The 62,857-nt window shown below is 40.8% G+C and overlaps 1 protein-coding gene and 1 long non-coding RNA gene across 2 annotated transcripts; one reads left to right on the forward strand and one right to left on the reverse strand.

Moving 5' to 3' along the window:
• Positions 1-23,973: 23,973 nt before the first annotated feature.
• On the reverse strand, positions 23,974-34,836 carry LOC147180073 (uncharacterized). Its single transcript, XR_015094252.1, has 2 exons — positions 34,555-34,836; positions 23,974-31,057 (listed from the first exon to the last, which is right to left on the reverse strand). It is a non-coding gene; the product is annotated as an uncharacterized LOC147180073 (long non-coding RNA).
• A 24,255-nt stretch (positions 34,837-59,091) lies between these two features.
• On the forward strand, positions 59,092-60,511 carry LOC147180074 (uncharacterized). The gene is made up of 5 exons (XM_086066952.1): positions 59,092-59,238; positions 59,316-59,366; positions 59,452-59,502; positions 59,575-59,607; positions 59,691-60,511. The coding sequence occupies exons 1-5, from the start codon at positions 59,155-59,157 to the stop codon at positions 59,784-59,786; spliced, it is 315 nt and encodes a 104-aa protein (XP_085923078.1). The 5' UTR covers positions 59,092-59,154; the 3' UTR covers positions 59,787-60,511.
• The last annotated feature ends 2,346 nt before the right edge of the window (positions 60,512-62,857 follow it).

The raw sequence follows: 62,857 nt of genomic DNA on the forward strand, positions 1-62,857 counted from the left end.
AAACCCTAACCCTAGTTTTAAACCCTACTTTGAAACCCTAACCCTAGTTTTAAACCCTACTTTGAAACCCTAACCCTAGTTTAAACCCCTACTTTGAAACCCTTACCCTAGTTTGAAACCCTAACCCTACTTTGAAACCCTAACCCTAGTTTAAACCCCTACTTTGAAACCCTAACCCTAGTTTTAAACCCTACTTTGAAACCCTAACCCTAGTTTAAACCCCTACTTTGAAACCCTAACCCTAGTTTAAACCCCTACTTTGAAACCCTAACCCTAGTTTGAAACCCTAACCCTACTTTGAAACCCTAACCCTAGTTTAAAGCCCTACTTTGAAACCTTAACCCTAGTTTAAACCCCTACTTTGAAACCCTAACCCTAGTTTAAAACCCTACTTTGAAACCCTAACCCTAGTTTTAAACCCTCTTTTGAAACCCTAACCCTAGTTTAAAGCCCTTTTTTGAAACCCTAACCCTACTTTGAAACCCTAACCCTAGTTTAAACCCCTACTTTGAAACCCTAACCCCAGTTTAAAGCCCTACTTTGAAACCCTAACCCTAGTTTAAAGCCCTACTTTGAAACCCTAACCCTAGTTTAAAGCCCTACTTTGAACCCCTAACCCTAGTTTAAAGCCCTACTTTGAAACCCTAACCCTAGTTTTAAACCCTAACCCTAGTTTTAAACCCTACTTTGAAACCCTAACCCCAGTTTAAAGCCCTACTTTGAAACCCTAACCCTAGTTTTAAACCCTACTTTGAAACCCTAACCCTAGTTTAAACCCCTACTTTGAAACCCTAACCCTAGTTTAAACTCCTACTTTGAAACCCTAACCCTAGTTTTAACCCCTACTTTGAAACCCTAACCCTAGTTTAAACCCCTACTTTGAAACCCTAACCCTAGTTTAAACCCCTACTTTGAAACCCTAACCCGACTTTGAAACCCTAACCCTAGTTTTAAACCCTACTTTGAAACCCTAACCCTAGTTTTAAACCCTACTTTGAAACCCTAACCCTAGTTTTAAACCCTACTTTGAAACCCTAACCCTAGTTTAAAACCCCTACTTTGAAACCCTAACCCTAGTTTTAAACCCTACTTTGAAACCCTAACCCTAGTTTTAAACCCTACTTTGAAACCATAATCCTAGTTTAAAGCCCTACTTTGAAACCCTAACCCTAGTTTAAACCCCTACTTTGAAACCCTAACCCTAGTTTAAACCCCTACTTTGAAACCCTAACCCTAGTTTAAACCCCTACTTTGAAACCCTAACCCTAGTTTAAACCCCTACTTTGAAACCCTAAACCTAGTTTAAAGCCCTACTTTGAAACCCTAACCCTAGTTTAAACCCCTACTTTGAAACCCTAACCCTAGTTTAAACCCCTACTTTGTAACCCTAACCCTAGTTTAAAGCCCTACTTTGAAACCCCAACCCTACTTTGAATCCCTAACCCTAGTTTAAAACCCTATTTTGAAACCCTAACCCTAGTTTAAAACCCTATTTTGAAACCCTAACCCTAGTTTAAACCCCTACTTTGAAACCCTAACCCTAGTTTAAACCCCTACTTTGAAACCCTAATCCTAGTTTAAACCCCTACTTTGAAACCCTAACCCTAGTTTAAACCCCTACTTTGAAACCCTAACCCTAGTTTAAACCCCTACTTTGAAACCCTAATCCTAGTTTAAACCCCTACTTTGAAACCCTAACCCTAGTTTAAAACCCTATTTTGAAACCCTAACCCTAGTTTAAACCCCTACTTTGAAACCCTAACCCTAGTTTAAACCCCTACTTTGAAACCCTAACCCTAGTTTAAAACCCTACTTTGAAACCTTAACCCTAGTTTAAACCCCAACTTTGAAACGCTAACCCTAGTTTTAAACCCTACTTTGAAACCCTAACCCTAGTTTAAAGCCCTACTTTGAAATTCTAACCCTAGTTTAAACCCCTACTTTGAAACCCTAACCCTAGTTTTAAACCCTACTTTGAAACCCTAACCCTAGTTTAAACCCCTACTTTGAAACCCTAACCCTAGTTTAAACCCCTACTTTGAATCCCTAACCCTAGTTTAAAACCCTATTTTGAAACCCTAACCCTAGTTTAAAACCCTATTTTGAAACCCTAACCCTAGTTTAAACCCCTACTTTGAAACCCTAACCCTAGTTTAAACCCCTACTTTGAAACCCTAATCCTAGTTTAAACCCCTACTTTGAAACCCTAACCCTAGTTTAAACCCCTACTTTGAAACCCTAACCCTAGTTTAAACCCCTACTTTGAAACCCTAACCCTAGTTTTAAACCCTACTTTGAAACCCTAACCCTAGTTTTAAACCCTACTTTGAAACCCTAACCCTAGTTTTAAACCCTACTTTGAAACCCTAACCCTAGTTTTAAACCCTACTTTGAAACCCTAACCCTAGTTTTAAACCCTACTTTGAAACCCTAACACTAGTTTTAAACCCTACTTTGAAACCCTAACCCTAGTTTAAACCCCTACTTTGAAACCCTAACCCTAGTTTAAACCCCTACTTTGAAACCCTAACCCTAGTTTAAACCCCTACTTTGAAACCCTAACCCTAGTTTTAAACCCTACTTTGAAACCCTAACCTTTGTTTAAAGCCCTACTTTGAAACCCTAACCCTAGTTTAAACCCCTACTTTGAAACCCTAACCCTAGTTTAAACCCCTACTTTGAAACCCTAACCCTAGTTTAAACCCCTACTTTGAAACCCTAATCCTAGTTTAAACCCCTACTTTGAAACCCTAACCCTAGTTTAAACCCCTACTTTGAAACCCTAACCCTAGTTTAAACCCCTACTTTGAAACCCCAACCCTACTTTGAAACCCTAGTTTAAAACCCTACTTTGAATCCCTAACCCTAGTTTAAAACCCTATTTTGAAACCCTAACCCTAGTTTTAAACCCTACTTTGAAACCCTAACCCTAGTTTTAAACCCTACTTTGAAACCCTAACCCTAGTTTTAAACCCTACTTTGAAACTCTAACCCTAGTTTAAACCCCTACTTTGAAACCCTAACCCCAGTTTAAAACCCTAATTTGAAACCCTAACCCTAGTTTAAACCCCTACGTTGAAACCCTAACCCTAGTTTAAAGCCCTACTTTGCAACCCTAACCCTAGTTTAAACCCCTACTTTGAAACCCTAACCCTAGTTTAAACCCCTACTTTGAAACCCTAACCCTAGTTTAAAACCCTACTTTGAAACCCTAACCCTACTTTGAAACCCTAACCCTAGTTTTAAACCCTACTTTGAAACCCTAATCCTAGTTTTAAACCCTACTTTGAAACCCTAACCCTAGTTTTAAACGCTACTTTGAAACCCTAACCCTAGTTTAAACCCCTACTTTGAAACCCTAACCCTAGTTTAAAACCCCTACTTTGAAACCCTAACCCTAGTTTTAAACCCTACTTTGAAACCCTAACCCTAGTTTTAAACCCTACTTTGAAACCATAACCCTATTTTAAAGCCCTACTTTGAATCCCTAACCCTAGTTTAAACCCCTATTTTGAAACCCTAACCCTAGTTTAAAACCCTATTTTGAAACCCTAACCCTAGTTTAAACCCCTACTTTGAAACCCTAACCCTAGTTTAAACCCCTACTTTGAAACCCTAATCCTAGTTTAAACCCCTACTTTGAAACCCTAACCCTAGTTTAAACCCCTACTTTGAAACCCTAACCCTAGTTTAAACCCCTACTTTGAAACCCTAATCCTAGTTTAAACCCCTACTTTGAAACCCTAACCCTAGTTTAAAACCCTATTTTGAAACCCTAACCCTAGTTTAAACCCCTACTTTGAAACCCTAACCCTAGTTTAAACCCCTACTTTGAAACCCTAACCCTAGTTTTAAACCCTACTTTGAAACCCTAATCCTAGTTTTAAACCCTACTTTGAAACCCTAACCCTAGTTTTAAACGCTACTTTTGAAACCCTAACCCTAGTTTAAACCCCTACTTTCAAACCCTAACCCTAGTTTAAAGCCCTACTTTGAAACCCTAACCCTAGTTTAAACCCCTACTTTGAAACCCTAACCCTAGTTTAAAGCCCTACTTTGAAACCCCAACCCTACTTTGAAACCCTAGTTTAAAACCCTACTTTGAATCCCTAACCCTAGTTTAAAACCCTATTTTGAAACCCTAACCCTAGTTTAAAACCCTATTTTGAAACCCTAACCCTAGTTTAAACCCCTACTTTGAAACCCTAACCCTAGTTTAAACCCCTACTTTGAAACCCTAATCCTAGTTTAAACCCCTACTTTGAAACCCTAACCCTAGTTTAAACCCCTACTTTGAAACCCTAACCCTAGTTTAAACCCCTACTTTGAAACCCTAACCCTAGTTTTAAACCCTACTTTGAAACCCTAACCCTAGTTTTAAACCCTACTTTGAAACCCTAACCCTAGTTTTAAACCCTACTTTGAAACCCTAACCCTAGTTTTAAACCCTACTTTAAAACCCTAACCCTAGTTTTAAACCCTACTTTAAAACCCTAACCCTAGTTTTAAACCCTACTTTGAAACCCTAACCCTAGTTTTAAACCCTACTTTGAAACCCTAACCCTAGTTTTAAACCCTACTTTGAAACCCTAACCCTAGTTTAAACCCCTACTTTGAAACCCTAACCCTAGTTTAAACCCCTACTTTGAAACCCTAACCCTAGTTTAAACCCCTACTTTGAAACCCTAACCCTAGGTTTAAACCCTACTTTGAAACCCTAACCCTAGTTTAAAGCCCTACTTTGAAACCCCAACCCTACTTTGAAACCCTAGTTTAAAACCCTACTTTGAATCCCTAACCCTAGTTTAAAACCCTATTTTGAAACCCTAACCCTATTTTAAAGCCCTACTTTGAAACCCTAACCCTAATTTAAACCCCTACTTTGAAACCCTAACCCTAGTTTAAAGCCCTACTTTGAAACCCTAACCCTAGTTTAAAACCCTACTTTGAAACCTTAACCCTAGTTTAAACCCCTACTTTGAAACGCTAACCCTAGTTTTAAACCCTACTTTGAAACCCTAACCCTAGTTTAAAGCCCTACTTTGAAATTCTAACCCTAGTTTAAACCCCTACTTTGAAACCCTAACCCTAGTTTTAAACCCTACTTTGAAACCCTAACCCTAGTTTAAACCCCTACTTTGAAACCCTAACCCTAGTTTAAACCCCTACTTTGAAACCCTAACCCTAGTTTAAACCCCTACTTTGAAACCCTAACCCTAGTTTAAACCCCTACTTTGAAACCCTAACCCTAGTTTAAACCCCTATTTTGAAACCCTAACCCTAGTTTTAAACCCTACTTTGAAACCCTAACCCTAGTTTAAACCCCTACTTTGAAACCCTAACCCTAGTTTAAACCCCTACTTTGAAACCCTAACCCTAGTTTAAACCCATACTTTGAAACCCTAACCCTAGTTTAAACCCCTACTTTCAAACCCTAACCCTAGTTTAAACCCCTACTTTCAAACCCTAACCCTAGTTTAAACCCCTACTTTCAAACCCTAACCCTAGTTTAAACCCCTACTTTCAAACCCTAACCCTAGTTTAAACCCCTACTTTGAAACCCTAACCCTAGTTTAAAGCCCTACTTTGAAACCCCAACCCTACTTTGAAACCCTAGTTTAAAACCCTACTTTGAATCCCTAACCCTAGTTTAAAACCCTATTTTGAATCCCTAACCCTAGTTTAAAACCCTACTTTGAATCCCTAACCCTAGTTTAAAACCGTATTTTGAAACCCTAACCCTAGTTTAAAACCCTATTTTGAAACCCTAACCCTAGTTTAAACCCCTACTTTGAAACCTTAACCCTAGTTTAAACCCCTACTTTGAAACCCTAATCCTAGTTTAAACCCCTACTTTGAAACCCTAATCCTAGTTTAAACCCTACTTTGAAACCCTAACCCTAGTTTTAAACCCTACTTTGAAACCCTAACCCTAGTTTTAAACCCTACTTTGAAACCCTAACCCTAGTTTTAAACCCTACTTTGAAACCCTAACCCTAGTTTTAAACCCTACTTTGAAACCCTAACCCTAGTTTTAAACCCTACTTTGAAACCCTAACCCTAGTTTAAACCCCTACTTTGAAACCCTAACCCCAGTTTAAAACCCTAATTTGAAACCCTAACCCTAGTTTAAACCCCTACGTTGAAACCCTAACCCTAGTTTAAAGCCCTACTTTGCAACCCTAACCCTAGTTTAAACCCCTACTTTGAAACCCTAACCCTAGTTTAAACCCCTACTTTGAAACCCTAACCCTAGTTTAAAACCCTACTTTGAAACCCTAACCCTACTTTGAAACCCTAACCCTAGTTTTAAACCCTACTTTGAAACCCTAACCCTACTTTGAAACCCTAACCCTAGTTTAAAACCCTAATTTGAAACCCTAACCCTAGTTTAAACCCCTACGTTGAAACCCTAACCCTAGTTTAAAGCCCTACTTTGCAACCCTAACCCTAGTTTAAACCCCTACTTTGAAACCCTAACCCTAGTTTAAACCCCTACTTTGAAACCCTAACCCTAGTTTAAAACCCTACTTTGAAACCCTAACCCTACTTTGAAACCCTAACCCTAGTTTTAAACCCTACTTTGAAACCCTAATCCTAGTTTTAAACCCTACTTTGAAACCCTAACCCTAGTTTTAAACGCTACTTTGAAACCCTAACCCTAGTTTAAACCCCTACTTTGAAACCCTAACCCTAGTTTAAAACCCCTACTTTGAAACCCTAACCCTAGTTTTAAACCCTACTTTGAAACCCTAACCCTAGTTTTAAACCCTACTTTGAAACCATAACCCTATTTTAAAGCCCTACTTTGAATCCCTAACCCTAGTTTAAACCCCTATTTTGAAACCCTAACCCTAGTTTAAAACCCTATTTTGAAACCCTAACCCTAGTTTAAACCCCTACTTTGAAACCCTAACCCTAGTTTAAACCCCTACTTTGAAACCCTAATCCTAGTTTAAACCCCTACTTTGAAACCCTAACCCTAGTTTAAACCCCTACTTTGAAACCCTAACCCTAGTTTAAACCCCTACTTTGAAACCCTAATCCTAGTTTAAACCCCTACTTTGAAACCCTAACCCTAGTTTAAAACCCTATTTTGAAACCCTAACCCTAGTTTAAACCCCTACTTTGAAACCCTAACCCTAGTTTAAACCCCTACTTTGAAACCCTAACCCTAGTTTTAAACCCTACTTTGAAACCCTAATCCTAGTTTTAAACCCTACTTTGAAACCCTAACCCTAGTTTTAAACGCTACTTTGAAACCCTAACCCTAGTTTAAACCCCTACTTTCAAACCCTAACCCTAGTTTAAAGCCCTACTTTGAAACCCTAACCCTAGTTTAAACCCCTACTTTGAAACCCTAACCCTAGTTTAAAGCCCTACTTTGAAACCCCAACCCTACTTTGAAACCCTAGTTTAAAACCCTACTTTGAATCCCTAACCCTAGTTTAAAACCCTATTTTGAAACCCTAACCCTAGTTTAAAACCCTATTTTGAAACCCTAACCCTAGTTTAAACCCCTACTTTGAAACCCTAACCCTAGTTTAAACCCCTACTTTGAAACCCTAATCCTAGTTTAAACCCCTACTTTGAAACCCTAACCCTAGTTTAAACCCCTACTTTGAAACCCTAACCCTAGTTTAAACCCCTACTTTGAAACCCTAACCCTAGTTTTAAACCCTACTTTGAAACCCTAACCCTAGTTTTAAACCCTACTTTGAAACCCTAACCCTAGTTTTAAACCCTACTTTGAAACCCTAACCCTAGTTTTAAACCCTACTTTAAAACCCTAACCCTAGTTTTAAACCCTACTTTAAAACCCTAACCCTAGTTTTAAACCCTACTTTGAAACCCTAACCCTAGTTTTAAACCCTACTTTGAAACCCTAACCCTAGTTTTAAACCCTACTTTGAAACCCTAACCCTAGTTTAAACCCCTACTTTGAAACCCTAACCCTAGTTTAAACCCCTACTTTGAAACCCTAACCCTAGTTTAAACCCCTACTTTGAAACCCTAACCCTAGGTTTAAACCCTACTTTGAAACCCTAACCCTAGTTTAAAGCCCTACTTTGAAACCCCAACCCTACTTTGAAACCCTAGTTTAAAACCCTACTTTGAATCCCTAACCCTAGTTTAAAACCCTATTTTGAAACCCTAACCCTATTTTAAAGCCCTACTTTGAAACCCTAACCCTAATTTAAACCCCTACTTTGAAACCCTAACCCTAGTTTAAAGCCCTACTTTGAAACCCTAACCCTAGTTTAAAACCCTACTTTGAAACCTTAACCCTAGTTTAAACCCCTACTTTGAAACGCTAACCCTAGTTTTAAACCCTACTTTGAAACCCTAACCCTAGTTTAAAGCCCTACTTTGAAATTCTAACCCTAGTTTAAACCCCTACTTTGAAACCCTAACCCTAGTTTTAAACCCTACTTTGAAACCCTAACCCTAGTTTAAACCCCTACTTTGAAACCCTAACCCTAGTTTAAACCCCTACTTTGAAACCCTAACCCTAGTTTAAACCCCTACTTTGAAACCCTAACCCTAGTTTAAACCCCTACTTTGAAACCCTAACCCTAGTTTAAACCCCTATTTTGAAACCCTAACCCTAGTTTTAAACCCTACTTTGAAACCCTAACCCTAGTTTAAACCCCTACTTTGAAACCCTAACCCTAGTTTAAACCCCTACTTTGAAACCCTAACCCTAGTTTAAACCCATACTTTGAAACCCTAACCCTAGTTTAAACCCCTACTTTCAAACCCTAACCCTAGTTTAAACCCCTACTTTCAAACCCTAACCCTAGTTTAAACCCCTACTTTCAAACCCTAACCCTAGTTTAAACCCCTACTTTCAAACCCTAACCCTAGTTTAAACCCCTACTTTGAAACCCTAACCCTAGTTTAAAGCCCTACTTTGAAACCCCAACCCTACTTTGAAACCCTAGTTTAAAACCCTACTTTGAATCCCTAACCCTAGTTTAAAACCCTATTTTGAATCCCTAACCCTAGTTTAAAACCCTACTTTGAATCCCTAACCCTAGTTTAAAACCGTATTTTGAAACCCTAACCCTAGTTTAAAACCCTATTTTGAAACCCTAACCCTAGTTTAAACCCCTACTTTGAAACCTTAACCCTAGTTTAAACCCCTACTTTGAAACCCTAATCCTAGTTTAAACCCCTACTTTGAAACCCTAATCCTAGTTTAAACCCTACTTTGAAACCCTAACCCTAGTTTTAAACCCTACTTTGAAACCCTAACCCTAGTTTTAAACCCTACTTTGAAACCCTAACCCTAGTTTTAAACCCTACTTTGAAACCCTAACCCTAGTTTTAAACCCTACTTTGAAACCCTAACCCTAGTTTTAAACCGTACTTTGAAACCCTAACCCTAGTTTAAACCCCTACTTTGAAACCCTAACCCCAGTTTAAAACCCTAATTTGAAACCCTAACCCTAGTTTAAACCCCTACGTTGAAACCCTAACCCTAGTTTAAAGCCCTACTTTGCAACCCTAACCCTAGTTTAAACCCCTACTTTGAAACCCTAACCCTAGTTTAAACCCCTACTTTGAAACCCTAACCCTAGTTTAAAACCCTACTTTGAAACCCTAACCCTACTTTGAAACCCTAACCCTAGTTTTAAACCCTACTTTGAAACCCTAACCCTACTTTGAAACCCTAACCCTAGTTTTAAACCCTACTTTGAAACCCTAATCCTAGTTTTAAACCCTACTTTGAAACCCTAACCCTAGTTTAAAACCCCTACTTTGAAACCCTAACCCTAGTTTTAAACCCTACTTTGAAACCCTAACCCTAGTTTTAAACCCTACTTTGAAACCATAACCCTATTTTAAAGCCCTACTTTGAAACCCTAACCCTAGTTTAAAACCCTATTTTGAAACCCTAACCCTAGTTTAAACCCCTACTTTGAAACCCTAACCCTAGTTTAAACCCCTACTTTGAAACCCTAATCCTAGTTTAAACCCCTACTTTGAAACCCTAACCCTAGTTTAAACCCCTACTTTGAAACCCTAACCCTAGTTTAAACCCCTACTTTGAAACCCTAACCCTAGTTTTAAACCCTACTTTGAAACCCTAACCCTAGTTTTAAACCCTACTTTGAAACCCTAACCCTAGTTTTAAACCCTACTTTGAAACCCTAACCCTAGTTTTAAACCCTACTTTGAAACCCTAACCCTAGTTTTAAACCCTACTTTGAAACCCTAACCCTAGTTTTAAACCCTACTTTGAAACTCTAACCCTAGTTTTAAACCCTACTTTGAAACCCTAACCCTAGTTTAAACCCCTACTTTGAAACCCTAACCCTAGTTTAAACCCCTACTTTGAAACCCTAACCCTAGTTTAAACCCCTACTTTGAAACCCTAACCCTAGTTTTAAACCCTACTTTGAAACCCTAACCCTAGTTTAAAGCCCTACTTTGAAACCCCAACCCTACTTTGAAACCCTAGTTTAAAACCCTACTTTGAATCCCTAACCCTAGTTTAAAACCCTATTTTGAAACCCTAACCCTATTTTAAAGCCCTACTTTGAAACCCTAACCCTAATTTAAACCCCTACTTTGAAACCCTAACCCTAGTTTAAAGCCCTACTTTGAAACCCTAACCCTAGTTTAAAACCCTACTTTGAAACCTTAACCCTAGTTTAAACCCCTACTTTGAAACGCTAACCCTAGTTTTAAACCCTACTTTGAAACCCTAACCCTAGTTTAAAGCCCTACTTTGAAATTCTAACCCTAGTTTAAACCCCTACTTTGAAACCCTAACCCTAGTTTTAAACCCTACTTTGAAACCCTAACCCTAGTTTAAACCCCTACTTTGAAACCCTAACCCTAGTTTAAACCCCTACTTTGAAACCCTAACCCTAGTTTAAACCCCTACTTTGAAACCCTAACCCTAGTTTAAACCCCTACTTTGAAACCCTAACCCTAGTTTAAACCCCTACTTTGAAACCCTAACCCTAGTTTAAACCCCTACTTTGAAACCCTAACCCTAGTTTAAACCCCTACTTTGAAACCCTAACCCTAGTTTAAACCCCTATTTTGAAACCCTAACCCTAGTTTTAAACCCTACTTTGAAACCCTAACCCTAGTTTAAACCCCTACTTTGAAACCCTAACCCTAGTTTAAACCCCTACTTTGAAACCCTAACCCTAGTTTAAACCCATACTTTGAAACCCTAACCCTAGTTTAAACCCCTACTTTCAAACCCTAACCCTAGTTTAAACCCCTACTTTCAAACCCTAACCCTAGTTTAAACCCCTACTTTCAAACCCTAACCCTAGTTTAAACCCCTACTTTCAAACCCTAACCCTAGTTTAAACCCCTACTTTGAAACCCTAACCCTAGTTTAAAGCCCTACTTTGAAACCCCAACCCTACTTTGAAACCCTAGTTTAAAACCCTACTTTGAATCCCTAACCCTAGTTTAAAACCCTATTTTGAATCCCTAACCCTAGTTTAAAACCCTACTTTGAATCCCTAACCCTAGTTTAAAACCGTATTTTGAAACCCTAACCCTAGTTTAAAACCCTATTTTGAAACCCTAACCCTAGTTTAAACCCCTACTTTGAAACCTTAACCCTAGTTTAAACCCCTACTTTGAAACCCTAATCCTAGTTTAAACCCCTACTTTGAAACCCTAATCCTAGTTTAAACCCTACTTTGAAACCCTAACCCTAGTTTTAAACCCTACTTTGAAACCCTAACCCTAGTTTTAAACCCTACTTTGAAACCCTAACCCTAGTTTTAAACCCTACTTTGAAACCCTAACCCTAGTTTTAAACCCTACTTTGAAACCCTAACCCTAGTTTTAAACCCTACTTTGAAACCCTAACCCTAGTTTAAACCCCTACTTTGAAACCCTAACCCCAGTTTAAAACCCTAATTTGAAACCCTAACCCTAGTTTAAACCCCTACGTTGAAACCCTAACCCTAGTTTAAAGCCCTACTTTGCAACCCTAACCCTAGTTTAAACCCCTACTTTGAAACCCTAACCCTAGTTTAAACCCCTACTTTGAAACCCTAACCCTAGTTTAAAACCCTACTTTGAAACCCTAACCCTACTTTGAAACCCTAACCCTAGTTTTAAACCCTACTTTGAAACCCTAACCCTACTTTGAAACCCTAACCCTAGTTTTAAACCCTACTTTGAAACCCTAATCCTAGTTTTAAACCCTACTTTGAAACCCTAACCCTAGTTTAAAACCCCTACTTTGAAACCCTAACCCTAGTTTTAAACCCTACTTTGAAACCCTAACCCTAGTTTTAAACCCTACTTTGAAACCATAACCCTATTTTAAAGCCCTACTTTGAAACCCTAACCCTAGTTTAAAGCCCTACTTTGAAACCCTAACCCTAGTTTAAAGCCCTACTTTGAAACCCTAACCCTAGTTTAAAACCCTACTTTGAAACCTTAACCCTAGTTTAAACCCCTACTTTGAAACGCTAACCCTAGTTTTAAACCCTACTTTGAAACCCTAACCCTAGTTTAAAGCCCTACTTTGAAATTCTAACCCTAGTTTAAACCCCTACTTTGAAACCCTAACCCTAGTTTTAAACCCTACTTTGAAACCCTAACCCTAGTTTAAACCCCCTACTTTGAAACCCTAACCCTAGTTTAAACCCCTACTTTTAAACCCTAACCCTAGTTTAAACCCCTACTTTGAAACCTTAACCCTAGTTTAAACCCCTACTTTGAAACCCTAACCCTAGTTTAAACCCCTACTTTGAAACCCTAACCCTAGTTTAAACCCCTACTTTGAAACCCTAACCCTAGTTTAAACCCCTACTTTGAAACCCTAACCCTAGTTTTAAACCCTACTTTGAAACCCTAACCCTAGTTTAAACCCCTACTTTGAAACCCTAACCCTAGTTTAAACCCCTACTTTGAAACCCTAACCCTAGTTTAAACCCCTACTTTGAAACCCTAACCCTAGTTTAAACCCCTACTTTCAAACCCTAACCCTAGTTTAAACCCCTACTTTGAAACTCTAACCCTAGTTTAAACCCCTACTTTGAAACCCTAACCCTAGTTTTAAACCCTACTTTGAAACCCTAACCCTAGTTTTAAACCCTACTTTGAAACCATAACCCTATTTTAAAGCCCTACTTTGAAACCCTAACCCTAATTTAAACCCCTACTTTGAAACCCTAACCCTAGTTTAAAGCCCTACTTTGAAACCCTAACCCTAGTTTAAAACCCTACTTTGAAACCTTAACCCTAGTTTAAACCCCAACTTTGAAACGCTAACCCTAGTTTTAAACCCTACTTTGAAACCCTAACCCTAGTTTAAAGCCCTACTTTGAAATTCTAACCCTAGTTTAAACCCCTACTTTGAAACCCTAACCCTAGTTTTAAACCCTACTTTGAAACCCTAACCCTAGTTTAAACCCCTACTTTGAAACCCTAACCCTAGTTTAAACCCCTACTTTGAAACCCTAACCCTAGTTTAAACCCCTACTTTGAAACCCTAACCCTAGTTTAAACCCCTACTTTGAAACCCTAACCCTAGTTTAAACCCCTACTTTGAAACCCTAACCCTAGTTTAAACCCCTACTTTGAAACCCTAACCCTAGTTTAAACCCCTACTTTGAAACCCTAACCCTAGTTTTAACCCCTACTTTGAAACCCTAACCCTAGTTTAAACCCCTACTTTGAAACCCTAACCCTAGTTTTAAACCCTACTTTGAAACCCTAACCCTAGTTTAAAGCCCTACTTTGAAACCCTAACCCTAGTTTAAACCCCTACTTTGAAACCCTAACCCTAGTTTGAAACCCTAATTTGGAACCCTAACCCTAGTTTGAAACTCTAATTCGTAACCCTAGCCCTAGTTTAAAACCCTAATTCAAAACCCTAGCCCTTGTTTGAAACCCTAATTTGAGACCCTAGCCCTTGTTTGAAACCCTAATTTGTAACACTAGCCCCAGTTTGAAACCCTAGCCCTAGTTTGAAACCCTAATTTGAAACCCTAGCCCTAGTTTGAAACCCTAATTTGAAACCCTAGCCCTAGTTTGTAACCCTAATTTGAAACCCTAGCCCTAGTTTGAAACCCTAATTTGAAACCCTAGCCCTAGTTTGAAACCCTAATTTGAAACCCTAGCCCTAGTTTGAAACCCTAATTTGAGACCCTAGCCCTAGTTTGAAACCCTAATATGAAACCCTAGCCCTAGTTTGAAACCCTAGCCCTAATTTGAAACCCTAATTTAAAACCCTAGACCTAGTTTGAAACCCTAATTTGAGACCCTAGCTCTTGTTTGAAACCCTAATCTGAATCCCAAGCCCTAGTTTGAAACCCTAATCTGAATCCCAAGCCCTAGTTTGAAACCCTTATTTGAAACCTTAACCCTAGTTTAAAACCCTAATTTTAAATCTTAGCCCTAGTTTAAACCCCTAATTTTAGACGCTAGCCCTTGTTTGAAACCCTAATCCTATTTTGAAACCCTAATGTGAAACACTAATCCTATTTTGAAACCCTAATGTGAAACACTAACCCTATTTTGAAACCCTAATGTGAAACCCTAGTTCTAGTTTTAAACCCTAATATGAAACCCTAGCCCTTGTTTGAAACCCTAATTTGGAACCCTAACCCTAGTTTGAAACTCTAACCCTAGTTTGAAAACACTAGCCCAAGTTTGAAACCCTAATATGAAACCCTAGCCCTAGTTTGAAACCCTAGCCCTAGTTTAAAAACCTAATTTAAAACACTAGCCCAAGTTTGAAACCCTAATTTGAGACACTAGCCCAAGTTTGAAACCCTAATTTGAGACCCTAGCCCTAATTTGAAACCCTAGCCCTAATTTGAAACCCTAGCCCTAATTTGAAACCCTAATTTAAAACCCTAGCCCCAGTTTGAAACCCTAGCCCTTGTTTGAAACCCTAATTTGAGACCCTAGCCCTAATTTGAGACCCTAGCCCTAATTTGAAACCCCTGACCCCTAACCCCTGACCCCTAACCCAACCCTAGTTATGGAGGTTACATGTTTAACAAGAGACAGACACATTTTTGTTAAGATTTTTTTTATTAAACTGAGGTGAGAGACATAAGCATAAGAGTTGCGGAATGACAACCGTCCAGTCAAAATGATGAGGCGGGAGATACCCGGGAGTTAACCCCTTTCCAAAAACCTAACCCTTAACCCCTAACCCTAGCCCTTGTTTGAAACCATATTTTTTTAACCCTAGCCCTTGTTTGAAACCCTATTTTTTTAACCCTAGCCCTAGTTTGAAACCCTATTTTTTTAACCCTAGCCGTAGTTTGAAACCCTATTTTTTTAACCCTAGCCGTAGTTTGAAACCCTAATTTGAAACCCTAGCCCTAGTTTGAAACCCTAATTTGAAACCCTAGCCCGAGTTTGAAATCCTTATTTGAAAACCCTAATTTTAAATCCTAGCCCTAGTTTAAAACCCTAATTTTGAACCTTAACCCTAGTTTGAAACCTTAGCTTGAAACCCTAATATGAAACCCTAATTTGAAACCCTAATTTGAAACCCTAATTTGAAACCCTAGCCCTCGTTTGAAACCCTAATTTGAAACCCTAGCCCTCGTTTGAAACCCTAATTTGAGACCCTAGCCCTCGTTTGAAACCCTAATTTGAGACACTAGCTCTTGTTTGAAACCCTAATTTGGAACCTGTTAAGTTATTAACATTGTTTTTCAGTTTTAAATTATATTTTAGCCGTTTTAGATTATGTTAACTCAGTATGGCTGAATAAATAGAAATATATTCTTATCTGTGTTACTTTCATGAGAAAGAGCAACGGGTCTGTCTATTCATTCGTTATCTAATGGGAGGGCCGGGATTCTGCTGTGTCGGAAGGGAGTCAGGCTTATTGTTATTGTATTTTTTCTAATCTGATTTATACCCATGGGAACGGATTCTCTTGTATTCATTCAGTTGTAACCAGGTGTGTTGTGGGCTGACTTTTCTATGAATCCTTTTTTGAATAAATAATGATGTGGGCTGGAGAGGAGAGACACATTTGAACAGAGCACTGCTTGGGTGACTTCATTTGTGTGATCAGAAGCTTCTGGTAATTATTCACCTTTGCAAAGGAACTTCTTCAACAGGATCTCACCATTCAGTTAATTTAACACGCAAAGAGTACAATACTTAATATTGTCTACTCTAACAAATGGTGACCGCCGACGCTGAATTATAACGAATGGTCTCCTCCGTTGAACCGAACGGATGGTGGTATTTTGACGTGGAGCTAGATGCGGCGTTCAAGGACGGGCGGAACTTCTAGGCCTAAATAAATAAAGTACGGTAAGTGGAGACTGTTATCCACGTAGAGAGGTTCTGTCTGTCTGGTCCGCTGCAGCTGGTTTTTCGTCTTCCAAATTGTCTAAATTTTAAATGAGATCTGTGTGAACAAGTTATAGTTTGATGTCGTTAGAGAGTTGTGATAATTCCGACGATATTGAACTAAACACGTCGTGGGGCGGTGCATTTTGAAGTGCAGCCTGTAGATTATAGTATTGCGCTTCTGCCTTTTTTAGCAGTTTTGACCGGATTTGAGGACAAGTAACATAATTGTTCATGGGTCTTGGTGTGAAAGTTCTAGTACACGTAATATGTATTTTATTTAAAAAAGCGCCTGTTTGAAATTGAACAGTATTGAGGGGTCCAGGTTGATTACAGCGATGATTGGATTTTGTATCACTGTATTTGCAATCGAGAGATTACGTGAAACTTTTATTTTGTTGGCGCTTCTATAATATGTAGTTTTGAGGTCAGGATTCCCGTTTGAATTCCTTTTGTTCCACGGTTGAGTTCGTTAGTGTGTGACAATTTCTTAAGAAAATGAGCGCCTTGCAGAAATTTTGCAATATATGGAGAACAGTTTAGCTCAGCGGGATTGGGTAACCGCTGTGTATAAACGAGAGGTCACGTAATTCTTATGTTTGTCTGGTGTGTGGCCATATGTGTTAACATATTGAACTATTAATACTAAAAGTGAGACGTCACTGTATTGATAAATATTAATACTACTTGCGTATGATAGAAACCGAAAGTAAAATAGCCTATAAACAAAATGGAGGCGATTTCGACCCGGATATAGAATAGTTTGTCCTGAATGCGCTTCCGGTTCAGCGAAAAATAAAAGCGTCGATGAACAATGAAAAAACGAACTATGGATCGATTGTATACAAAGCTTTCGCTGGACAAAATGGTATGTCAGAATTTTGTATTTTCTTTGTTGGTAATGGAAAAAGGCTGAATTTGATGCTAAAATGACTCCAGCATTTCTGGAGCAGTTTACGGGTGGTTTGTTCGAAGTTAACCCGTTTACTGAAATCACCGTATAAAACTGCGGTTTAAATGCTATAAGATTTGTAGACAACGAATTGATAGAATAACACCGTTTATTATTTTATAATGACTGAAGAGTGTGTGCGTATGCATTTGAGTGTGTGACCTAGCTTCTAAAAAGGTGGGGGCTATTATTGTTATTGTGTGTGAGAAATGTGCATATGGGGATTTTGTTTGTTTTTCTTCAATGTTTTAACTAAGTTTGGTGTTTTGTGTGAGATGAGACTGTTGTGATAGTGGCGTTTGTTTTGTTAATGGGATAAAATAGGTTTTGCGATTTATAATGTTAAGATTCCTCCCCCCCCCCCCCCCCCCGTTTCTAGGTTAGAAAAAAAGGTGGGGGCTGGGCTGTGCGCTGTGAGCATAATGTGTCCTCGTAATGGGACTTTTTCTTTGTCAAAATGGTAAGAGAGGAATGATAAACAATATAAAATAAGTAATAGTATTTGAAAGATATTGTTGAGTTTTTGTAGAAGACTATTAAATTATTGTTTTATTTTTTATTTTTTTATTTTTTTTAGTGACTGAGCTAATAGTCTTTACACTTTAATGATTAATGACGATGGTTAATTTGTTAACTTTCCCTTTTCGGGACAAATGGATAAAGAGTAATGATAAAATAATGGCACTTTGTTTGAGCTATGTTGAGTTGATATACTTATGCCTACATCTGTATAGCTGTGGCTGGAAGTAAGATAGTTGAATAAGGAGTTATGAATGTTTTTGAAATTGACATATTGATAATGATTTTTAATATTTGTTTTTTCTCTGAGTGTGTCATTTCAGAAACTGATGTTTGAGTTCCAAGGCAGATGAGGGTTTGATGGCCTTCACTGATTACAAACTGCAAACGGGATGCGCCCCAGCTGCTGATACGTTGTATGGCTAGTAGCTATTTGAAGGGGTATTGAAAAAAAAAGAAATGAATAAAGAGGCTGTGTTTTTTTACGAAACATTTTTGAGAAAGCAGGGAGTGAACTGTCTTGCTATGATCCCATATCCTCAGTCTGGCATTTTTAATGCATTGTATCAACGAGTGTGCATTTTTTTTGATCAGGTGAGCTCTCAGAAGGACTGTGTGTCATCGGATCCACATTGCAGACAGCGTCTGAATGGATGTGGCAGAGATCAAAGGTCAAAAGCCGCAGAGCAACAGTCTTCTCGTCCTGTACCTAAGAAAAACATGATGTTCAAATTCCTCAATGCCCAGTGACTGTGTATACGCCTCATTCTAGTGACTTCTCCCCTATGGCTGTTTTGCATCCAGAGGAAATCTAAATGCCTGCTCTGAACATTGCTGCCACAGCAGCCGCCATGCTGGCCAGGACTGAACATTGACAACAGCTGCCGATGTGATCCTTGTTCAGTAAAATGCTGCACGGAGTATGCGGGGCATTTTTAATGTGTTGAGTGGGGAACTGTGATCTATAGCAAGATATTTCAGGAAATTGAAAACGACATGTGTAAATTTGAAATGAGGGATTGAGAAAATGTATTTTAATCTATAGCCTACTGAATTTTTGCCTATATTTTTGGGAGAATCAGTTTCTGAATTGGTACAGTGGGAATTTTATTAATATGATATGATATGATATATTTTTATTTTCCCGTGAGGAACTTTTTTGGACTTCGTCCAGCTGCAGCTATAGTATAAAATAGATTAATAAAATAAAATGAATAGTAACAAGTAAAAGACTAACTAAAAGTTTGATGGCTAAGTTTGATTTTTTTTTTTTCACAGCACTGTGATTTATAAATCCCAGAAATATTTTGTGTGCTGTGTTTTTTATGAGCCCCGCTAATATGTAAAAGATTAGACGTTTGAAGATAATTTTTAGTTTGATTAAATCGAAGAAAATGGTAGATATTTGTAAATTTTGTGTAATTTTATCCTCAGCCCCACTAATCTGTAAAAGAGGTGAGGTTGATTAGCAGTTTAAATAATTTTCGGGACTCTAGGAGAATTAGAGTAATATGGTTATCTCTATTTTTTATGGCCCCAAAGTCATCATATATTAGTGTCTTAAGTTGTATCTGCTTATGTTTAGTTTTATAGTGTTTTGTAGCTCTTTTGTTTACCTCATAGCCTGATTTAGAGGGTTGAGTTATTTACGACGTTTTTTGAGTTATGTGGTCTCTATTTTGTCCTCCCTTTATCTTGACGTGTTTGAAAAAATCAGTGGATCTTTGTCAAATGAGGGAGTTTATATTTAAGAATTTAACCAATGTAGACGAGTTAGAAAATTAAAATCAAACTTAAAAACGAAATTAAAAAGGTTGTGGGGTATCGGCCTACACTCCAATTGATAGGATGAGTTTGAAAGTGATAATCCACAGTTTGAATATGAAGAAATCTACCAGAGGAAATCGATCGCAAAGTAAGTCTGAAGCAAGAAGCAAGGACAATAATGCATATTCGCCGAATGAAGGTAATTATATTATATTATATCTTTTATCTCGGAATCACATTTGAAAAATGTAATGTTTGGAGCCCAGTGTTTGCAAAAGAGTATAGATAATATGAATATATGTGAGTTTTTCCCAGCATGCCAGGATTCGGCCGGTCATGGGATTCTGGGAAGAGAATAAGAGATATGAAAGGCCCAGTTATGCAAATTTAGAACAAATTTAGTCATGGTAAAAAATTACCTATTATTGAACAAAACCTATTTGAAAAATAAATATTTATAAGCTCTGTCTTATATTAATGAATGAGCGAATGTCATTCAACTCAATCAAAGGCTGGGCTCTATTTTAATGTCACAAAAATAGATCTTTTCCTGTTCCAACAGCACAGGACCTACGGATCTTAACCAAATAACATTTACTAATCCCAACTAACAAAACTATCAGGGTTTTTTCCTCCAAATAAAATTTATGTGAGTTTATGAGAAACTAAAAATGAAAATTTTCTGCACTCAGGAGAACGGCCCCAGGGGGTCGGAGAGGAAATCTTGTGCAGTTTGCTGGACAGAAAGAAGGATGGAGAAATTCCACAACTGGAAAGAAGACGTGCCAGGCTCGGCTATCTCATCAACTGATGATCATCAATCTTATCACCTCCGACCTGGAGCCACGTCAGCTGACCCAGTGATCGTTCTGGAGCGGCCGTTTCGACATCATTTGACACCGTTTGAGGACATCAGTCAACGGATCAAGTCAAGTGCCTTTTCTTGGGCAATCATTTCATGAACAGTCAAATTTTCGGGCAGAATAATCCCGTGACAAATCGAAGAATTTGGGTAGTCTACCCCAGATTCTTAAAGAAGAGAAAGAACTATTGCGTCACTTTTTTCATTCAACAAAACTTCATCACAAGATGGCTTCAAAGAACACATATTCGTCTGCCGATACATTGCGACACTTTTTAATGAACAACATTTTATGTTAAGCCTCACATATGCTATGCTTATTCCACTAAAGATCTTTTAAATGTATCAAATTGTTTTTTAATGTCATATGATTGCTAAACTACCTCCTCTTCTGCTAAAGGGATGTTTTAAGGATAATTATTTTTACCACACAACCATTGAAAAAAATGTTTTAATGTGTTGAGCTCTTATGAGCTCAAATGAGGGATTGTTAAGTTATTAACATTGTTTTTCAGTTTTAAATTATATTTTAGCCGTTTTAGATTATGTTAACTCAGTATGGCTGAATGAATAGAAATATATTCTTATCTGTGTTACTTTCATGAGAAAGAGCAACGGGTCTGTCTATTCATTCGTTATCTAATGGGAGGGCCGGGATTCTGCTGTGTCGGAAGGGAGTCAGGCTTATTGTTATTGTATTTTTTCTAATCTGATTTATACCCATGGGAACGGATTCTCTTGTATTCATTCAGTTGTAACCAGGTGTGTTGTGGGCTGACTTTTCTATGAACCCTTTTTTGAATAAATAATGATGTGGGCTGGAGAGGAGAGACACATTTGAACAGAGCACTGCTTGGGTGACTTCATTTGTGTGATCAGAAGCTTCTGGTAATTATTCACCTTTGCAAAGGAACTTCTTCAACAGGATCTCACCATTCAGTTAATTGAACACGCAAAGAGTACAATACTTAATATTGTCTACTCTAACAAACCCTAACCTAGTTTGAAACCCTAATCTGAATCCCAAGCCCTAGTTTGAAACCTTAACCCTAGTTTAAAACCCTAATTTTAAATCTTAGCCCTAGTTTAAAACCCTAACTTTGAACCCTAGCCCTAGTTTAAACCCCTAATTTGAGACACGAGCCCTTGTTTGAAACCCTAATTTGGAACCTTAATCCTATTTTGAAACCCTAATGTGAAACACTAGCCCGAGTTTGAAACCCTAGTTCTAGTTTTAAACCCTAATATTAAACCCTAGCCCTTGTTTGAAACCCTAATTTGGAACCCTAACCCTAGTTTGAAACTCTAACCCTAGTTTGAAAACCTAATTTAAAACACTAGCCCAAGTTTGAAACCCTAATATGAAACCCTAGCCCTAGTTTGAAACCCTAGCCCTAGTTTAAAAACCTAATTTAAAACACTAGCCCTAGTTTGAAACCCTAATATGAAACCCAAGCCCTAGTTTGAAACCCTAATTTGAGACCTTAGCCCTTGTTTGAAACCCTAATTTGAGACCCTAGCCCTTGTTTGAAACCCTAGTTTGAAACCCTAGCCCTAGTTTGAAACCCTAGCCCTAGTTTGAAACCCTAGCCCTAGTTTGAAACCCTAATTTGGAACCCTAACCCTAGTTTGAAACCCTAATTTTAAACTTAAGCCCTAGTTTGAAACCCTAATTTGTAACCCTAGCCCTAGTTTAAAACCCTTATTCAAAACCCTAGACCTAGTTTGAAACCCTAATTTTAAACTCGAGCCCTAGTTTAAACCCTAATCTGAGACCCTAGCCCTTGTTTGAAACCCTAATCCTATTTTGAAACCCTAATTTGTAACACTAGCCCTAGTTTGAAACCCTAGCCCTAGTTTTAAACCCTAATTTGGAACCCTAGCCCTAGTTTGAAACCCTAATATGAAACCCTAGCCCTAGTTTGAAACCCTAATATGAAACCCTAGCCCTAGTTTGAAACCCTAATTTGAAACCCTAGCCCTAGTTTGAACCCCTAATTTTGAACTCTAGCCTTAGTTTGAAACCCTAATTTGAGACCCTAGCCCTTGTTTGAAACACTAATCCTATTTTGTAGCCCTAATTTGAAACACTAGCCCTAGTTTGAAACCCTAACCTTAACCCTAAACCTAACCCTAAACACTGGCTATGCCAACCCTAACCCCTAAATAATTAACAAACCATAAAAAGCATAAATACATTAATAAAACAATTGTTGAGATACAATAGTGACATTGGTATTTAAATAACATTTCATATTGGTTTACATGCAAGTATTACATAGACAATAAATAGGACGCTTTCCCTCATAATTTGAACGAAAAAGGCGCACAGTTAGGACGACTTATTTGCAGTATATAAAGGGTGAGGGTTCGGTTCCTGTTAGAGGAAGCTCAGTTTGGATTTGCTTTTCCAAGAGGCAACATCTCAGACAATTCATTGAACAATTGTCGTGTGCTCGACCTGAAGAAAGCTCTTTACAGCCGAAACCTTGTCAAGGCACACTTGCATTTAATTATACTCATTAGGAATTACAACTATTTTTTTTTTATGTTTTTTTTAAATTGTTTTAGTTTTATTGTTTTAATAGATAGTGATTACATATATAACAAAGGCCACTCCTATTGAATAAATAAAAAATTACAATTCAATTATACAGAACATCTACAATAAAATGTATTTGTAGATAGTGATTACATAGGATACAAAGGCGACTCCTTTCTATTAAATGAAAGATTAAAAACATTATTATACATCAATTACCTTAAAAAGGAATCAGAGATATAAAAAAAAAAAAAAAGTATGATGGATGGTGGGTGGACTGTTGTCCGCAATGGGCGGAGACGCCAGCCCACACATCAGTGGAAGGAACGTGACGACGGGAGGTTCCAAGGACGGAAGGACCGTGCGATTCCCTTTCGCTCCAGGAGGGGGGATCAATTCCCCTATCCTGGTCCAGGAAGGGCTCAATCCCTCATTCCTAACCATTTTTTATTTATTCAATAGGAGTGGCCTTTGTTATATATGTAATCACGACCTATTAATATAAAACAATAAAACAAAAACAATCAAAAAATGAGTTGTAATTCCTAATGAGTATAATTAAATGCAAGTGTGCCTTGACAAGGTTTCGGCTGTAAAGAGCCTTCTTCAGGTCGAGCACACGACAATTGTTCAATGAATTGTCTGAGATGTTGCCTCTTCGAACCCTAACCTCAACCCTCGTGTCTGTATGCGCTAACCCTAATATGTAGTAGGTATGATGTGGCCCTAACCCTAACCCTAATCTCAACCCTAGTGTCTGTATAAAAGAAGGCACTAACCCTAATGTATAGTATGTAGGATGTAACCCTAACCTTGATGTCATCCTAACCCCAACCCTAATGTTTGTGGAGTAGAAATGGATTACGTACAAAGTGTAATCACAGTCAGTTCACATAAAAACATAAAGGGTTTATTTGAAAATAAACATTCTGGGAAACACAGTTTGACTATTAGATTTGAAAATAAACATCGGGATTTATTTGAAAATAAACATCCTGGAAAACACAGTTTGACTGTTAGATTTGAAAATAAACATTCTGATTTATTTGAAAATAAACATTTTGGGAAACACAGTTTGACTGACTGTTAGATTTGAAAATAAACATTCTAGTTAATTTGAAAATAAACATCCTGGGAAACACATTTTTACTGTTAGATTTGATATTAAACACTGATTTATTTCAAAATAAACATTCTGGGAAACACATTTTGACTGTTAGATTTTAAAATATACATTCTGGTTTAATTGGAAAATGAACACCTGGGGTTAATTTGAAAATAAACATCCTGGGAAACACAGTTTGACCGTTTTTTTTGTTTTTTTCTCTCTCCCTCTCCCTCCTCCTCCTCACTCTCATTGTGCTATAAAAGCCCGTGCCTTCATTCCTGCTCTGACTCTTGGAAGGACAACAGCTCCTCGCAGTCTAGAAAAGCCATCTGATTTATATTAGTGACATTTTGTTAGTTTCTACACATTAGCCCTTTCTTTTCTTTTATTGTGCCCACGCCTGAGGAAGACCTCTCAAGGTCGAAACGTCGCGACGGGCACTAGTTTTTTTTGACACTTATTTTCAATTTTCTTTTTTCAAATCTTTTTTGTTTATTTATTTTGTTTTTGTAGAATAGGATAGATTAAAAACCAAAAATATATATAATTAATTGAAAAAAACAAAACAACAAAAAAATATATGATGTATGACAATGGTGATGACTGGACCGTTGTCCAGTATGGCAGACGTCGCCAACAACAAAATAGGCAACAGGGGGGTGGCGGTCGACCACGCTGGTACCAGGGAGGGCGAGAGCGCTGGGGGATGGACAGTGCACCTCCCTCCTCCCGCTTCGGCGGAAGGAGGAATCCTGCTCATAAACCTAACCGGCCAGTGCCTCCCTCGGGTCCACGCTTTCGCCCAAACTGGACCAGCGTTAGGTCCGATCCTCCACCTCGTTCCTATGCGTCGGTTGCCCAATTTGGCCGTTCTCCCAATGTTGGCCCCTCTTTTCCAACGATGTCCGCCAGTCCTGTAATGGCAAAGTTGATCCGAGAGATCTATGCAATAATTAAAACTGTGCACCACTTGCAGAAGGTGTCTCCTAAACCAGACACCCCAGAGCCCAGAATGATTGCTCGGATGGTGGAAACCTTGTCTAACATGATCAAGCCAGCTTTTCCAAAAGCTGACACTCTGGACATGATTTGGGGTAATGCAAAAAATTGGGGTTATAATACACTGACAATCCTGGAGCAACACCACAAAGATGTCTTAAATGACTCTTTGGAGAATATGTTCAAGGACAATGTCCCGGATTGGAAGGAAGCCTTTCAGGTGGCAACTAGGTGGGCACGCAGGAACCTGTCAAACATTGAACAGGAGGCGGTAGATCATGCTCAGGGTTTGATAACAGCAAGCGCAGAAGCTCATACAAACATTGTTACAGGAATGACACAACCGGAACCAAATACTAAAACTGCAAAGCCAACGCCAAGTCAAGCTACACAGCACATGGCTTCAGTCCCACCACAAACCATACCGGGTCCACTCAGTAACACACAAGGACCAGAACAAATTACAGACACAATCACTACGAGACCTACACCCATTCAAACCACACTGACTACGGCACCGATCATACCACAAGCCATACAAATCCCACTCAGCAATCCACAGGGTCAAGAACAAGTTCCATTTATGGAACCACAGACAAACAAGACCTTGTCCACAACAGTTGGCACTATGACTGATCAAATCTCAGATTGGTCGCCATATCGACCGAAGGAGGAGACCCGACAGGTGGCTACTCCTTTTTGCCCCCCGTTGCAGAACTCACCTCAAGAACAAAGATCTGAGGAACAGAGAGCTGCCCGTTCAGGCAAAAAGGTGAAACAAAATAGCCAACAGGTCACCTCTCCACTGAGCCCTTCCTCTCATAGGGAGGGGAGGTGTGCTCGTACTGACAAATGGGTGATGAGCCCTTGGGTGCTGGAAAGGGATAGTTCTCCAGAGAGCCTTGGTTTTCCGGAGGAAGTGGAGGTGGTAGAGGAGGTCCCTCTCATTGAATTAGCACCACTTTCTCCAGCTGATCTCGCTTTGCAGCAAACTTTGTGGGAACTGGCTCAAGAAAATCCCATCACACCGGTCCCTTCGCCTGAGATCACCCCAATTAGACTCACTGTACAGGAACCTTTGTCTACATTACGTAGATTGCGACAAACAGAGTTGCCTGTTACAGTGCAGTCTCAGTCTGCACCAAATACACCCATGGGGGATGCTGACTCACCACATTCGGGTCCGTTCAAGGTCCGGAAAAACCTTAATGTGAGGAACAAAATGCTTGATTGGCATTTGACTACTTTAAGGGAAAACATTATTATAGGGGATTCTAATTTGTCGAGAATGCCACCTTTTCTCAACCCAAACGTGCAAATAGAGTCCTACCCTGGAGGAACCTTTCGCCATGCGGCAGCCATATTGTCAGAAACAAAACACCTGACATTAGTCAAAAACTTGGTGCTGTCATTTGGTATTAATTGTAGAGATCAAAAGGTCAGAGAGACAACCATGAAACAAATCCAGATAGTACTTCGGATGGCAAAGGAACAATTCCCCTCAGCCAAAGTTTGGATTCCCCAACTGAATTTCTCTCACCAATTGGCCGGGAGAGTACAAACTCGTCTGCGCGACTTGAATGCATATATCACGGCCAATACCAGATTTATTTCGGCAATACATCACTCCAGATTCACTACGGAAAAAGACCATCTCCACTGGACCAAAGAAACGGCTTCTGACATTTTCAATCACTGGATGTCTACTTTAAACTTGTGAGACCCCTTACTCTTAGAGCAGAAGGGTCCAAGTCTTCAACGGTTCCAGGGTTTGACAATGTCGTTGTTTTAGCCAGGAACATAGAACTATCAATGCACCAATTGAGTCTCCTCACCAGAGGACTCAATTTCATTCCCACTCTTAATTTATTGGCTAACCAAAAAATGCAAACAGAATTTGATGTACAAAATTATCACCGCAAATTAATGTTGGCTTCTCACTTTAAATCGACAGGAAGGGATAAAATTTTACCCTTTAAACTTTCATCGACATGGACGCCGACTTGGAGTTCACTACCAGATTCGATTAAAACACTAATTGAGCGAGATCAAGAACGCTTTGATCGATACTTTAGACCAGGGCAGGAAAAACTGAACTTGACACAACAGGAGGTCAAGGCGCTCCGTGAATTATCTCATAATACTCAAATTGTAATAAAGCCAGCAGATAAAGGTCGTGCAGTGGTGGTTCTCAGCCGAGAACAATACACAACAGAGGCTTACACACAATTGAATAATACCACATATTATCGTAAATTGGAGACACCTATTTTTCCGCAGACAATTCCAACGGTGAATGACATTTTAGAAACACTTCATCAAAAGAAATTCATTAATGGTCACCAGAAACCATATTTGAAAGGAGACACAGAACCACCAGCGAGGAGATTCCCGAAAATCCATCAAAATCCCGGGTCTTGGACAGTCCCCTTTTCAGTTCCGCCTGGCAGACCCATTGTCTCGGACTGCGGAAGTGAGACTTACCGGATTGCGGAATTCATAGACCACTATTTGAATCCATTATCCACTAAACATGATTCTTATATAAAGGATATTTGTCATTTCATTGAAAGAATTAGAGAATTTGAAATCCCCAATGATGCAATATTATTTATAATTGATATAAACAGTCTATGTACAAATATTGACACCCCATCAGGACTGGCGGCTGTAAAAAAAAGATTTTTGAAAAGTATCCCGATTCTAGGCGCCCGGATAAGGAACTCATAAAACTGCTAGACATGAGTTTAAATAGAAATGATTTTGAATTTGACCAGAATTTTTATTTACAAATAAAAGGCACGGCCATGGGCAAGACATTTGCGCCCGCGTATGCCAATATTTTTATGGCCACTTGGGAGGAAGGAGTCCTTCCCAAATGTCCAAAGAAACCACTACATTTGCTCAGATACCAGATAGTGCCTTGCCCTTGGCATCTTGATAAGCGTCCAGTCGGCGGATGAGGCGGGAGATACCCGGGAGTTAACCGCTTTCCAAAAACCTAACCCTAACCCTACTATGATCCAAATCTTAACCATAACCTGTGGGGAGTGTGGTTTAATGTCGTGTCTTGTACAAACCCTACTCTGATCTAAGGTTAGGGTTGTTTGAACCTTATCTGGCGCGCAACATAAACCAGCTAATAGTTTTTTTTTTTTTTTATAAATTAAATCGGAGTGAGCGACATAAGCATAAGAGTTGCGGAATGACGAGCGCCGGCCAGTGCCTTGCCCTTGGCATCTTGATAAGCGTCCAGTCGGCGGATGAGGCGGGAGATACCCGGGAGTTAACCCCTTTCCAAAAACCTAACCCAGCCAGAGCCTTCGGACGGTCGAACTCAGTCAAGCAGTATGTGTCTCACTACGTGATTAAAATATACTGATATTATTATGGATGCAAATATCAAGTTTTTTCAAGAAATGTAAGCGGGAAACTCTCTTGTATTTTGGATTACAGAAGATTTCTCTCAAAATGGCGCAGCGTCGGGAATACGATGATTTCCAACTCATGACGAGAGGAATCAGGCAATATATTAAGGCAAAGCATCACTTAGAACGAACCAACGCTACAGCTCCAGTACCAAATAGACTCCGGAACATGGAAGCTGCGTTAATAAGAAACATTTATCCATCGCACCCCTCCGAGATGTCGACAAATCTAAAAATTGCGAACGCAATAAATTGGACTCATGCGACGGTACAGACATTAGAGGAACACTACACGGACTGTATGACGGAGGCGGTAGAAAAAATCAAGGGTCTTCCGAGAGACGGGTGGGAAGAAGCGGTCACAGTGGCAAAAAGATGTCTTAATAGGGACCTCAGCAGAGTGAAACAGGACTGGTTAACAACGACAATAGCGGAATTACAAGAATTGATTGCACCACCAATGGAATCTCCACGCAAACGTAGGGCAGACATTTCACCGGAAACGCTGGACCCCGAGATGGGGCAGGCAAAAACTCATTGCCCTGAACCACTTTGGGTGGATTCGGATACAGAACTTTGGCTAACGGAAGTGGATGAGATAATACCACAACAAGAACGATCGCCGACTTTTCCAATTATACAATTTCAAACAACTGTACCACAATGAACACGACGGTGATAAATTAAAGAACTGGACTTTGACACCGACGCGTCCTATAGTGGTTATGGGAGATTCAAATATGGCAAATTTGCCAAAAGTTGAGGACAGCAGGGTCCAAATTGACTGCTTCCCGGGAGCCAAACGAGACAACGCCACAAACATTTTGAAAAATAACACACCGATATCAGATGAGGTCATTAAAGTCATTCTTTCCTTTGGGATAAACAACCGACACCACTCGAACACGATTCATGTAAAAAAAGAAATAAGGAGACTGCTTAGAGCAGCAGCGCAAGCTTTCCCTCGGGCAGAAATATACATTCCGCTAGTGAACGCGTCCAACGAGCTTCCAAAGAAAGAACTGGCAAACATCCAAATGATGAACTTTCATATCCAAGCTTCACGAAGAGGAATAAACAGACTTGGAAAAGAAACATTGACAACGATTCAGGACAAAATTCACTGGACCCTCGAAACAGGTGTCCACATGTGGAATTGGTGGGGGTCTTTTTTAGACACACCCCAAACAAACCTGGAACCAGAAAGTCCCTAAAAAAAAGGGGAAATGGTATCATAAACCTTTCGACTAATTTCAGACCGACTCCGAATCAAGAAAGTAGCCTTCGACTAAAGGATGTGAATGGAGTGTCCAACCAACAGAGGAGTTGCACTTGCAACAACATGAAACGTTGGCTTTGCTCACCACTGACACCTCCTCCTCTTTTTCTAGAGAAACAAAGGTTTAAGCAGTTTCATTAATACAAGAAGAGTTACGCGGATTGTAATAAGGTGGACAAACCACACGAACTTCCGACTTCGGGTTAAAACTTTGGCCTTGACACACAGGTAGGGGGAGGTATATTAAAGTTAATATTCAGATGAGTAGGATTGCGCAATCCGATGGTGGAGGATACATCTTTTTCACATATGGGACTCTTTATAATGTCAACTAAAGGTGAGCCTCACACAAATAAATCATTGTATCCCTGATGACTTTTGTATATAATAATAATAAAAAAATGTGTATGTTGGACTACTTTCACTCTTCTTCCCATTCTTCCCTCAGGATAGGAGGGAGTCAGTGGGAGGTTGGAGTCGCCAGCCCGGTCCGGCGACGGAGTGCTCGGTCCGTACAGACCCCTCTCCGAGACTCGAACCTCTCCTTCTCAAAGATTATGGATCTGCTCTTGATTTTGCTTGTTCTTCTTTTCTTGCTCCATTCTCTCAAGCCTTTTTTCCCTTGTGTGTCGTGTCATCAGAACACACAAAGAAAGATGACGGACCGGAATCTGAATGTTAGGAGGAAGTGCCTAATAATTGGGGATTCCAATTTGGCCAGGATCCCACCTTACTATAATGATGACGTGCAGGTGGAGTGTTACCCGGGCAGCCATTTCAGACATGGTCAGGGCCTGATGGAAAGAACAGTAGCACCGGAGGATGTGGTGGTGGAAAAAATTGTGTTGGCTTTTGGCATCAACAGCAGGGCCAACAAATGTAAGGGGACCACAGTTAAGAATCTGCAGGGAGCCTTAAGAGCCTCAAAACGGAAGTTCCCATATGCAGAGGTCTGGATTCCGCTGATTCATTTTTCGGAGACTCTCCCAGCGGAGGAGAAAGAGAATCTGCAGGATTTGAATTGCCACATTGAGAGGAATATGGGCTACATTCCTCTCTTGCCTGCTCCCAAATTTCAGGTGGTGGATGATGACGTTCATTGGACGGAGGAGACGGCAGCAGCCATGTTCACCCATTGGTTGGAAGTTTTAAACTCGCCTGCCCATTGAGTCGCGATGTAGAAGGGGCAATGAAGGAACGGTCCTTGGTGGCGCAGGATGTGGTGGTTCTGGCGAAGAATTTTTCTTTATCCAGAAGGGCTTGTCTTTCATTCCTTCCCTGGACATTGGAAAAAACAAAAAGCACAGTTTGAATTAGATTTACAAAATGATCATAGGAAATTAAAATTGATCACCTATTTCAAGGACTCAGGTAGACAGGACCCACTCCCATGGGTGGGCCCTTCTACCTGGGCGCCTCCGGTACGGGAATTACCTGTGGAAATCCAAGAATTGATTGATTTGGACCGTGAAACATTTGACCAATATTGGATACCTGTCCTGGAAAAACGCAATTTGACGGTGGGGGAGGTAAAAGCTTTACGGGAGTTGACACATATGAGACAAGTTGTGATAAAGCCAGCCGACAAGGGTTCGGCGGTGGTCGTCATGGGCCGGGAACAATACGTCATGGAAGCGGAGAGACAATTAAACGATTCGATATACTACAAAAACTTGGAGAAACCCATTCATTGGGAAACCTTGCCAAAAGTGGCAGAAATTGTAACCCGGTTGAAAAACAAAAAATGTATTAATGCGAAGCAGCAAAAATATTTGGTGGGGCAGGTGGAACCGAGGGAACGGCGGTTTTACATCCTCCCCAAAATTCATAAAAGTCCCGAAAAGTGGACGGTTCCATTCCAGGTTCCCCCGGCCATGGGCAAGCGCTCATGGAGAAGACATTGGCGCCGGAGAGCTTGGTGGTAGAAAAGATTGTGCTGGCGTTTGGAATAAACAGTAGGGGGAATAAATCCAGGGAGACCACCATTAAGAACCTGCAAGGGGCGATACGGTCCTCTAAGAGGAAGTTCCCCTATGCAGAACTGTGGCTTTCGTTAATTCGTTTCTTGGACTTACTCCCCACAGAGAAGGACAATCTCCAAATCATCAATGAACACATTGAGAGGAATATGGGGTGCATTCCATTACTGCCTGCTAACCAATTTGAGGTGGAACCAGACGACATCCATTGGACGGAGGAGACCGCGACAGCCATGTTTAATCACTGGATGACGTTTTTAAACGCACCCGCCCATTAAGCCATGACCGGGCAAGGGCAGAAAGAGCACACATCCGAGTGACTAGGGATGCTCGATCCTTGGTGGCGAAGGATGTGGTGGTTTTGGCCAAACACTTCAAGTTAACAAACCTACAGCATTCGGTCTTGAACAAAGGTCTGTCTTTTATACCCACGCTGGGACTTGCTAAGGACCAGAAGGCTCAATTTCAATTGGATATACAAAATTACCATCGGAAATTAAAATTAACAGCATATTTTAGGGACTCGGGGAAAAGGGAGCCGCCACATTTTGTCGGACCTTCCACATGGATCCCTCCAATAGGCGATTTACCATTAGAAATTGGCCAATTAATAGATTTGGACTTAAAAACATTTGGCAACCATTATATAAAGTCACCAGAAAAGCTAAACCTGTCAGTGGAGGAAGTGCAAGCTTTGAGAGAGCTGATGAAAGCTAAGCACATGGTTATAAAACCAGCTGACAAAGGTTCTGCAATTGTCATCCTGAGTAGGGAACAGTACATAATGGAGGTTGAACGACAATTAAATGATTCCGAATATTATAAAAAACTGGTTAAACCAATTTATTGGGATACGATGCCGATGGTGGCCGAAATTGTCAATAACTTAAAAAAGAATACATTTATAAATGCCAAACAAAGCCAATATTTAATAGGACAGTCAAATCCTAGAGAGCGACGTTTTTACATACTTCCAAAAATCCACAAGGACCCGGAAAAATGGACAATTCCTTATGAAGTCCCGCCTGGCAGACCGATAGTTTGGGATTGCGGGAGTGACACGTATGCCACGGCCGAATTCTTGGACCACTACTTGAACCCGCTCTCAACGAGGCATCCATCATTTGTTAGGGACACGTACCATTTTATCGAAATGGTGAAAAGGGTGCGAGTCGCTTCCGATTTTTATTTTTTCTCTGTGGATGTTGAAAGCTTGTACACAAACATCCCGATTTCAGCGGGGATAGAATGCGTCAGGAGAATATTTGAGAAGTTTCCAGACCCTACGCGACCGGATTCGGATCTATTGAAATTATTAGAAATAAATTTGACCAGGAACGACTTTGTTTTTGATGAAAAATATTACCTCCAAATAAAAGGAACAGCGATGGGGAAGAAATTCGCCCCATCTTATGCAAATATCTTCATGGCAAATTGGGAATGTGAAGTTTTGGCCAAATGTGTCCAAAAACCGATAGGCTATCTGCGGTATTTGGATGACATATGGGGCATATGGACCGGGACGGAGGCGGAGTTCCAAAATTTGGTAAATATTCTAAATTCACACGACCCATCACTACAAATTAAAGCAGAAATAAAGAGAGATTCAATCAATTTTTTAGATACTACGGTATTCAAGGGACCAAAATTTAATATTGATCACCAATTAGATATAAAAGTCTATTTTAAGATCACGGACACTCACGCCCTAGTCCACAAAATGAGCTTCCATCCGGCCCATACGTTCAAAGGTATTGTGAAGTCCCAAATCCTCAGGTTCCATCGAATCTGCACCAGGATGGAAGATTTTGGGGAAACGGTGACGGTTCTATTTAATGCCCTGAAAAAACGAGGCTATTCAAGGTCATTTCTAAGACAATGTCTGAAATCATATCAAGAGAAACGAACCAAAAACCCAGACAAGCGTATCCCATTTATATCAACGTACTTCTCGGTGGCCAAGGTTCTCCGTAACAGAATAAATAAGAACTTTGCAGAGATCTTGGGACCAACCGATTGGATGCCGCAATCAAGAGTAATATCTGCGTTCAGAAGGAACAAGAATTTGCAGGACTTGCTTGTTCGGGCTACATTACCAAGCCCAGTCGCAGGGAAGCAGGGCAAGGAGGCAAAAGGTAGAGATGGGACGTTTGACACTGAGACTCCGGAGCACGCGTCAGCCGAGTGAGACAGACCGCTCGAAACAATGCATCAAAAGCCTCCATCAAACCTCCGTGATCACGCGCTGATGACGTATGCGGCTTTATGCGCGCAAATGAGATACCGGAAATGACGTAACCGATTCAAACCTTTTGTAAAACAAAAAAATAGAAAAAGTTGGGCACAAGCACAATTCCCTCATGTAGATATTTGCTTCACTTTATGTTCACCCGGAAAAGTTAGTTATTCGGTATGTTTCCAACAAAAGTACTCCCACAATGATGCATTTAAAGTTTCCAATGATGCATTATTTTTAAATCGTGTGTAGAAGATACAGGCTTGACCCAAGTATTTTCCACCGAGTTGCTATAAGCGCTTCTCCTCAGTCACATCTCCCAAAGACTGATGTTGAAATACTTGTCATCTGGCTTCACAGCGCACTTGCGTCATATCCAAATCATGTTTCTAAAAATCGAATGAGTAACAGGACATCACATTGAACCATAGTCCTGGTACAGTGTCAACATATTGCAACACTTCCATGTGTACCTGATGATCATTAGACAGACACAAATGTAAGACTGAATGTACTGGTGTTGGAATATGAATATAATATAAATCAATCAGGTGACTCACTTTGAAGATTATAGCTGCTATGACTCCAGCTGACCCCGGTACAATCTATTTTATGGGGCTTTGAAACTTCGACTCTTTTTCCAAATCAATCAGCCGAAAGCCTCAAAAGCTTCACAAGGCTTCATTGTCCCATCTCGAGCAAAAGGTGATGTATAAAAAAGGACTTTAATTCCTACAAAACAAAAGCGAACTCCAAATGGCAAGTGAAAACAAAACGTGGGTTGGACAACAAGGCAAAAACTGGTAGCATGACGGGAGGAAAATGACAACGAACCGACACAGACAGAAGAGAGACAGCAGACTAAATACACACACGCTAATGACACAAGACACCCTGGGCGAGACACAAGTGGCTGAGGGCACTGATTGGTTGACACGAGGAAGGGCGGGATTACACTTAACAAGACCAAGGGAGACGCACAAGGAAAAACAGAACACAAAACATGACACCTTTTTTGTTTCTGTAGAATAGATATATTAAAAACCTAAATGAATATATATATTTTTTTTAAACTAAACAAATATGATGTATGACAATGGTGATGACTGGACCGTTGTCCTGTATGGCAGACGTCGCCAACAACAGAATAGGCAACAGGGGGGTGGCGGTCGACCACGCTGGTACCAGGGAGGGCGAGAGCGCTGGGGGATGGACAGTGCACCTCCCTCCTCCCTCCTCCCTCCTCCCTCCTCCCTCCTCCCTCCTCCCGCTTCGGCGGAAGGACGAATCCTGCTCATAAACCTAACCCTAACCCCTAAATAATTAACAAAACCATAAAAAGCATAAATACATTAATAAAACAATTGTTGAGATACAATAGTGACATTGGTATTTAAATAACATTTCATATTGGTTTACATGCAAGTATTACATAGACAATAAATAGGACGCTTTCCCTCATAATTTGAACGAAAAAGGCGCACAGTTAGGACGACTTATTTGCAGTATATAAAGGGTGAGGGTTCGGTTTCTATGAGAGGAAGCTCAGTTTGGATTTGCTTTTCCAAGAGGCAACATCTCAGACAATTCATTGAACAATTGTCGTGTGCTCGACCTGAAGAAGGCTCTTTACAGCCGAAACCTTGTCAAGGCACACTTGCATTTAATTATACTCATTAGGAATTACAACTATTTTTTTTATATAATATTTTTTTTTTTATGTTTTTTTTTTAATTGTTTTTGTTTTATTGTTTTAATAGATAGTGATTACATATATAACAAAGGCCACTCCTATTGAATAAATAAAAAATTACAATTCAATTATACATAACATCTACAATAAAATGTATTTGTAGATAGTGATTACATAGGATACAAAGGCGACTCCTTTCTATTAAATGAAAGATTAAAAACATTATTATACATCAATTACCTTAAAAAGGAATCTGAGATATAAAAAAAAAAAAAAAAGTATGATGGATGGTGGGTGGACTGTTGTCCGCTATGGGCGGAGACCCTAACCCTGATGTCATCCTAACCCTAACGTCTTTAGTATAAACGAGTTTACCCGAATCTCAACCCTAATCCGACATCTGCGTTCATAAATAACGTACATTTGTTTACATAACAGTTTATATAAAATATATCCAATATATACATATACAAAGTGTGCACTATACCTGATGAGGGCCGTGTTGGCGACGTTTCGGAGGTCGTTGGTCCTTCTTCAGGCGGAGTCTCATCCGGATGATTCATTCATTTCTATCAAACAAAAGCGAGCTTCCAAATGACGACCAGGTCAACCAAAACGTGGGGAAAAGAGACGAGGCAAAAACGGGCAGCGTGACACGAGGAAAGACAACCAACCGACACAGACGGAGGGGAGACGGCAGACTAAATACACAGACACTAACGACACAACAAGACACACCTGGGGCGAGACACACCTGGCTGAGGGCACTGATTGGATCACACGAGGAAGGGCAGGACGACAGAAGCCAAAACATGACAAGGACAACAACATATCCTCATATAAGAGGTTACATGAGGACATCTCAAACCATGGTTCTTTTCCCTTCAACTTTCTATCTTGCACTTGACGTCCCGCTTGACTTTCCTTCTTTCCTTCCTTGGTGTCCTTTTTGGCTTCGTTGCTCTCCTTCTTTCTTTGCTTTCTTACGGACTCCCAAATTCATTACAACGATACATTCCATAACTCGACTCTTAGCTACATATTTAATATATATTTACATTTCATTTCAATTGATAAAAAATATACATACATAAATAAGACATTCATAAAACCATATATTTACATATACAATATATATAGAATTGATTATGTACATAGTGTAATCACAGTCAGTTCACATAAAAGGTTTATTTGAAAATAAACATCCTGGGAAACACAATTTGGCTGTTAGATTTGAAAATAAACATTTGGATTTATTTGAAAATAAACATCCTGGGAAACACAGTTTGACCGTTTTCTCTCTCTCTCTCTCTCTCTCTCTCTCTCTCTCTCTCTCTCTCTCTCTCTCTCTCTCTCTCTCTCTCTCTCTCTCTCTCTCTCTCTCTCTCTCTCTCTCTCTCTCTCTCTCTCTCTCTCTCTCTCTCTCTCTCTCTCTCTCTCTCTCTCTCTCTCTCTCTCTCTCTCTCTCATTGGGCTTAAAAGGCCGTGCCTTCATTCCTGCTGTGACTCTCGGAAGGACAACAGCTCCTCGCAGTCTAGAGAAACCATTCGATTTATATTATTGAATTTTTGTTTGTTTTTACACATTAGCCTCTCAAGGTCGAAACGTCGCGACGGGCACTCCTTTTTTTTACACTTCTTTTCAATTTTCTTTTTCTTTCTTTTAAACCTTTTTTGGTTCTTTCTTGTGTTTTTGTAGAATAGATAGATTAAAAACCAAAATAAATCATTTAATTTTAAAAAACTAAACAAATATGATGTATGACAATGGTGATGACTGGACCGTTGTCCAGCATGGCAGACGTCGCCAACGCTTTGGGGAACAAAATAGGCAACAGGGGGGTGGCGGTCGACCACGCTGGTACCAGGGAGGGCGAGAGCGCTGGGGGATGGGCAGTGCACCTCCCTCCTCCCGCTTCGGCGGAAGGACGAATCCTGCTCATAAACCAAACCCAACCCAAACCCGAGTGTCAAAGTCAGTTCACATAAAAGGTTTATTTGAAAATAAACATTCTGGGATATTTGAAAATAAACATTCTGGGAAACACAATTTGGCTGTTAGATTTGAAAATAAACATTCGGATTTATTTGAAAATAAACATCCTGGGAAACACAGTTTGACTGTTAGATTTGAAAATAAACATTTGGATTTATTTGAAAATAAACATCCTGGGAAACACAGTTTGACTGTTAGATTTGAAAATAAACATTCATTCGACTTGGAGTTCACTACCAGATTCGATTAAAACACTAATTGAGCGAGATAAAGAACGCTTTGATCGATACTTTAGACCAGGGCAGGAAAAACTGAACTTAACACAACAGGGGGTCAAGGCGCTCCGTGAATTATCTCATAATACTCAAATTGTAATAAAGCCAGCAGATAAAGGTCGTGCAGTGGTGGTTCTCAGCCGAGAACAATACACAACAGAGGCTTACACACAATTGAATAATACCACATATTCTCGTAAATTGGAGACACCTATTTTTCCGCAGACAATTCCAACGGTGAATGACATTTTAGAAACACTTCATCAAAAGAAATTCATTCATGGTCACCAGAAACCATATTTGAAAGGAGACACAGAACCACCAGCGAGGAGATTCTACATACTCCCGAAAATCCATCAAAATCCCGAGTCTTGGACAGTCCCCTTTTCAGTTCCGCCTGGCAGACCCATTGTCTCGGACTGCGGAAGTGAGACTTACCGGATTGCGGAATTCATAGACCACTATTTGAATCCATTATCCACTAAACCTGATTCTTATATAAAGGATATTTGTCATTTCATTGAAAGAATTAAGAGAATTTGAAATCCCCAATGATGCAATATTATTTATAATTGATATAAACAGTCTATGTACAAATATTGACACCCCATCAGGACTGGCGGCTGTAAAAAAAAGATTTTTGAAAAGTATCCCGATTCTAGGTGCCCGGATAAGGAACTCATAAAACTGCTAGAAATGAGTTTAAATAGAAATGATTTTGAATTTGACCAGAATTTTTATTTACAAATAAAAGGCACGGCCATGGGCAAGACATTTGCGCCCGCGTATGCCAATATTTTTATGGCCACTTGGGAGGAAGGAGTCCTTCCCAAATGTCCAAAGAAACCACTACATGTCCTCAGATACCTGGATGATATCTGGGGAATTTGGACGGATTCGTCAAAAGAACTAGATGAGTTTTTCCTGATCTTGAACGCACATGATCTCTCTATAAAGATTAAAACTGCAATAAATAAACAGAGCATTGATTTTTTAGACACGACCACGTACAACACGTACAAAGGACAACAATTCACAGAAAACAAAAGATTGGATATCAAAGTTTTTTTCAAAACAACAGATACACATGCACTTTGACATAAATATAGTTTCCACCCTAAACACACATTTCGAGGCATTATTAAATCCCAGTTGTTTTTGTACGCAGGATGAGGATTTTTGGGACGCAGTGCTGACCCTTTTCAAGGTGCTTCGGTCGAGGGGGTACAGTCGTTCTTTCCTAAAAAACTGTTTGAGAGGATTCCAAGCCCCAAAGGTTCCTCCGAGTAAAAAATGGATTCCATTGATTACTACATCTTCTTCCAACAATTCATCATTGAACTTTTACTTGAAGAGGAATTTCAAACAAGTTTTACAAAATACTCAAATAGAGGAGGCCCATCAAGTAATTTCAGCCTACAAAAGGAATAAAAATCTCCAAGATATTCTAGTTACAGCGAAATTGAAACCCCTGAGACAAATAGGGAGGAAACGGCTACAACTTTCCTATTTTTTTAGACCCAAATTTGCACGTAATCAGTCTAATAAGGTCATTTTTCCGTATTACACAAACATTTGACTCTAACGCGACCAATTGTGTCTATATGATTGTATGCAGTAAATGCAATAAGCAATATATTGGAGAAACGAAGAAGTCAATATCCACAAGAATGACACAACACCGCTAGAACATAAGGAAACAAAAAATGACCCACACAACCCTAGTGAGACACTTTTTGGCGCATGGTTTGGAGGCCCTTAGGGTGGCAGGCCTAGAGAGTAACAAATATTGGACTGATCGGGACCGGAGAAAAGCAGAAAGTAGATGGATATATCTTTTAAGTACCAGAGAACCCACTGGTCTAAATGAAAAATATAATGTTTAGGATGGATGATATATATGTGGTAGTCCTAATCCTAATGTCACCCCAACCCTAATGTCTGTTAGGTTTAAATGAGCTAACCCTAATAGGTAGTATGTACGATGTGGCCCTAACCCTAACCCTAACCTCAACCCTAGTGTCTGTATGCGCTAACCCTAATATGTAGTAGGTATGATGTGGCCCTAACCCTAACCCTAACCCTAATCCTAACCCTAACCCTAATATGGAGTATGTATGATGTGGCCCTAACCCTAACCCTAACCCTAACCTCAACCCTAGTGTCTGTATGCGCTAACCCTAATATGTAGTATGTACGATGTGGCCCTAACCCTAACCTCAACCCTAGTGTCTGTATGCGCTAACCCTAATATGTAGTAGGTATGATGTGGCCCTAACCCTAACCCTAATCCTAACCCTAACCCTAATATGGAGTATGTATGATGTGGCCCTAACCCTAACCCTAACCCTAACCCTAACCTCAACCCTAGTGTCTGTATGCGCTAACCCTAATATGGAGTATGTATGATGTGGCCCTAACCCTAACCCTAACCTCAACCCTAGTGTCTGTATGCGCTAACCCTAATATGTAGTAGGTATGATGTGGCCCTAACCCTAACCCTAATCCTAACCCTAACCCTAATATGGAGTATGTATGATGTGGCCCTAACCCTAACCCTAACCTCAACCCTAGTGTCTGTATGCGCTAACCCTAATATGTAGTAGGTATGATGTGGCCCTAACCCTAACCCTAATCCTAACCCTAACCCTAATATGGAGTATGTATGATGTGGCCCTAACCCTAACCTCAACCCTAGTGTCTGTATGCGCTAACCCTAATATGTAGTAGGTATGATGTGGCCCTAACCCTAACCCTAATCCTAACCCTAACCCTAATATGGAGTATGTATGATGTGGCCCTAACCCTAACCCTAACCCTAACCTCAACCCTAGTGTCTGTATGCGCTAACCCTAATATGGAGTATGTATGATGTGGCCCTAACCCTAACCCTAACCTCAACCCTAGTGTCTGTATGCGCTAACCCTAATATGTAGTAGGTATGATGTGGCCCTAACCCTAACCCTAATCCTAACCCTAACCCTAATATGGAGTATGTATGATGTGGCCCTAACCCTAACCCTAACCCTAACCCTAACCCTAACCTCAACCCTAGTGTCTGTATGCGCTAAACCTAATATGTAGTAGGTATGATGTGGCCCTAACCCTAACCCTAACCCTAATCCTAACCCTAACCCTAATATGGAGTATGTATGATGTGGCCCTAACCCTAACCCTAACCCTAACCTCAACCCTAGTGTCTGTATGCGCTAACCCTAATATGTAGTATGTACGATGTGGCCCTAACCCTAACCTCAACCCTAGTGTCTGTATGCGCTAACCCTAATATGTAGTAGGTATGATGTGGCCCTAACCCTAACCTCAACCCTAGTGTCTGTATGCGCTAACCCTAATATGTAGTAGGTATGATGTGGCCCTAACCCTAACCCTAATCCTAACCCTAACCCTAATATGGAGTATGTATGATGTGGCCCTAACCCTAACCCTAACCCTAACCCTAACCCTAACCTCAACCCTAGTGTCTGTATGCGCTAAACCTAATATGTAGTAGGTATGATGTGGCCCTAACCCTAACCCTAACCCTAATCCTAACCCTAACCCTAATATGGAGTATGTATGATGTGGCCCTAACCCTAACCCTAACCCTAACCTCAACCCTAGTGTCTGTATGCGCTAACCCTAATATGTAGTATGTACGATGTGGCCCTAACCCTAACCTCAACCCTAGTGTCTGTATGCGCTAACCCTAATATGTAGTAGGTATGATGTGGCCCTAACCCTAACCTCAACCCTAGTGTCTGTATGCGCTAACCCTAATATGTAGTAGGTATGATGTGGCCCTAACCCTAACCCTAATCCTAACCCTAACCCTAATATGGAGTATGTATGATGTGGCCCTAACCCTAACCCTAACCCTAACCCTAACCCTAACCTCAACCCTAGTGTCTGTATGCGCTAACCCTAATATGGAGTATGTATGATGTGGCCCTAACCCTAACCCTAACCTCAACCCTAGTGTCTGTATGCGCTAACCCTAATATGTAGTAGGTATGATGTGGCCCTAACCCTAACCCTAATCCTAACCCTAACCCTAATATGGAGTATGTATGATGTGGCCCTAACCCTAACCCTAACCCTAACCTCAACCCTAGTGTCTGTATGCGCTAACCCTAATATGTAGTAGGTATGATGTGGCCCTAACCCTAACCCTAATCCTAACCCTAACCCTAATATGGAGTATGTATGATGTGGCCCTAACCCTAACCTCAACCCTAGTGTCTGTATGCGCTAACCCTAATATGTAGTAGGTATGATGTGGCCCTAACCCTAACCCTAATCCTAACCCTAACCCTAATATGGAGTATGTATGATGTGGCCCTAACCCTAACCCTAACCCTAACCTCAACCCTAGTGTCTGTATGCGCTAACCCTAATATGGAGTATGTATGATGTGGCCCTAACCCTAACCCTAACCTCAACCCTAGTGTCTGTATGCGCTAACCCTAATATGTAGTAGGTATGATGTGGCCCTAACCCTAACCCTAATCCTAACCCTAACCCTAATATGGAGTATGTATGATGTGGCCCTAACCCTAACCCTAACCCTAACCCTAACCCTAACCTCAACCCTAGTGTCTGTATGCGCTAACCCTAATATGTAGTAGGTATGATGTGGCCCTAACCCTAACCCTAATCCTAACCCTAACCCTAATATGGAGTATGTATGATGTGGCCCTAACCCTAACTCTAACCCTAACCCTAACCTCAACCCTAGTGTCTGTATGCGCTAGCCCTAATGTATAGTATGTAGGATGTAACCCTAACCTTGATGTCATCCTAACCCCAACCCTAATGTTTGTGGAGTAGAAATGGATTACGTACAAAGTGTAATCACAGTCAGTTCACATAAAAACATAAAGGGTTTATTTGAAAATAAACATTCTGGGAAACACAGTTTGACTATTAGATTTGAAAATAAACATCGGGATTTATTTGAAAATAAACATCCTGGAAAACACAGTTTGACTGTTAGATTTGAAAATAAACATTCTGATTTATTTGAAAATAAACATTTTGGGAAACACAGTTTGACTGACTGTTAGATTTGAAAATAAACATTCTAGTTAATTTGAAAATAAACATCCTGGGAAACAAATTTTTACTGTTAGATTTGATATTAAACACTCTGATTTATTTGAAAATAAACATTCTGGGAAACACATTTTGACTGTTAGAATTTAAAATATACATTCTGGTTTAATTGGAAAATTAACACCTGGGGTTAATTTGAAAATAAACATCCTGGGAAACACAGCTTGACCGTTTTTTTTGTTTTTTTCTCTCTCCCTCTCCCTCCTCCTCCTCCTCCCTCTCATTGTGCTATAAAAGCCCGTGCCTTCATTCCTGCTCTGACTCTTGGAAGGACAACAGCTCCTCGCAGTCTAGAAAAGCCATCTGATTTATATTAGTGACATTTTGTTAGTTTCTATACATTAGCCCTTTCTTTTCTTTTATTGTGCCCACGCCTGAGGAAGACCTCTCAAGGACGAAACGTCGCGACGGGCACTAGTTTTTTTTGACACTTATTTTCAATTTTCTTTTTTTCAAATCTTTTTTGTTTATTTCTTTTGTTTTTGTAGAATAGATAGATTAAAAACCAAAAATATATATAATTAATTGAAAAAAACAAAACAACAAAAAAATATATGATGTATGACAATGGTGATGACTGGACCGTTGTCCAGTATGGCAGACGTCGCCAACAACAAAATAGGCAACAGGGGGGTGGCGGTCGACCACGCTGGTACCAGGGAGGGCGAGAGCGCTGGGGGATGGACAGTGCACCTCCCTCCTCCCTCCTCCCGCTTCGGCGGAAGGAGGAATCCTGCTCATAAACCTAACCGGCCAGTGCCTCCCTCGGGTCCACGCTTTCGCCCAAACTGGACCAGCGTTAGGTCCGATCCTCCACCTCGTTCCTATGCGTCGGTTGCCCAATTTGGCCGTTCTCCCAATGTTGGCCCCTCTTTTCCAACGATGTCCGCCAGTCCTGTAATGGCAAAGTTGATCCGAGAGATCTATGCAATAATTAAAACTGTGCACCACTTGCAGAAGGTGTCTCCTAAACCAGACACCCCAGAGCCCAGAATGATTGCTCGGATGGTGGAAACCTTGTCTAACATGATCAAGCCAGCTTTTCCAAAAGCTGACACTCTGGACATGATTTGGGGTAATGCAAAAAATTGGGGTTATAATACACTGACAATCCTGGAGCAACACCACAAAGATGTCTTAAATGACTCTTTGGAGAATATGTTCAAGGACAATGTCCCGGATTGGAAGGAAGCCTTTCAGGTGGCAACTAGGTGGGCACGCAGGAACCTGTCAAACATTGAACAGGAGGCGGTAGATCATGCTCAGGGTTTGATAACAGCAAGCGCAGAAGCTCATACAAACATTGTTACAGGAATGACACAACCGGAACCAAATACTAAAACTGCAAAGCCAACGCCCAGTCAAGCTACACAGCACATGGCTTCAGTCCCACCACAAACCATACCGGGTCCACTCAGTAACACACAAGGACCAGAACAAATTACAGACACAATCACTACGAGACCTACACCCATTCAAACCACACTGACTACGGCACCGATCATACCACAAGCCATACAAATCCCACTCAGCAATCCACAGGGTCAAGAACAAGTTCCATTTATGGAACCACAGACAAACAAGACCTTGTCCACAACAGTTGGCACTATGACTGATCAAATCTCAGATTGGTCGCCATATCGACCGAAGGAGGAGACCCGACAGGTGGCTACTCCTTTTTGCCCCCCGTTGCAGAACTCACCTCAAGAACAAAGATCTGAGGAACAGAGAGCTGCCCGTTCAGGCAAAAAGGTGAAACAAAATAGCCAACAGGTCACCTCTCCACTGAGCCCTTCCTCTCATAGGGAGGGGAGGTGTGCTCGTACTGACAAATGGGTGATGAGCCCTTGGGTGCTGGAAAGGGATAGTTCTCCAGAGAGCCTTGGTTTTCCGGAGGAAGTGGAGGTGGTAGAGGAGGTCCCTCTCATTGAATTAGCACCACTTTCTCCAGCTGATCTCGCTTTGCAGCAAACTTTGTGGGAACTGGCTCAAGAAAATCCCATCACACCGGTCCCTTCGCCTGAGATCACCCCAATTAGACTCACTGTACAGGAACCTTTGTCTACATTACGTAGATTGCGACAAACAGAGTTGCCTGTTACAGTGCAGTCTCAGTCTGCACCAAATACACCCATGGGGGATGCTGACTCACCACATTCGGGTCCGTTCAAGGTCCGGAAAAACCTTAATGTGAGGAACAAAATGCTTGATTGGCATTTGACTACTTTAAGGGAAAACATTATTATAGGGGATTCTAATTTGTCGAGAATGCCACCTTTTCTCAACCCAAACGTGCAAATAGAGTCCTACCCTGGAGGAACCTTTCGCCATGCGGCAGCCATATTGTCAGAAACAAAACACCTGACATTAGTCAAAAACTTGGTGCTGTCATTTGGTATTAATTGTAGAGATCAAAAGGTCAGAGAGACAACCATGAAACAAATCCAGATAGCACTTCGGATGGCAAAGGAACAATTCCCCTCAGCCAAAGTTTGGATTCCCCAACTGAATTTCTCTCACCAATTGGCCGGGAGAGTACAAACTCGTCTGCGCGACTTGAATGCATATATCACGGCCAATACCAGATTTATTTCGGCAATACATCACTCCAGATTCACTACGGAAAAAGACCATCTCCACTGGACCAAAGAAACGGCTTCTGACATTTTCAATCACTGGATGTCTACTTTAAACTTGTGAGACCCCTTACTCTTAGAGCAGAAGGGTCCAAGTCTTCAACGGTTCCAGGGTTTGACAATGTCGTTGTTTTAGCCAGGAACATAGAACTATCAATGCACCAATTGAGTCTCCTCACCAGAGGACTCAATTTCATTCCCACTCTTAATTTATTGGCTAACCAAAAAATGCAAACAGAATTTGATGTACAAAATTATCACCGCAAATTAATGTTGGCTTCTCACTTTAAATCGACAGGAAGGGATCCAATTTTACCCTTTAAACTTTCATCGACATGGACGCCGACTTGGAGTTCACTACCAAATTCGATTAAAACACTAATTGAGCGAGATCAAGAACGCTTTGATCGATACTTTAGACCAGGGCAGGAAAAACTGAACTTGACACAACAGGAGGTCAAGGCGCTCCGTGAATTATCTCATAATACTCAAATTGTAATAAAGCCAGCAGATAAAGGTCGTGCAGTGGTGGTTCTCAGCCGAGAACAATACACAACAGAGGCTTACACACAATTGAATAATACCACATATTATCGTAAATTGGAGACACCTATTTTTCCGCAGACAATTCCAACGGTGAATGACATTTTAGAAACACTTCATCAAAAGAAATTCATTAATGGTCACCAGAAACTATATTTGAAAGGAGACACAGAACCACCAGCGAGGAGATTCCCGAAAATCCATCAAAATCCCGGGTCTTGGACAGTCCCCTTTTCAGTTCCGCCTGGCAGACCCATTGTCTCGGACTGCGGAAGTGAGACTTACCGGATTGCGGAATTCATAGACCACTATTTGAATCCATTATCCACTAAACATGATTCTTATATAAAGGATATTTGTCATTTCATTGAAAGAATTAGAGAATTTGAAATCCCCAATGATGCAATATTATTTATAATTGATATAAACAGTCTATGTACAAATATTGACACCCCATCAGGACTGGCGGCTGTAAAAAAAAGATTTTTGAAAAGTATCCCGATTCTAGGTGCCCGGGTAAGGAACTCATAAAACTGCTAGACATGAGTTTAAATAGAAATGATTTTGAATTTGACCAGAATTTTTATTTACAAATAAAAGGCACGGCCATGGGCAAGACATTTGCGCCCGCGTATGCCAATATTTTTATGGCCACTTGGGAGGAAGGAGTCCTTCCCAAATGTCCAAAGAAACCACTACATTTCCTCAGATACCAGATAGTGCCTTGCCCTTGGCATCTTGATAAGCGTCCAGTCGGCGGATGAGGCGGGAGATACCCGGGAGTTAACCGCTTTCCAAAAACCTAACCCTAACCCTACTATGATCCAAATCTTAACCATAACCTGTGGGGAGTGTGGTTTAATGTCGTGTCTTGTACAAACCCTACTCTGATCTAAGGTTAGGGTTAGGGTTGTTTGAACCTTATCTGGCGCGCAACATAAACCAGCTAATAGTTTTTTTTTTTTTTTAATTAAATCGGAGTGAGCGACATAAGCATAAGAGTTGCGGAATGACGAGCGCCGGCCAGTGCCTTGCCCTTGGCATCTTGATAAGCGTCCAGTCGGCGGATGAGGCGGGAGATACCCGGGAGTTAACCCCTTTCCAAAAACCTAACCCAGCCAGAGCCTTCGGACGGTCGAACTCAGTCAAGCAGTATGTGTCTCACTACGTAATTAAAATATACTGATATTATTATGGATGCAAATATCAAGTTTTTTCAAGAAATGTAAGCGGGAAACTCTCTTGTATTTTGGATTACAGAAGATTTCTCTCAAAATGGCGCAGCGTCGGGAATACGATGATTTCCAACTCATGACGAGAGGAATCAGGCAATATATTAAGGCAAAGCATCACTTAGAACGAACCAACGCTACAGCTCCAGTACCAAATAGACTCCGGAACATGGAAGCTGCGTTAATAAGAAACATTTATCCATCGCACCCCTCCGAGATGTCGACAAATCTAAAAATTGCGAACGCAATAAATTGGACTCATGCGACGGTACAGACATTAGAGGAACACTACACGGACTGTATGACGGAGGCGGTAGAAAAAATCAAGGGTCTTCCGAGAGACGGGTGGGAAGAAGCGGTCACAGTGGCAAAAAGATGTCTTAATAGGGACCTCAGCAGAGTGAAACAGGACTGGTTAACAACGACAATAGCGGAATTACAAGAATTGATTGCACCACCAATGGAATCTCCACGCAAACGTAGGGCAGACATTTCACCGGAAACGCTGGACCCCGCCCGAGATGGGGCAGGCAAAAACTCATTGCCCTGAACCACTTTGGGTGGATTCGGATACAGAACTTTGGCTAACGGAAGTGGATGAGATAATACCACAACAAGAACGATCGCCGACTTTTCCAATTATACAATTTCAAACAACTGTACCACAATGAACACGACGGTGATAAATTAAAGAACTGGACTTTGACACCGACGCGTCCTATAGTGGTTATGGGAGATTCAAATATGGCAAATTTGCCAAAAGTTGAGGACAGCAGGGTCCAAATTGACTGCTTCCCGGGAGCCAAACGAGACAACGCCACAAACATTTTGAAAAATAACACACCGATATCAGATGAGGTCATTAAAGTCATTCTTTCCTTTGGGATAAACAACCGACACCACTCGAACACGATTCATGTAAAAAAAGAAATAAGGAGACTGCTTAGAGCAGCAGCGCAAGCTTTCCCTCGGGCACAAATATACATTCCGCTAGTGAACGCGTCCAACGAGCTTCCAAAGAAAGAACTGGCAAGCATCCAAATGATGAACTTTCATATCCAAGCTTCACGGAGAGGAATAAACAGACTTGGAAAAGAAACATTGACAACGATTCAGGACAAAATTCACTGGACCCTCGAAACAGGTGTCCACATGTGGAATTGGTGGGGGTCTTTTTTAGACACACCCCAAACAAACCTGGAACCAGAAAGTCCCTAAAAAAAAGGGGAAATGGTATCATAAACCTTTCGACTAATTTCAGACCGACTCCGAATCAAGAAAGTAGCCTTCGACTAAAGGATGTGAATGGAGTGTCCAACCAACAGAGGAGTTGCACTTGCAACAACATGAAACGTTGGCTTTGCTCACCACTGACACCTCCTCCTCTTTTTCTAGAGAAACAAAGGTTTAAGCAGTTTCATTAATACAAGAAGAGTTACGCGGATTGTAATAAGGTGGACAAACCACACGAACTTCCGACTTCGGGTTAAAACTTTGGCCTTGACACACAGGTAGGGGGAGGTATATTAAAGTTAATATTCAGATGAGTAGGATTGCGCAATCCGATGGTGGAGGATACATCTTTTTCACATATGGGACTCTTTATAATGTCAACTAAAGGTGAGCCTCACACAAATAAATCATTGTATCCCTGATGACTTTTGTATATAATAATAATAAAAAAATGTGTATGTTGGACTACTTTCACTCTTCTTCCCATTCTTCCCTCAGGATAGGAGGGAGTCAGTGGGAGGTTGGAGTCGCCAGCCCGGTCCGGCGACGGAGTGCTCGGTCCGTACAGACCCCTCTCCGAGACTCGAACCTCTCCTTCTCAAAGATTATGGATCTGCTCTTGATTTTGCTTGTTCTTCTTTTCTTGCTCCATTCTCTCAAGCCTTTTTTCCCTTGTGTGTCGTGTCATCAGAACACACAAAGAAAGATGACGGACCGGAATCTGAATGTTAGGAGGAAGTGCCTAATAATTGGGGATTCCAATTTGGCCAGGATCCCACCTTACTATAATGATGACGTGCAGGTGGAGTGTTACCCGGGCAGCCATTTCAGACATGGTCAGGGCCTGATGGAAAGAACAGTAGCACCGGAGGATGTGGTGGTGGAAAAAATTGTGTTGGCTTTTGGCATCAACAGCAGGGCCAACAAATGTAAGGGGACCACAGTTAAGAATCTGCAGGGAGCCTTAAGAGCCTCAAAACGGAAGTTCCCATATGCAGAGGTCTGGATTCCGCTGATTCATTTTTCGGAGACTCTCCCAGCGGAGGAGAAAGAGAATCTGCAGGATTTGAATTGCCACATTGAGAGGAATATGGGCTACATTCCTCTCTTGCCTGCTCCCAAATTTCAGGTGGTGGATGATGACGTTGATTGGACGGAGGAGACGGCAGCAGCCATGTTCACCCATTGGTTGGAAGTTTTAAACTCGCCTGCCCATTGAGTCGCGATGTAGAAGGGGCAATGAAGGAACGGTCCTTGGTGGCGCAGGATGTGGTGGTTCTGGCGAAGAATTTTTCTTTATCCAGAAGGGCTTGTCTTTCATTCCTTCCCTGGACATTGGAAAAAACAAAAAGCACAGTTTGAATTAGATTTACAAAATGATCATAGGAAATTAAAATTGATCACCTATTTCAAGGACTCAGGTAGACAGGACCCACTCCCATGGGTGGGCCCTTCTACCTGGGCGCCTCCGGTACGGGAATTACCTGTGGAAATCCAAGAATTGATTGATTTGGACCGTGAAACATTTGACCAATATTGGATACCTGTCCTGGAAAAACGCAATTTGACGGTGGGGGAGGTAAAAGCTTTACGGGAGTTGACACATATGAGACATGTTGTGATAAAGCCAGCCGACAAGGGTTCGGCGGTGGTCGTCATGGGCCGGGAACAATACGTCATGGAAGCGGAGAGACAATTAAACGATTCGATATACTACAAAAACTTGGAGAAACCCATTCATTGGGAAACCTTGCCAAAAGTGGCAGAAATTGTAACCCGGTTGAAAAACAAAAAATGTATTAATGCGAAGCAGCAAAAATATTTGGTGGGGCAGGTGGAACCGAGGGAACGGCGGTTTTACATCCTCCCCAAAATTCATAAAAGTCCCGAAAAGTGGACGGTTCCATTCCAGGTTCCCCCGGCCATGGGCAAGCGCTCATGGAGAAGACATTGGCGCCGGAGAGCTTGGTGGTAGAAAAGATTGTGCTGGCGTTTGGAATAAACAGTAGGGGGAATAAATCCAGGGAGACCACCATTAAGAACCTGCAAGGGGCGATACGGTCCTCTAAGAGGAAGTTCCCCTATGCAGAACTGTGGCTTTCGTTAATTCGTTTCTTGGACTTACTCCCCACAGAGAAGGACAATCTCCAAATCATCAATGAACACATTGAGAGGAATATGGGGTGCATTCCATTACTGCCTGCTAACCAATTTGAGGTGGAACCAGACGACATCCATTGGACGGAGGAGACCGCGACAGCCATGTTTAATCACTGGATGACGTTTTTAAACGCACCCGCCCATTAAGCCATGACCGGGCAAGGGCAGAAAGAGCACACATCCGAGTGACTAGGGATGCTCGATCCTTGGTGGCGAAGGATGTGGTGGTTTTGGCCAAACACTTCAAGTTAACAAACCTACAGCATTCGGTCTTGAACAAAGGTCTGTCTTTTATACCCACGCTGGGACTTGCTAAGGACCAGAAGGCTCAATTTCAATTGGATATACAAAATGACCATCGGAAATTAAAATTAACAGCATATTTTAGGGACTCGGGGAAAAGGGAGCCGCCACATTTTGTCGGACCTTCCACATGGATCCCTCCAATAGGCGATTTACCATTAGAAATTGGCCAATTAATAGATTTGGACTTAAAAACATTTGGCAACCATTATATAAAGTCACCAGAAAAGCTAAACCTGTCAGTGGAGGAAGTGCAAGCTTTGAGAGAGCTGATGAAAGCTAAGCACATTGTTATAAAACCAGCTGACAAAGGTTCTGCAATTGTCATCCTGAGTAGGGAACAGTACATAATGGAGGTTGAACGACAATTAAATGATTCCGAATATTATAAAAAACTGGTTAAACCAATTTATTGGGATACGATGCCGATGGTGGCCGAAATTGTCAATAACTTAAAAAAGAACACATTTATAAATGCCAAACAAAGCCAATATTTAATAGGACAGTCAAATCCTAGAGAGCGACGTTTTTACATACTTCCAAAAATCCACAAGGACCCGGAAAAATGGACAATTCCTTATGAAGTCCCGCCTGGGAGACCGATAGTTTGGGATTGCGGGAGTGACACGTATGCCACGGCCGAATTCTTGGACCACTACTTGAACCCGCTCTCAACGAGGCATCCATCATTTGTTAGAGACACGTACCATTTTATCGAAATGGTTAAAAAGGTGCGAGTCGCTTCCGATTTTTATTTTTTCTCTATGGACGTTGAAAGCTTGTACACAAACATCCCAATTTCAGCGGGGATAGAATGCGTCAGGAGAATATTTGAGAAGTTTCCAGACCCTACGCGACCAGATTCGGATCTATTGAAATTATTAGAAATAAATTTGACCAGGAACGACTTTGTTTTTGATGAAAAATATTACCTCCAAATAAAAGGAACAGCGATGGGGAAGAAATTCGCCCCATCTTATGCAAATATCTTCATGGCAAATTGGGAATGTGAAGTTTTGGCCAAATGTGTCCAAAAACCGATAGGCTATCTGCGGTATTTGGATGACATATGGGGCATATGGACCGGGACGGAGGCGGAGTTCCAAAATTTGGTAAATATTCTAAATTCACACGACCCATCACTACAAATTAAAGCAGAAATAAAGAGAGATTCAATCAATTTTTTAGATACTACGGTATTCAAGGGACCAAAATTTAATATTGATCACCAATTAGATATAAAAGTCTATTTTAAGATCACGGACACTCACGCCCTAGTCCACAAAATGAGCTTCCATCCGGCCCATACGTTCAAAGGTATTGTGAAGTCCCAAATCCTCAGGTTCCATCGAATCTGCACCAGGATGGAAGATTTTGGGGAAACGGTGACGGTTCTATTTAATGCCCTGAAAAAACGAGGCTATTCGAGGTCATTTCTAAGACAATGTCTGAAATCATATCAAGAGAAACGAACCAAAAACCCAGACAAGCGTATCCCATTTATATCAACGTACTTCTCGGTGGCCAAGGTTCTCCGTAACAGAATAAATAAGAACTTTGCAGAGATCTTGGGACCAACCGATTGGATGCCGCAATCAAGAGTAATATCTGCGTTCAGAAGGAACAAGAATTTGCAGGACTTGCTTGTTCGGGCTACATTACCAAGCCCAGTCGCAGGGAAGCAGGGCAAGGAGGCAAAAGGTAGAGATGGGACGTTTGACACTGAGACTCCGGAGCACGCGTCAGCCGAGTGAGACAGACCGCTCGAAACAATGCATCAAAAGCCTCCATCAAACCTCCGTGATCACGCGCTGATGACGTATGCGGCTTTATGCGCGCAAATGAGATACCGGAAATGACGTAACCGATTCAAACCTTTTGTAAAACAAAAAAATAGAAAAAGTTGGGCACAAGCACAATTCCCTCATGTAGATATTTGCTTCACTTTATGTTCACCCGGAAAAGTTAGTTATTCGGTATGTTTCCAACAAAAGTACTCCCACAATGATGCATTTAAAGTTTCCAATGATGCATTATTTTTAAATCGTGTGTAGAAGATACAGGCTTGACCCAAGTATTTTCCACCGAGTTGCTATAAGCGCTTCTCCTCAGTCACATCTCCCAAAGACTGATGTTGAAATACTTGTCATCTGGCTTCACAGCGCACTTGCGTCATATCCAAATCATGTTTCTAAAAATCGAATGAGTAACAGGACATCACATTGAACCATAGTCCTGGTACAGTGTCAACATATTGCAACACTTCCATGTGTACCTGATGATCATTAGACAGACACAAATGTAAGACTGAATGTACTGGTGTTGGAATATAAATATAATATAAATCAATCAGGTGACTCACTTTGAAGATTATAGCTGCTATGACTCCAGCTGACCACCAGATGTCCCCGGTACAATCTATTTTATGGGGCTTTGAAACTTCGACTCTTTTTCCAAATCAATCAGCCGAAAGCCTCAAAAGCTTCCATCTCGAGCAAAAGGTGATGTATAAAAAAGGACTTTAATTACTACAAAACAAAAGCGAACTCCAAATGGCAAGTGAAAACAAAACGTGGGGGGGACAACAAGGCAAAAACTGGTAGCATGACGGGAGGAAAATGACAACGAACCGACACAGACAGAAGAGAGACAGCAGACTAAATACACACACGCTAATGACACAAGACACCCTGGGCGAGACACAAGTGGCTGAGGGCACTGATTGGTTGACACGAGGAAGGGCGGGATTACACTTAACAAGACCAAGGGAGACGCACAAGGAAAAACAGAACACAAAACATGACACCTTTTTTGTTTCTGTAGAATAGATATATTAAAAACCTAAATGAATATATATATATTTTTTTAAACTAAACAAATATGATGTATGACAATGGTGATGACTGGACCGTTGTCCAGTATGGCAGACGTCGCCAACGCTTTGGGGAACAAAATAGGCAACAGGGGGGTGGCGGTCGACCACGCTGGTACCAGGGAGGGCGAGAGCGCTGGGGGATGGACAGTGCACCTCCCTCCTCCCGCTTCGGCGGAAGGACGAATCCTGTTCATAAACCTAACCCTAACCCAAACCCAAATCAACCCTAATCCGAGTGTCTGTATGCGCTAGCCCTAAAGTGTAGTATGTAGGATGGAACTGTTAGAGTAGACAATATTAAGTATTGTACTCTTTGCGTGTTCAATTAACTGAATGGTGAGATTCTGGTGAAGAACTCCCTTTGCAAAGGTGAATAATTATCAGAAGCAGAAATTCGTCGTCTACAAATCTTATAGCATTTAAACCGCAGTTTTATACGGTGATTTCAGTAAACGGGTTAACTTCGAACAAACCACCCGTAAACTGCTCCAGAAATGCTGGAGTCATTTTAATATCAAATTCAGCCACTACATCATTACCAACAAATAAAATACAAATGATTTTATTTTTACTTTCGGTTTCAATACAGTGACGTCTCACTTTTAGTATTAATAGTTCAATATGTTAACACATATGGCCACACACAGACACACATAAGAATCACGTGACCTCTCGTTTATACACAGCGGTTACCCAATCCCGCTGAGCTAAACTGTTCTCCCTATATTGCAAAATTTTTGCAAGGCGCTTATTTTTTAAGGAAATTGTCACGCGCTAACGAACTCAACCGTGGAACAAATGGAATTCAAACGGGAATCCTGACCTCAAAACTACATATTGTAGAAGCGCCAAAGAAATAAAAGTTTCACGTAATCTCTCGATTGATATACAGTGACACAAAATCCAATCATCGCTGTAATCAACCTGGACCCCTATATACTGTTCAATTTCAAACAGGCACTTTTTCAAAAAACATATTACGTGATAGGACGTTTTCACCAAGAGCCATGAACAATTATGATAGTAGTCCTCAAATCGGCCAAAAAAAGACAGAAGCGCATACCATAATCTTCAATATATATATTATGGTCTAAGGATTCTTCATAGCGTTGACGGAAAACAAAACAAATCAAAAAATGAACCGCTATTTCTTCCTGTACAAAAAAAGCTTTTTCTCTAGGTCTGCATTTACGTCACTAAAAAATGCACCACCCCACGACGTGTCTAGTTCAATATCGTCGGAAATATCAACTCTCTAACGACATCAAACTATAACTTGTTCACACAGATCTCATTTAAAATTTAGACAATTTGGAAGACGAAAAACCAGCTGCAGCGGACCCAAACAGACAGAACCTCTCTACGTGGATTAAAGTCTCCACTTACCGTACTTTATTTATTTAGGCTTAGAAGTTCCGCCCGTCCGTAAACGCCGCAGCTTGTTCCACGTCAGAATAACACCATCCGTTTGGTTCAACGGAGGAGCCCATTCGTTATAATTCAGCGTCGGAGGTCACCATTTGTTAGAGTAGACAATATTAAGTATTGTACTCTTTGCGTGTTCAATTAACTGAATGGTGAGATTCTGGTGAAGAACTCCCTTTGCAAAGGTGAATAATTATCAGAAGCTTCTGAGGACAAAAAGCTGATGACACTGAAGCCGTGTTCTATCAGGTTGTCTGTCTGTCCTCCGTGGGGCATCAATACTTATTCAGAAAAGTGGGAGACTAAAAGTCTCCTCCCATCAGCCCACAACACACCCGGCCACAACTCAGCAAATACAAGAGAATCTGTTCCCATGGGTATAAATCAGATTAGAAAAAAATACAATAATAATAAGCCTGACTCCCTTCCGACACAGCAGAGACCGGCCCTCCCATTTAGAGATAGCGAATATATGTATAAACTCGTTGCCCTTCCTCATGAAAATAACACAGACAAGAATACAATTCATTGAGCCTACACTGAGTCAACTAAATCCAAAACGGCTAAAATATAAATTAAAACTAAAAAACAATGTTAATAACTCATCAGAATCCTAACCTTGATGTCATCCTAACCCCAACCCTAATATTTGTGGAGTAGAAATGGATTATGCACATAGTGTAATCACAGTCAGAATAAACATTCTGGGATATTTCAAAATAAACATTCTGGGAAACACAATTTGGCTGTTAGATTTGAAAATAAACATTCGGATTTATTTGAAAATAAACATCCTGGGAAACACAGTTTGACTGTTAGATTTGGAAAATAAACATTTGGATTTATTTGAAAATAAACATCCTGGGAAACACAGTTTGACTGTTAGATTTGAAAATAAACATTTGGATTTATTTGAAAATAAACATCCTGGGAAACACAGTTTGACTGTTAGATTTGAAAATAAACATTCATTCGACTTGGAGTTCACTACCAGATTCGATTAAAACACTAATTGAGCGAGATCAAGAACGCTTTGATCGATACTTTAGACCAGGGCAGGAAAAACTGAACTTGACACAACAGGAGGTCAAGGCGCTCCGTGAATTATCTCATAATACTCAAATTGTAATAAAGCCAGCAGATAAAGGTCGTGCAGTGGTGGTTCTCAGCCGAGAACAATACACAACAGAGGCTTACACACAATTGAATAATACCACATATTATCGTAAATTGGAGACACCTATTTTTCCGCAGACAATTCCAACGGTGAATGACATTTTAGAAACACTTCATCAAAAGAAATTCATTAATGGTCACCAGAAACCATATTTGAAAGGAGACACAGAACCACCAGCGAGGAGATTCCCGAAAATCCATCAAAATCCCGGGTCTTGGACAGTCCCCTTTTCAGTTCCGCCTGGCAGACCCATTGTCTCGGACTGCGGAAGTGAGACTTACCGGATTGCGGAATTCATAGACCACTATTTGAATCCATTATCCACTAAACATGATTCTTATATAAAGGATATTTGTCATTTCATTGAAAGAATTAAGAGAATTTGAAATCCCCAATGATGCAATATTATTTATAATTGATATAAACAGTCTATGTACAAATATTGACACCCCATCAGGACTGGCGGCTGTAAAAAAAAGATTTTTGAAAAGTATCCCGATTCTAGGTGCCCGGATAAGGAACTCATAAAACTGCTAGACATGAGTTTAAATAGAAATGATTTTGAATTTGACCAGAATTTTTATTTACAAATAAAAGGCACGGCCATGGGCAAGACATTTGCGCCCGCGTATGCCAATATCTTTATGGCCACTTGGGAGGAAGGAGTCCTTCCCAAATGTCCAAAGAAACCACTACATTTGCTCAGATACCAGATAGTGCCTTGCCCTTGGCATCTTGATAAGCGTCCAGTCGGCGGATGAGGCGGGAGATACCCGGGAGTTAACCGCTTTCCAAAAACCTAACCCTAACCCTACTATGATCCAAATCTTAACCATAACCTGTGGGGAGTGTGGTTTAATGTCGTGTCTTGTACAAACCCTACTCTGATCTAAGGTTAGGGTTAGGGTTGTTTGAACCTTATCTGGCGCGCAACATAAACCAGCTAATAGTTTTTTTTTTTTTTTAATTAAATCGGAGTGAGCGACATAAGCATAAGAGTTGCGGAATGACGAGCGCCGGCCAGTGCCTTGCCCTTGGCATCTTGATAAGCGTCCAGTCGGCGGATGAGGCGGGAGATACCCGGGAGTTAACCCCTTTCCAAAAACCTAACCCAGCCAGAGCCTTCGGACGGTCGAACTCAGTCAAGCAGTATGTGTCTCACTACGTAATTAAAATATACTGATATTATTATGGATGCAAATATCAAGTTTTTTCAAGAAATGTAAGCGGGAAACTCTCTTGTATTTTGGATTACAGAAGATTTCTCTCAAAATGGCGCAGCGTCGGGAATACGATGATTTCCAACTCATGACGAGAGGAATCAGGCAATATATTAAGGCAAAGCATCACTTAGAACGAACCAACGCTACAGCTCCAGTACCAAATAGACTCCGGAACATGGAAGCTGCGTTAATAAGAAACATTTATCCATCGCACCCCTCCGAGATGTCGACAAATCTAAAAATTGCGAACGCAATAAATTGGACTCATGCGACGGTACAGACATTAGAGGAACACTACACGGACTGTATGACGGAGGCGGTAGAAAAAATCAAGGGTCTTCCGAGAGACGGGTGGGAAGAAGCGGTCACAGTGGCAAAAAGATGTCTTAATAGGGACCTCAGCAGAGTGAAACAGGACTGGTTAACAACGACAATAGCGGAATTACAAGAATGAATTGCACCACCAATGGAATCTCCACGCAAACGTTGGGCAGACATTTCACCGGAAACGCTGGACCCCGCCCGAGATGGGGCAGGCAAAAACTCATTGCCCTGAACCACTTTGGGTGGATTCGGATACAGAACTTTGGCTAACGGAAGTGGATGAGATAATACCACAACAAGAACGATCGCCGACTTTTCCAATTATACAATTTCAAACAACTGTACCACAATGAACACGACGGTGATAAATTAACTCTTTGACTGCCATAAACGTTATAAAACGTTTAGCATAAACCTAGGGAAGGGCGCCGAGGACGTTAAAAGACGTCCCCTATGTTTTTTTTTTGTTTTTTTTTGAAAACGGGTGCAGGAAAGCCTTGGGCAGCTGTGCTGAAAATATCAAGCAGATCAAGTAAGTTTAATGACTCGTTTTGGCCTCTAGATGGCAGCGATGACTCTCCTTGCACTTTGGGTGTGCCGCCCACCGTGGGCGTCGGTATAAAAGGTGAGGCGGAGCTAGAGTGGAGTGGAGAGGATAATGGAGAAAGCAAAAAGCATGGAGGAAGAGAAAGCAAAAATGACGACCGGTGGAAAGCAGCTCACGCTTGATCGGTATTTTCAAAAAGAAACCAGTGCTAAATTGAATGTTGGTGGCGATGATGATGTTGGCGACAACGAGGTTGACGCCGAAGTTGCGGCTTTGACGCGACGTCTCCGGCCACGTCTTAAAGCGACGCCGGTTAGCGATGCTAACGCCGGAAAATGTGGTGCACGTCCAAGTACTTCTGCAAACGCGGACGTTGATTCGGACGACGAAGAGTACCCCGAGTCGGATGGCTATTCTTCGGAGGAGTGGGTACAGTCGGATCTTCGAGAAAGTGATTCGGACAGCATTTCATCCGCAGAAGACTGTGAAGGTAAGCGCAAACTTGCTATGAGATACTTTTCCGGCACGCTGCTAGCACCTCGTGTAACGTGAATGTACAATTCATAGATCGTGGATCGTGCTCACAGCGACAACCTACAGTTTCCACGACAAAGAGAGGTATAAAAAACGTGTTTTCAATACACTGCAACAACAAAAGAAAACGGTCTTTCGATATGATTGTAATTGTATATATTTCTTTCAGCTGCAGCTCGTCGGGCTCAAGGTGACGCGTCTCACAGTGAGCAGAATAAAGGTAAAAAAAAAATGATTCTCCAACTCAGCACGAGTAAAATATTTGATGGTAAATGTCTTCTATAATTTACAGAATGTGCATCAACCAGTGGATCCAAGAAAAAAGGTAAACATATATATTTATATATATATATTGCTTCACACTGATCTAAAATAAATATTATATGATATTGAAATGTATATTTGCAGATCCCAAAAGTTCTGGCTGGCATGAAACAGGCTGGCAGCCAAACACATTCCTGTTTACTGAAACTCCAGGACCAAGGGGTGCCGCAGCAGAGCTAAATTCAACCCTGCCAGCTGACTTCCTGCAACTATTCATCTCAAACGAACTTCTCCAGCACATTGCTGATCAAACAAATTTATATGCACGTCAATCCATGCAGAAGCAGACTGAAAGTCTGCCACACTGCAGGAGTCGTGCTTGGAAGCCAGTGTCTGTATTAGAATTGAAAACATTTTTTGCACTCCAATTTCTTACTGGGTATATAAAAAAGCCCAGTATAGAAATGTATTGGACTCAGGATGAAATTGAAACCACACCATTTTTTAGTCGCGCGATGCCTCGAAACCGCTTCCAGCTTATCTGGAGTTACCTACATTTTAACAATAATGAGAGACATAGTTCAGATGACAAATTATTTAAAATCCGCCCTGTGTTCAACCATATTGTAAATAAATTTAAAGAACTGTTCCAACCCGGTAGGAATGTATGTATTGATGAGGGAATGATGAATTTTCAGGGCCGTCTATCGTTTAAAGTTTACAACCCCCAAAAACCAATCAAATATGGAATTAAGTCATACATCCTGTGTGACTCCCAAACAGGATATTGTTTTAATATGCAACCTTATGTTGGTACTAGTTGTTCTCTGCCGGATACCGTGTTTAATTTGCTAGATCGTCTGCCAGGAAATGGGTACACGCTCTTTATGGACAATTTTTATAATTCAATTGGGTTGTGTGAACGTCTCCTGGCAGCACGTACAAATGTTTGTGGAACACTGAGAAAAAATAAGGGTGAACCAAATGAGATCACTTCTCTTACAAACACTGGCCTTGGGGTGGGGGGGGAAATTGGTGAGACACAACACAAATGTGTTGGTTGTGGCATGGCAGGACAAGCGTTTGTTGAGGATGGTGACTACTTTTCACAAAGATGAAATGCGGACAGTTGATGTGTGGCGGAAGGCACTAAAAAAAAAGAGTGCCTTTCCCGAAACCTGTATGTGTTTTGGACTACAATTCCACAATGAATGGCGTGGATAAGATGGATCAAAACATTTCTTATCACCCATTCACGAGGAAGACATTGAAATGGCACAAAAAATTAGTTGCCTATCTGTTTCAAATATGTTTGTTCAATGCCTTCATCCTGTACAAAGCTAAACATCCTGGCAAATGTCAGCATTTTTTGGAGTTTATCCAGCAGGTGGTGAGAGGGTGGCTCTTACCACAGGACCAGGAGGAGGACATTGCTACAAACATACAAACAGAAGGACATGAGGAAGCCAGACAGAACACCAGGTCACCGTATAACGATCCTGAAAGTCGACTTGATGGCAACATGGCAAAACACACACTGCAATACATACCTGCTACCCCCCGGAAAAAAAAGCCAGCAAGAAAGTGTAGGGTCTGCACTCGAAGGGGCATTCGCAGCGAAACAAATCTGTGGTGCAAATCCTGCTGCGTCCCCTTGCACCCAGGGCAATGTTACACTATATACCACACCAAAAAAAAACTTGTGTAGTTGAAACATCCACAGAATTGTAAATAGAAACACATGCACACACCACACATGTACAGTTGCACAGTTGCACACGTTTGTTGTATTACACTGTTGAATGTAAATAAACTGTTATTTTGCTATCAAAAAACACTTTTTCATTCTTGGTGGTAGTGTTTTATAGAAGTAAAGCACTATTTAGGTGTTTGTGGCATCATTCATGGACAAAAAGAAGTGTAAAATTCACTAGAATGCATGAAATAATATCGTTTCACTAAAAGCTTGATTTCTCCGTATTTTGGTCCAAAAAAGGCGAAATTAGATAAAACTAACCATTTTCTATTGTTGATTACTAAAGAACGGAATAAGATAGAAACAACATTTTTTTTCTGATGAAAGATGAAAGTCCAATCTTTCATTTGGTAGTACGTGTGTTTCCATAGTCCAAACAGAACATTTTCTGTGGACCTTGAAAGATCAGTCAAAATGCTTAAATCGGCTGGCACTGACGACATCCCATTTCTGAAAACGTCTGGCAGTCAAAGAGTTAAATAACTGGACTTTGACACCGACGCGTCCTATAGTGGTTATGGGAGATTCAAATATGGCAAATTTGCCAAAAGTTGAGGACAGCAGGGTCCAAATTGACTGCTTCCCGGGAGCCAAACGAGACAACGCCACAAACATTTTGAAAAATAACACACCGATATCAGATGAGGTCATTAAAGTCATTCTTTCCTTTGGGATAAACAACCGACACCACTCGAACACGATTCATGTAAAAAAAGAAATAAGGAGACTGCTTAGAGCAGCAGCGCAAGCTTTCCCTCGGGCAGAAATATACATTCCGCTAGTGAACGCGTCCAACGAGCTTCCAAAGAAAGAACTGGCAAACATCCAAATGATGAACTTTCATATCCAAGCTTCACGAAGAGGAATAAACAGACTTGGAAAAGAAACATTGACAACGATTCAGGACAAAATTCACTGGACCCTCGAAACAGGTGTCCACATGTGGAATTGGTGGGGGTCTTTTTTAGACACACCCCAAACAAACCTGGAACCAGAAAGTCCCTAAAAAAAAGGGGAAATGGTATCATAAACCTTTCGACTAATTTCAGACCGACTCCGAATCAAGAAAGTAGCCTTCGACTAAAGGATGTGAATGGAGTGTCCAACCAACAGAGGAGTTGCACTTGCAACAACATGAAACGTTGGCTTTGCTCACCACTGACACCTCCTCCTCTTTTTCTAGAGAAACAAAGGTTTAAGCAGTTTCATTAATACAAGAAGAGTTACGCGGATTGTAATAAGGTGGACAAACCACACGAACTTCCGACTTCGGGTTAAAACTTTGGCCTTGACACACAGGTAGGGGGAGGTATATTAAAGTTAATATTCAGATGAGTAGGATTGCGCAATCCGATGGTGGAGGATACATCTTTTTCACATATGGGACTCTTTATAATGTCAACTAAAGGTGAGCCTCACACAAATAAATCATTGTATCCCTGATGACTTTTGTATATAATAATAATAAAAAAATGTGTATGTTGGACTACTTTCACTCTTCTTCCCATTCTTCCCTCAGGATAGGAGGGAGTCAGTGGGAGGTTCGAGTCGCCAG

Source organism: Leptonotus elevatus, chromosome 2 (assembly GCF_054856555.1).
Source record: "Leptonotus elevatus isolate MCC_2025b chromosome 2, RoL_Lele_1.0, whole genome shotgun sequence".
Lineage (NCBI taxonomy): Eukaryota > Metazoa > Chordata > Actinopteri > Syngnathiformes > Syngnathidae > Leptonotus > Leptonotus elevatus.

Coding starts and splice junctions, on each gene's coding strand:
- LOC147180074 (XM_086066952.1), top strand. CDS start 59,155: ATGGCTATTCTTCGGAGGAGTGGGTACAGTCGGATCTTCGAGAAAGTG. Junction 59,239..59,315: donor ATCCGCAGAAGACTGTGAAG/GTAAGCGCAAAC, acceptor TACAATTCATAG/ATCGTGGATCGTGCTCACAG. Junction 59,367..59,451: donor AGTTTCCACGACAAAGAGAG/GTATAAAAAACG, acceptor TATTTCTTTCAG/CTGCAGCTCGTCGGGCTCAA.